Consider the following 70,479-nt stretch of genomic DNA (forward strand, 5'->3'; position numbering starts at 1 on the left):
CCGAGCTGCTCACCCTCGGGGGCTGGGAGCGAAGGGGGGCTCTTTCCCCGGAGTCTGCCAGGGCAGCTCTGGAGGGGGAAGAAAGGGGACGCCGGGGAGAAGACAGGCTCCCCCTCCCTAGCGCCGAACCCCATCCGGACCCCACCCGGGAACCCCAAGCCCCGACCCAGCCCCGGCTGTCGGACCTGCCTTAGGAAACCCCAAGCCGGGTCCTGCCCCCCCTCCGCCCCCCGCGTCCAGGCGGCCGTGCCAGCCTCCCCGCCCGTACCTGGAGGGGCGGCCGCCGGGCGCGGGCCGGGCCAGGGGGCGTCGTCGGCTCGGGCGGGCGGGCGGCGTCGGGTCCGCGCCGGCGGGTCTCGGGTAGCTCTGCCTGCGCCCCTCGCGCGGCCGAGTGGGCGGGCGCCGCGGCTGGGGAGGGGGGCGCGGGGCGGCGGGAGGGGCGCGGCGGGGCGGGCTCCACCCTCTTTCCACAGCCACGGCCAAGGCCGGCGCCCCGCCCGCCCCAGAGCGCGCCCCGCCCGGGCTCTGCCGCCTCCCTGCCACCCCGTCGGAGCCCCCGACGCTCCCCACACTCTCGTCCCCGGTTCCTCCTCACGCACCGTGTGCGGCGTCCCGCGCCCAGAGGGGGGTGCCGCGGCCCCTGCCCGCCTCAGCCGTAGTTTTAAGGGGTCCCAGACCCAGCAGCTGAGGAGGTGTGAGGTGGTCAGTGCGCGCTGGGGGGGGGGGTAAGGGAGGGAGGCGCAGCACAGGGATTGTGACCCCTAAATGAGGCGTCCACAGTAGGATTCCTGCAGCCGCCTAGGCTGAGGGGCGCAAGGCGAGGTGGCGCACGTCGGGTTCAGGGAGGTGAGCCTGTGTGCTCAGAGGCAGGGAACAGCCCGTCTTGAAGGAAGGCCTGTGGAAACTGTGCAGACTTCACCTTCAAGGACGTGGGAGCCACAGAGACTCCGGAGCAGCACCGTGAGGTGACAGGTGGTCAGACTTGTGCTGTCGTAAGAGGCCTCCTGACTTCTGCGTGGAGAAAGATGGAGACAGAGACGTGGTCAGGAGGCTGCCAGACCATCCTGGCTTATGCAGAGGTGGACAGTGGGGCTTGGAGAAAGAATCAAGCCTGAGAGGTGCTAAGGAAGTCGAATAGGCAGGGTTTCCATGTGGGGGTGAGGGGCCTGGTAGAAGGAGGTATCAAGGATAGCACCCCGGTTTCTGGTTAGGCATGGGTGGTTCAGAACTTGATTTGGACGTGCCCAGAGGGAGCGAGCCTTCAGGGCTAGAGAGTAGGAACCTGTAGTGTACAGAGGTTGCCTGATGCAGGGGTCCATGCTCAGGGAAGAGGTGCAGGGAGACTGGGGAGCCCAGGCCAGGATGTGGGGAACATGCACATGCGAAAGGCTTGTTAAAGAGGAACCACTGGGGAGGGGGGAGAAACCAGGAGACCAGTGTCTCAGAAAGCAAAGGCCAAGTGTTTCTAGAAGGCCAAGGAGGCCCCAGAATCAGGTGTCAGACAAGTCCTTTGGGACCTGTAATTAGGGGCTGGTGCTTGGGGTGGGGAGCAGGGCCAGGGGCGGCAACCGGGCTTCGGGCTTCGGAGGCCAATGCAGCAGTCACAGAGGAGGTGGTGGAGACAGTGAATGTCTTGGGGGCCGGTGGGGGGAGCATCTATTTAGATTAACTGATGTCTGGAAAGGGAAGAGGGGGGCAGTTGGTGTGTGTACTCTGAGAAGAGCTAGCCCCCAAGAAAGATGTAGGGAGGGCCCAAGCCTGCCTATCTGTGTGTCTGGGCCCACCTCCATTGCCCTCTCCCCTTCTTACTGCCTGCCTCCCACTTTGCTGTCCCCCTGCCAAGGTACACATCAGCCCCGCCACTCCTAGATGGGGCCTCTCACACCCTCGCCCACCTCTCTAGCTGGGGCCCACTCATGTCCTATCCTCAAATTAGCGGGATCGCAAGGGGTCTTTGGGTCTCACCTCCTGGCCTGAGCCAGCCCAGAGGACCTACAGGGAAGCTACACTGGGGTACTGCCAGAAGAAAGAGAGGGTGCCTGGTTGGTGGGGCACCCCCAGGACACTGGTTGAGGCGGAAAGCTGAGAGCTGGTGTGAAAGCCAGAGCTGGTGTGAAAATCAGGCTCTTGATAGGGATCAGATGGGGATTGAGTGTTCGGGTAGGGAGGAGAGGGATGGAAGCTAATAGCCCGGAGGGCAAGTTGGAAGCAAGGACTCTGGAGCTGGACTGCCTGGGTTCAAGTGCAAGCACCACCACACATCAGCTGCGTGCCCTTGAGCAAGTTACCTCACCTCCGATGCCTCAGTTTCCTCATCTGAAAAGCCCTCAAAAGCTTGTTGTAAGGATTTGATTTCATGTAAAGCACTCAGCTCTGGGTGTGAGTTGTTCTTTGAGGGGGGAAAGAGCTCAGCTGAGGGGAGCTGGTAAAGCAAGCAGACAAGTGAGGGGGTGCACTGTGGTGGGAAAGGGTCTCCTCCCCTCAGCTCCCTCCCTACCTCCAACTCCACACACACAGACACTCAAACACACTGAGTCCCCGCACCATCCACCCTGATTCTCCTGAGGCCCTCCAGCCAGGTTCTATGTGGCGGACACTGACTCCCCTTTCTCCTTAGTCCAGTGCCCTGCAGGGAGAGCTGCAACTCCTCCTTTCAACAATTTCCTCTGGGGGGTCAAGTTTGGGCCCTGACTTCTTCCTGTGGTCCCTGGCATTCGCTGGACACCTCCCAGGTGGGCCTCAGCTACCCATCCCCCAGTAGAGACCAAGGGCCATCTTGCCATGGCCTTGCAGCTGCCTCCTCCTCCCCCAGCTCTTTGCAAAGCAAAATTCAAGGCAGGAAAAAAGTGTCTGGGAGCTAGAGGTTGCAACATTGCACTCTCCCTCCAAGGCTCACCTCCTGCTAGGCCAGGCTCCCCATCCCACCTGGTAGGGACTTCCTTCTTTGGTCTGTGTCTGGTGGCATCTGGGTATCAGTGGGTCAGCAATGCTTGAAGCCGCTTGCTGTGTGATCTTGGGCAAGTCACTGCCCCCTCTCTGAGCTTCGATTCCTTCAGTCACAAGAATCAGAAGCAGGTCAGAGAGGACTCAAGGACTGTTTCAGGCCTGACCAGGAGTAGCAAATGGGTGGCTAAACTGAACCAGACAAGGCATGTAACCTGCTGGGTGCAGCCCCTTGGCAGAGTCGCTGCTGGCACCCGCCTGGTGGTTCAGAACGTGGGCTGAGGAATCAAGCCGTTCTGGGTTTGGATCCCAGTTTTGCCTCTCTGTGATTGTGGGCAAGTGACCTCATTTCTCGAGACCTCAAATTCTTCCTCTTTAAGAGGGGAATGAGGATAGCGCCTAATGACAAGGCTAAGCCTTGCAGGGCTCTCATTCTCTGCCACACACGATTCCCAGCACTTGCTGGGGATTAACTAACTACAACAATCCTTTGAGGTTGGTGTTACTATTGTCCCCACTTTGTAGATGGAAACCTGAATCAGTTAACTGATTCACCCTCTGTAGGTCCTAGAGCTAGGAAGTGGGTGAGCTGGGAACTGACTTCAAGCCAGTCTCCCTCTTTCCCGTGGTACCATAGGGCTTCATAGAAGAGATAGTGATGTTGGGCCTCCCCTGGTGGCGCAGTGGTCGAGCGCTGGGCTGCGGAAGCTGCCCGCAGCCTCTGCAGGGACCAGGGAGGGTCCCACATGGCGCGACAGACCTCTCCTGCCGCGCCCACTATTCCCCTCAGTAGTGTATTTCGTCAGTCTGCCTGTTCTGTTCCCAGCTCTGGTTCTGGTGAATTCTCTCACCCTCCCGTGCTTGACTGTACCCAGTACTTGTATAAATAAATAAATAAATCTTTAAAAAAAAAAAAGAGAGAGATGGTGATGTTAAAGCCTTAACACAAGCCAGGCACTTAGTAGTGAGTCAGTATATTAGTGATCATTATTGTTGTCAACATGATTCTCTCCTTCCTTCTAAATTTCTATTTTCATTTGCCAGTAAGAACTCTCTAGGCTCTAAGCACCCCAACTTGGAGGCAGGGGAGGGCCTGGATGATGGAAGCTTCCCCTTGCTACCCCTTCCATCTGTCTGGCAAGCTGAGGGCAGGGAGGCATGTTTGTACAGATGTGTGGCCCAGGGTGTGCAAACAGTGTGGAGAGGGGCCTTGGTGCTTCTCTGCCCCTCCACCCCCACTGCCGACTTTCCACACCCGGTGGAGGACCAGACTCGTAGCTATGCAAGTCCTAGGAAGCCCGTCCCTCTGTCTAGCCCTCCCTCCTGCTATTCAGTTGCCAGAGATCTCTCCTGAGGACTAGGAAATGAAGACCCCTCTTGCGGCGCCCTCCATTCTCCTTGCTTCCACCCCAGGAGTATTCTCAGCCCCATCCTCAAAAATCCCAGTAATGCAGTGAAAATTGAAGTTACCTTAAATATTCTAATCTTATAACAATTTTGCTTTAATCATCATCTAAATGTGACCACATGTGTCCAGACCACCCAGTGGCCAGTCTGGTGGGACAAGAAGCTCCTAAAGGGCTGCTCTCAGGCATGGGCCCTGCTCTGGGAGGAGTGGGGTTCCCTGGGGAGCAGATGCATATCACTGGGTCCATCCCCTGCTTTCTCCTGGCCTGCCCACCCTGAGCAACCCTTCCCCTTCCTCAAGGGGCGTCTGGCCCTGCTGGGGGTCTCAGGATACTCTCTCCTAAAGACAGGCTGGGGGAGGGTGTGGATTAGAGGAGCCAGGGCAGGCTTCACAGGCACGTGCACACAGCTCCCCCCTCAGAAAGGCTGCTTTAACACTCCCCCTGGTGCTTTTGAAATTCATAGTTTTTAAAAAAGATTTATTTATTTATGCATACAAGAACTGGGGTACAGGTCAGACGTGTGGGGTGGCGGTGAGAGGATTCACCAGAGACAGAGTGGGGAACAGAACAGGCAGACTGACTGAAATACACTGCTGAGGGGAGCAGTGGGTGAGACAGGAGAGGTCTGCTGTGCCATGTGGGTAGCTCCCTGGCTGGGGATCGAACTCGTGCTGCAGTGGCTGTGGATAGCTTCATAGGTTGTCTTAACCCCTTGCGCCACCAGGGAGGCCCTGAAATTCATAATTTTTTCACTGGGGGCTCTGCATTTTCATTTTGCACTGAGCCCCATATATTATGTGGCTGGTCCTGGTGGAGGCCCCTGCACCTACACACCCTTCTATCCAGGGTCCTCACTCCACTCACAGGCTCTGTCAAAGCCCAGACAATAAACAATGAGCACCCACTTTGTGCTGAAAAGAAATACTAGATGCTTGGGGATTCAGTGATGAACAACAGACCCACCCCAATTTCTCAAAATTAACTCGCACACAGACACTCACACATAAACCCACACACAATCATTTACAAGACAGTACCCTCCTACAATCGTGTTACTCATAGCTGCCAAGTGGGGGACACTTAGCATGTGCAGGGAAATTTACATGCTTCATCTTGTTTCATCCTCAAAACAGTCAGCATGGTAGGCCTTGTTATTCCCCTTTTCCAGATGAAAAAACCGAGTCTCAGAAATCAAATCCTTTGTCTAATGTCACGTAATCGATAAGGAGCAGAGCGAGGACTTGTCTTTGTCTTTCATTTTCCTTTTAAAGATTTATTTTATTTATTCATACATACAAGAACTGGAGTGCAGACCAGAGGTGTGGGGGAGAAGGGGGTAGAGGGGTGAGAGGATTCACCAGAGACAGAGTGGGGAGCAGAACAGGTAGATCCACTGAAATACACTGCTGAGGGGAGCAGCTGGTGAGACAGGAGAGACATGCTGCGCCATGTGGGTATCTCCCTGGTCCAAGGATCAAACCCATGCAGCAGTGGCTGGCAATAGCTTGACAGTGCTGAGACTTTAACCCCTGTGCCACCAGGGATGCCCTGTCTTTCATTTTCAACCTGTCCTCTGCACCCCCTATACACACATTGTATTCAGCCACTTTCTGGTGGACAGAAGCTCCCACCTCCAGGTACCCAGACCCTATCATAGGCCTGTGATCATCACTGAATCCCCTTTGTTAAATGAAAGAACTCACATCCAGACACACTCCCCAAAGGACCCAAAGAAAAATACACTGAAACACAAAAACACACATCTGTAACACATGATGTACTGGATAAGAGCCCGGTGTCTGATCCTGGATGATTTGGGTTCAAGTCCTGACTCTACAATATATTAGCTGAAGATCTCAGTGTTTTCATCCACAAAATGGGAATGGTGATAAGGTTGCTGTGTCAAAGGAGAAATACATGCCAAGTGCTGAGACTGGCACTGGCATATAATCACTCTTCACAAGTATCAGCTGTTGCCATGAACACATTTGTCGACACTCACACACATGGCATCGCACCCATCGCGTTGTGCTCCCAGCCCCCCTCTAGTCTAGCTCAGTGCTAGATGCTCTCAGGCTGACAGTTCAGGCCCCCAGGACCAGGAGGGAAAAGCAGCTGCTTCTCTTGGTCTCCTCTGGATGGCTCAGGGTGTGTTAGCGAGCAGGTTGCTGTTCTTCACCAGCAGAGACTTACATGCTTCATCTTGTTTCATCCTCAAAACAGTCAGCAAGGTAGGCCTTATTATCCCCCTTTTCCAGATGAAAAAACCAAGTCTCAGAAATCAAATCCTTTGTCTAATGTCACGTAATCTGGGTCCCTCAGAGACTTCCTGGAGGAGGCCTCCACCGAAGCCTATTAAAGGAGGGTGGCTCCTCTCTGCCACTCTTCCTCATAACACCCCCAACCTCCTGTGGAAGCCCTTTCCCGACCCCCTTCGCCACAGTAGACACTTTCCTCTCCTCCTGCCAGAAGCGTAAATTGCCCCCAGGAATGCACTGCGTCCCACAGCTCCTCTGGCAGTGGCCAGCCGCAGTCCTGGGGTCAGGCCTGGCCCTACATCAAAGGCTGGAGATCGGTAACAGCCACAGCGAGGCTCCTAGCCTGCCACCACTTTCCCTCCCCTCCCTCCACTTCCCCTCCCCTCCCACCGGCCCTTTGGCTTCCAGGGAACAGCACATGGTAGCACTTAAGCTCCTGAGGAGGGAGGATGCTTTTCCTAACCAACCCCCCCCCCCCCAATCCACAATGAACTACTTGTTAGGAGACTGTTTTAATTTTACTTAATGCAATTTCTTCTTCTAGGCCTCGGCTGCCACTTCCTTGGAGTACAAAGACAGGTAAGGGAGGCCAAACCACCAGGGAAGGTGTAACCTGAATACAGAAACATCACTGGTGTTGGGGGCCTGTGCTAGACTCTTACATCAGGGAAACTGGCTGGTGCTCTGGTCTCCACTCAGGAAGTTTGTGGGGTAGAGGGGGTGGGGTTGGTTAAGGGAAGGCTCAGAGCTAGCATGTCGAACTCAGGAGGCCAGCTTGAGAGCCTGGGGTTCAGCTTCACCACTGTTCTTTCTAAGGCCCCGGCTTTGGTGGGCAGGCCCTCAGTCAGGAGCCTTGTGAGCTTTGCTTTCCGGGTCCATGGGGAAGATTGAGGAAAAGGGCACTTCCAGGCTCTGATTTTGCTCCATCAGGTGCATCTTCTAGCAAATTCTGAAAACCAGGGGTCCCATGGCCACACTCTGGGATAGCACAGTGATGATCTGGAGACCCCTGGTGGCCAGAGGCTGCAGAGGGAGGATTTTTCTTAAAGCTTTGTCCGGGCCTTTAAGTCCAGAGGCCACCCCCTTGGACTCCTCAGGCCAGCCCAACCCTGCTCCAGCCCTTTGGGAACCTTCCTCATCAGTCAGTCCCTCCCATTATAGCCAAGCAAAATTGCCCCTCTTGCTGGAAGGAGGTGCCAGTACATCAAGGAGAAAGGGAATGGCCTAGCTGGGGGCCGTCTCTGGAAAACAGAGGGATATGTAACATATAACCAGTTATGCAGAAGCAAGCTTGCAGGGGCTTGTATATTTGGTTCACTTGGGAGAGATGATGACGCCATGTCGCACAAAGCTTTATAGTCCTTGGTCTTTTTTCCTCCTTCCCTGGGCCCCAGGGTGCACATCACACAACTAACTGTGGGGCCGTAATGGGAAGCCACCAAGGAGGCTTTGTTTCCACCACTTGCCAACCCTGTAAAGTTGCACAAGTTTAACTCTGGGAAAGGAAATTTCCAAAACCTCACACCATGCAAAAGTCTGCAGGGAAGTTGTTTGTGGCACCAAAGGAGAGGAAGTGTGAGGATCCCCTGGAGAAGGGACAGGTAGTGAACTCACTTCCTAGCTGGGTGCAGACATCCCACAAAGCTTTCCACATCTGGGCCCCACCATCCGTCCCCTTCATCTCTCCTCCATGCAGTCTAACTGGTGTGACCAGACCCAGTCCTATACTGGGTGGGTGCTGACACAGATGACCAAACTGGGGTGTGTGTCCTGGGCCCCAAATTGTACCTGGAGGGAGAGGTAAAGAGGCTTGGAGGATGGGATCCCAGAGGAGCATGCGCCTCCCTATACTAGGGACACAGAAGTGGACTTTCCCCCTCAGTGGTCTAACCCAGCTGGAAGAGGAAGGTCCTGTGCAAACTGCAGCCTACTAGTGCCAGAACCCCAGTCCCACCACGTGTAACCAAGTCAGAGTTTGAGCACAATGCATAAAACATCTCCCCTCGTTCAGCATGTGTGCTAACCTCGGAGGCCTGGAGTCCCTGAATATCTGTCCTCAAGAAACAGTGCCACCAAGTATGGCCTGACCACCTCTGATCCCTCCCTTTAAAAGATATCCTGAGCTCCACAAGGCTGAGAGAGGGAGCCCTGAGCCTGCAACCACCCCTCTTCGTGCCCCCGGCCCCCTCAGTGCTAACCAGCCATTAACAGAGTATCTCTAAGAACATGGGCTCTGCAGTTTGGCTGGGCCTTTGAACCCTAGTTTCCCCACTTACTAGCTATATGATCTTGGGTAACTCGTGGCCTCTCCTCTGAAAATGGAATCACTGTGAATTAGCTAATGCATACAAAGTGACAACTACAATGCTATGTGATAAATACTCAATTAATGGTACCTCACATGAGGGTTTACATGGTTTTTCTAGTCACATTTAGTGCCCAAGAGTCCAAGATAGTCCATTTTATGTACGTCTGGGATAACAGTCTGACTTCTAGGTGTTTCTATAGATAATAGACCCAACAATGACCCTGATGGGCCTGCATCTGCGCCCAGGTTTCCCAGGTTCTCCAGTCTGTGGGGAGAAGTCATCCCTACACCAAGTAAAATCAAGGCAGGACCCAGGGGCTTAGCCAATCTCTTTACCCAATTATAACAAAATTCCCAGGGCTGAGCAAAAAGAAAACAAGACATGATTGGGATTTCATTCAAGAATCTGTCTTTATTGAAGAACTTGTAAGAAAAAAGGATGGACCCTCTGTAAAAAGAGGAGATGTTGCCTCCTAACAGCAGGGAGGCATGAGATCTGGGTGGCTTCCCAGAAGTCAGTGTTTCCCGCACGACTGGCTCCCCTTTCCTGGCAAGCTCTGGAGTATGTCACACTGCAGCTAGCAACACCACCCACCCCCGCCAGCTCTCCTCCCCCAGCCCACAACCCTGGCTTCCTAGAGTCATTTACGAACGGCTGTCTGAAGGCCCAGGAGTAGACTGCCGCGTAATGGGTCAGAGTGGGCTTTGCTTTGGAAAATTCAAACAGGAATGTAAAATGGCTTGAGCTCTTTCTAGTCCAACCAAGGATGACTACATCCTTGAAGAAAAAGGGAGCAAAGAATTTCCCTCCTGAATATGCACACTTGTGGAGCAAATAGACTCTATCAATCTGCTCTTTATTAGCATGGAGAATGGAAACAAGGTTAGAAGAATATATAACACCCGTGTTATAAAGAGTCACTGAGTTCTAGAGGACAGAGGGAGCAATGAGGCCTTCTGATTCCAACAAGTGCCCCTGCTGGCTGCCCGCAGACCTGGGGCTGGTCATTCCTCTCCAGCAGGGAGATTGTCCTCAATCCTCCTGATGAATCTCATCCGGATTTCTGTCACACCATCTCCTTTCAGGGTGTCCTGGACAAACTTGGCCTCCACAGCCATCTGGACCTGGGGGACAGTGGGAAAATAAAGGGGCAGCTGCCTACCCACAACTTCTAGGGAACTACTGCAGAGGGGCTACCCACAGTAGCCCAAAAAGGGGGGCTGGTTTCCCACAAGGACAAGATTGCCCAGTTCTACTGTTCCCTTGCCAAAGACAGTGGCCCACACCCACAAGGAGAAACAGCAAAAAACCCCATGAATGAGACCGTCACCAATAAGCCAATCTGGGAATGGTGATCCTGGGCTTTTGGGGGTTGGCAGCATCACCTCCCAGCCTCGTGGGGAGCATGTCACCATGCAGAGACATCCAACCAGCCAGGGAGCAAAGCACTGGGGCAAGCCAAAGGCTCTCCTTTTCTCTCTCATTCATTCACTCAGACATTTATCAAGCCCCAACTAGATTTCAGGTGTCCCAAAGAGTAAAGAGCTGTACTCACCATCTCCAAGGCTCCCCGCAACACCCCACACAAGAGATTGGAATAAATAAGGGATGAGTGGTTATCAGGAAGTTCCACAAAGTCCACCAAGGGGTTATTTTCCAAAATGAGGGAGAATTCATCACCAGCGGGGCTCCAATTGGTGATACTCGGAGTGATGCCCAAGTACATCTTGAACGCCACCTGTCAGGGGACACACACCAGCACTATGGAGAGGAGCAGTTGGGGCTGGACGACAGGGAAGGTGATGGGACTGGCCAGGGAAACTCAGTGGCTCAGGAACAAAACTGTGGCCTCTACAGAACACTGAAGTGTTAGGTATTCGAGGCAAAAAAGGAGAAGCATCTTCCCCTTCAAGCATCACATTAATACAGTTAAGCTCCACTTGCTGACCACCTTCTCGATGGAAGGGAGCACTAATCTTTTGATGGGTGGCTGCCCTAATCCAGCATTTGAGTGAAGAAAGGCTCTAGCCACGTCCCTGTCCTCTCTCTGTGCTACCTGAACCCTTCTTGAAAGTGAACACAGCACACAGGGGCAGAATTACTCTCAAGACATCTTCTACCAACCCTCTCTAGGACCTGGGCATGTCCAGCAGGCTCTATAACAGACAGAATCAACCTGCAGGCAATTGATTCCACAAAGCCATGGTGTTTCATCATTAGTACTACAGGATGTAATACTAACGTTAGGAACAGCAGTTACTACACACACACTATGTTAACTGCATTAATTTTACCTAAATACTCATATTCATTATTTCATTTATTCCTTACAACCCTGTGAGGTAGCTCTTTTTTTTTCTTTTTTTCATCTTAAAGATGAGGTAACTGGTAATTTAAAAGGATAAAAGTAACTTACCTAAGAACTAGTAAGTATTGGAGCCAGAATTTGAAAGCAGGCTTGTCTGAGTCCAAAGCCTATATTCTTAGCCCATGTTACTCTGCTACATCTTCACCATGAAGGGGATCTGGCTTTGCTTTCAGTGAGGCTTTAATCCAAAGGGATGCTCTTAACCACTCTTCCTTCTTTCATACTCTGTGCTATTCCCAAACTACCAGGAAGGCTTCTTTGGCCCAAAGAGCTGCCTACTTAGCCATCTGGAATACTAGGAGCCTCTCTAAGGGAGATGGAGAGTGGTAAGCAGCGCCTCCCAACGATAATCCTTCAGCGCGGCCAGGGGCCCAGGATAATGACCTTGGCGATGACATCTGCAGTTTCCCGAAAGTCGTGGCACCTCCCAACATTTGACCGTGCCAAGAAATCTTCTATCAGTCGGACTCCAATGTTATAGCCCCTGGAAAGGACAAGAAAACAGACTATATAATAGCATCTGAATGTCCCATGTCTGAACATAAGGCTGAACATAAGGCTATTGGTAGTAAAGGGAAAATGGAGATAATCCCAAAACATTCCAATAAATGAGCTCAGTGCAAATTTTACCCAAATATTGGTTATGAGAAAGGGGACCCTGTTCTGGCTCTACAGGACCATGTAGATTCACTGTGCTAGGAAGCCCTCCTCTTATTTCTCCCACCGAGACTCTCACTCACATTTTGTCCAGCTGTTTATTCACATCTTCATCATTTTCATAGTCTTTGCACAGCTGAGTGACCAGAGCACCATAGGTCAGTGTGAAGAGCTCAGAGCTCTACAAGAGATTCAAAAGGCAGTCAGGATCAAAACCCACAAAAGAGAAAGTCTGGTGAGAGTCTGGATGGGACTTGATGCAACTGTCGGGATTCAAAGGAAAGTCACCTGAGTCTTGTGGGAAAGATCATTATTCCCTGTGGAGTGGCCACAGGATGTGGCTGCCCAGGGTCAACATGGCTCCGCTGCAGCCAAATCCACTCGGAAAACCAGATCCTGTAAAAGGCACCCTGTGTACCAAGCAGTCACTCTTCCAACACAGCAACAGCAGGTGGGCTTCTGCCAGCCCCTTAGGACCCCACCACAGCTGCCACGCCTAAGCTCAGGTCACAGAATCTGGCATGAGAGTGATAACTGTTCCCCAGACACTAGGAAGGACAAAGAAGATGCTTACAAATCAGCCTCTGTGAGGCGTGACCATACATGCCTTAGCATGTATGGAGTGTCCTGCCGTGCAGTTAAAGCGCACTACCCTGGGCAGCACAGGACCTTCACCGGTTCAGAGGGAAGAAGTCACCAGCATTGGAAAAAATAATGTTCCTCTTCACACACAGCTAACGTGTTCCCTGGAAAGAGAATAACTGACAAAAATACAACCTTTTATGTTCTGGGAACACAATATTGACCTGGACTGGTTTCTACTTCAAACGCACCTAAAGTCACAGAAACTCTCAGATAAACAATCCTGTCACCTATTTACCAAGAAACAGCTGAGGAAGGTGTAAAGAATGGCAAATACCAAGACTGCAGATGAAAGCAGCAGGTAAGGGGAAGGCATGAGAGTTAAGCAAATTGAGAAATATGAACAGCACATTTGGATAACGGACCTGCACAGAAATATGGTGGAAAAATCAAGACTGCCACCAAACCACTCCCTTCTTAATGGGCCCCTCCCATTGTCAACTGGGGCAGAGCACCCTTCTGTCTTCAAGTCTTCCACGGAAGAAGAGCCAAGTAATGCCAAGGACCCAGGCTCTCAGGACCCAATGTTCCCTCCTAATCACCATGGTAATGCCCTTTGTTTACATACCACATTCTACTTTTTTAAAAGATTTATTTATTTATTTATTTATTTTAGAGATTTATTTATTTATTTATACAAGCACTGGGTACAGTCGGAAGCATGGGAGGGTGAAAGAATTCACCAGAACCAGAGCAGGGAGCAGCGCAGGCAGAAGGACCGAAGTACACTGCTGAGGGGAGCAGCAGGCGGCAGGGGAGGTCTGCGCGCCATGTGGGACCCTCCTCCAGTGGCCGGGGAGCAGCCGGGGATCGAACCGGTGCTGCAGAGGCTGCGGGCAGCTTCACAACCCAGCGCTCAACCGCTGCACCACTGGAGAGGCCCAGATTTATTTATTTTTATACAAGAGCTGGGGTACAGGCCAGAGAAGCGGGAGGGTGAGAAGATTCACCAAATACAGAGTGGGAAGCGGAACAGGCAGGCGACCAAAATACACTGTTATGGGGAGCAGCAGGCATGACAGGAGAGGTTTGCCGCGCCATGTGGGACTCTCCCTCGCTGGCCGGGAATCGAACTGGCACTGCAGAGGCTGCGGACAGCTTCACCCACTGCGCCACCGGGAAGGCCTACCACATTCCATTTTTTAGCTCATTTTTTAGCCCACCCTAAGGCAGAAAAGGCAGAATTAATCCCATTTTAGAGATGAGGAAACAGACTGGAAATGGTTATGTGACTTGCCTAAGGATAAAGCTGATTATTAACAAAAGTAATTTGGGGAACAAAAACCAAGAGTTTCTTAGTTAATAGCCATTCTACCCAGTGTTACCCACAGCTGCAATATTAATAAGCCCCCTTAAAAAAAAAAATAACTCAGCTGCTCTAGGGAGTCAAAGAGAATCAGTTTTGGAATCAGAAAGCGCTTTGAACTCAACTAAAACAATCAGATCAGGTGTCTCCAAGAGACCATTTACCAAATATAGCAATTAAAGGAAGCTATTAAGGAGGAGAATGATTTTTCAGTAAAGTTAAGGGTTGGCAATAGAATGGCTTGGGCATGAATGAATGGAGACAATCCAGCAGTTACCAGTCCATAGTGTTGGCACCACTGCATTAAGTCAGGAGTTTTCCTTCCATTATTAATGAGCCTTTAGAAGTAGAGTCCAAGAGCCTCAGCCCACCATGATGCCAAGTTAACAGCGTATTATGTTACCAAACACCTTATACATGCAGTAGCCCCCAAGTTACCAAGAAGAAAACTAAAGGTCCTAGAAAGATCTGTCCATGGCCACAGAATCCGTATGTCTGGGATCTGGGAATGGGATCCCTAACCCAGTCTCTCCACACCACTCTTAATTTGCAAGTCTGATTCCATCTTCAATTTTGAATCCAGTTTATTTGTAACAAGGAGCAGTCCAAATATATAACTATCCTGGGAGCTGGGGTGGAACCTATAGGTTCCTGCTAAAGTTTTCTTACTTTAAAAATAGGAACGGTATGGTAAAAAAAAAAATCATTCATTCAACATTTACTATGTACCAGGGACTATCTTATTAGAGGGAGACAGAAAATAAATGGAATAAATAAAATATATGGTTTGCCAGATGGTGGAAAATACTATGAAGAAAACTAAGCACCATAAAAGACTTAGGGAGTATAATGTTCATGTGTATGGAGTGGGCAGTCAATTTTAAATAGGGTAGTCAGAGATGGCCTCATTAAAATGCTATTTGTGTAACAACCTGAGGGAAGTTCAGGGTAAGCCATTAAGATATCTGCATGAAAAAAATCTAGGCAGCAAACACTAGATGGAAGTGTATTATCTGTCATGTTTGAGAAACAGCTAGAAACCAGCATGATGAGAGAGGAGTGGACAAAGGAGAGAACAGAAGAGGAAGTCAGGGCCTCCCTGGTGGCACAAGGGTTTAAGACGCAACCTATGAAGCTATCTGCAACCACTATAGCATGAGTTCGATCCCCAGTCGAACAGGGAGCAACCCACATGGCGCAGCAGACCTCTCCTGATTTGCCTGCTGCTCCCCTCAGCAGTGTATTTCAGTTAATGTGCCTGTTCTGTTCCCCCACTCTGTTTCTGGTGAATCCTTTCACCCTCACATTTCTGGCCTGTACCCCAGTTCTTGTATGCATAAATAAATAAATCTTTAAGAAAAAAAAGAAGAGGAAGTCAGAGAAGTCTGAATACCTGGGTTTCCTGTTCTTTTGCTTCTTTACCATGACACCCTTAAAGGTCAGCTAATTCAGCTAGTCCAGTTGCCACACAACAGAAACATGACTGCTTTAACCATATTTAAATTATTTATAATTGTCATCAACACTTATAAAACTTTCAAAATGTCTTCACAGATAATTTCTCATTGATCCTTTTAACAACCATAAGAAGTTAGCAAAACAAACATTAATTGTCCCCATTTTACAGGCAACAGATTAAAAAGTCTTCTTTCTTAAAGTCACGTGTTCCTAAACCATTGCTTAATCTCCCCAAACACCAGGTTCCCATCTACACAATATAACAAAGATGACATATTATCTGGCCTTCAGGATTACCAGAAGATTCCACTCAGAAAACGTTACATTTATTCTTTTTTTTAAGATTTATTTTTATTTATTTATGCATACAAGAACTGGGGTGTAGGCTATAGGTGGGGGGAGGGGGCAAGAGGATTCACGGAAGATGGATTGGGGAGCAGAACAGGCAGACTGACTGAAATACACTGCTGAGGGGAGCAGTGGGTGAGACAGGAGATATCTGCTGCACCACATGGGTCAGCAGCCTGGCTAGGGATTGAACCCATGCTGCTGTGGCTGGCGATTGCTTAACAGTGCTGAGACTTTAACCCCTGTGCTGTTCTGCAGACCAAGAGACCACAGTTTCATACCGCAGAGCCAATGTGATTTCTAAGTACTTTAGGCACAACGTAAGCAGAGTAAGTCAAACCAAGCCCTACACTCAGGTGAGCTACTGCACTGATGGTTTTCAGAAGGCTTTCAATTAGTGCCACAAACAAAAATCAAATCTCTTTCAGTGGGCTGATCCTGGAGTCAATGCTTCAAGAGTCACACTATTTGTCAATGCCGAGTTATCCAGGGTGACTGTCCTCCAGAAGTTCAGGAAGGGATGTCAGCAACAGGATTAAGTCCAGCCCTCTCTTATTCCCTAGCCTCCTGTCATGGAGACTGTGTACTGCTACTAAGTAATAACTCACTTGGACTCTGGAGAACTGAGCCACTGGGATTAGATAACTAGCAACACAACTAAAGGACAAGTCTAATTATCCGTGGGATTCAAGAACCAGCACTATACAGACACACAAACGCTAATTCTTTTACTAACAAGGGTGCTGCTGACATTTACTTGTGTCAACTCTGTTCTTAAGTGCATTGTCACACTGCTAGTTTTATATGCATTACTTCACTCTTCTGATAAAAATCTTTATTACCTTTTTAAATTAATTTTTTAAGGATGGAGAAACCGATGCTTAGGACAATGAAGAAACTTGCCCGAGGTCACACAGTAAGTAGGCAATGAAGCCAAGACTCAATCCCAGACAATACTACTCCCCTGTGTGTTGGCATTTTTTTGTCCCTCTCATAGAGTAAGGTACTTCTCAAGGACTTCATCTCTGCATTTCCCACAGCACCAAGCACACAGCTTTCATATAGTTGGAAATATGCTACAGGAATGGGCTGTCTGCACAGACTAAAAGCAGAGATCAGGTAACTTGAGCATATTAACCATTTAAGTCTTGGAAGATTTTATGTAGGAACACTGCAATTCGCAGAAGGTTGGGCTGATTGGGAAGAGGGCTGCAAGAGGCATAGAGTCACCAGAGAGGACAGAAGCAGGTCAAAACCAGGTGGCCACAAAGATCATGTGACAAGCCCCAATTAGCCACCAGTATTTGAATGAGCGGAACCACCAAGTATTTGTGTCACTCATTCAATAAATAAAAATTGCCAAGTGCTAGGCATTATTTCAGATGCTACGAATGGAACAGTGATCAAAACAAATCCCTATTTTTGTGGAGTTGACACTTTCATGAGAGAGACTGAAAATAAGTAAATATGTAATTTGTAATAAAACATTCAAAATGAAATAGTGCTATTAAAAAAAGTGCTAAAAAGAGAAAAAACAGTAAGAGAAACTAATTAGCAGGTGGTCAGAGAAGGCCTCTCTGAGGAGGTGACATCTGAGTCAAGTGTGAATGAAATAAGGAGTAACTAGGTGACTCTATGGGGGCAGGCAATTCCAAGCAGAGAACACAGCATTACAAAAGCCTTAGCAGGAGTGTGCACCCATCCTAGCTCCCTCACTTGATCAAAGCTGAGTGAATACTGGGGTGGAGCCCACGGGTTCATGCTAAAGTGGTATTGAAGATTTCAATATTGATTTCAGGTAAAAAATGTACAAAACAAGAGCAAGATATGAAAACAAAGCAGGAAGACCTTTCGTATATTCTCATATCTTAGGAAGAGGAAACAAACATTTACCATGTCCCATGCATTTTAGTTACCTCATTTAATCCGTCTTATACATAAGGTAACTGAAGATCCATTGAATAAGGCAGAATTCCAACTTATGTCCATGTGTCCCCCCCATGACACTCTTTCATAGCAAAATATTTTTTTCTTCCTGTAAGCTGCAAAACAGGAATTCTTAACCTGTGATCCATGGCATATTTTCAGGGAGACCACAGGTTCCCCCCCAACCACCAATTATAATAAAGGATCTGTGTCCATTTAATATTTCTGGGGAGGTGATTCATACCTATCATCAGCTTCTGAAAAGGGCCCGAGAGAAAAAAAAGTTAAGTACTACTATGGAGTCACAGGGACTCCTGCAGCCCATTTTCAATTGCTATTTTGGTGTAAGAGGGAAATTTAATCATTCCCTCTACAGCCAAATGTCAACAAAGAGCCCTAATAGGCCCCGCATGCAACACTGGATACTCAGTTTTTAAATCAGCAAACAAAGATAGCAGGAGCAAATTTGGAGGAGGTAAGAATATGCCTAATAAAAGGAAAACGTGTTCCTTTTTACGCCCCTTAGTTTGGAGAAAAACGTCATCGACTTACTTCCCAGACCCAGACACCATGTGCAGCTACCGATATATGACTACAGGGTGTCTCACTATTTCCAGACAAGAAGAAAGACCTTGCCTCACCAGTGGGACCCCAGTTATTGCCAACTCCAGCCCACCCCTTACTCCACTGAATATAAAGTTCCCTTCTGGCAAGACCAGTATTTGAGCATCTCTTACAACGCCCACGATACAGTGTGAGACAACAGGGCCTTCGGAGTGGGGGACACATGGGTTCAAATCCTAACTCTTCCTAGCCATAAATTTGGGCAAGTTACATAATCCCTTAACTGTAAAATGGCGACAGCATCATCCCCCTGAATTACTTGGAGGATTAAATTAGATAATGTGCCTTAAGTGCTTGGCCCAGTGCCTAACATGTAGTAAGAGAGCCACAGTGGTTGTTACTGTTATTACTGTCGTCGTTATTGTTGATCAGGCACCCCACAGCCAGGCTCGGGATAGGGGTCTCTGAGCTACTGCAGAGGCCCCCCAACCTAAGGCAGGCCCCGGCCCGCCCTCCGGAGTGATTCTCCCGTCTCGACCCACAGAGCAGCCTCCTCGTTCCCTCCAGCGGACCCAACCCCCCACGCCCACCCACCGCAACGCTCGGGCCCGCCCTTCCCCAGGCGCGCCTCCGGCCCCGCACCCGGCCCCTTCCCCAGTGTGTCTCCATTCCGGCCCGCCCGCCGAGATCACCTGCTCCCAGTTACCATTTTTTTGCTTTCAGTGCCACGGTTCGCCTGTCTCGACATGGTGCCGGCCGCCCCAGCCCACCTCGCCTCAGGCCCACTCCGCGACCCTTTCTGATACCGCTCGTCCCAGCCGCAGCCCCTTAGCCTTTGGGATTGACGGACACCGACTCACCGCGCCTGCGCGGCCTGCCGCGGGGCACCACGGGACTCGTGGTTCCACCGACGAGAGTAATTCCCGCCCAATAAACGTCGGACTACAAAACCCAACAGCCCCGTGGGCAGCTCCGCCCCTTAAGGCAACTGGACTACGACTCCCGGAATGCTCCGCGCGCCACAGATTCGTAAAGTCTGGCTCGGCCTTAGGCTACATTCGTGCCGCTAGGTGGCGGCCGTAGCTTGCGGTAAATCCTGTGTCACCCACGCACTTCCCTCCCCCCTCCACCTCCCCACGCCCATCCCCACTGAGATGCTCTGCAAATTCCTCTCTCGCTGGGTTGGTAATGGAAAGTCCCTCTTTCGAACTAGCTTCTTCCCCTATTGGTGCAGTTCAGAGCCGAAGCTCCCAGGATGTTCCGGGAAATTAGCAATGGCCCATATGCAGATTTGGCTTCATCTTTAAAATATTTAATGACTACTGTGTGCCAAGTATTTGGCTAGTGGTACTCTCTTCAAACTGCCATCTGTCCCCAAACCCCAAAGGCAACCAGTACCTGCATTCTGTGCCTGCAACCGTGGCCTCATGATGGAATATCCAGTGTCTTAGATAAAATTCAGCTTGCTTTCCCCCCTCTCCACTAAAACTACACTGCTCGGTTTCCAGAAAAAAGAAAGATCACCAGATTTGGTGGCAAAGAGTCCTGGGTTTTTAATCCCAACTTTGCCGTTTTGGGCAAATTGCACCATCTCTCCCAGTTGTTGTGAAGATTAGATGTATGGGTAGAACCTGGGGACAAAGGAAATGTGTATTCCTCTTCTTCCAGCTGCTCTCTAAAAACATAACCCAAAAAACAGGCCCCAGAAACACCAGGGAAATGTGCTGGCCACACCCTTGACTCTCACCAAGGGGAAGTCCTATGGTCCTAACCATAGTTCTTTGGTTTCAGCTTCAGCCATCCCTCTCAGACTGGTCAGTTCTGAGGGGGCCAGGTTTGGAGTCTCCTTGCTTAGGCCTGTAGCCTGAATGTAGCAGCTGCATTCTAGCCCCCAGCCTTCACCATGACAACAAGCCTACCCAGCTGTGAGCCAGCCAGGCTGGAGAAGGCTGGGGGGGGCCTATGCAGCTCAGGCTGAACCAGTGCCCAAGATTCTCCCCCGCCCCAATCTCTCCCTCAGGGTGAAGGACTAATCATTATTATACCCTTCTCCTGGTGGCACAGACATTCTGGGGCCTCCTTAGAGGTAGTGACCTTTGACTCTCCTTCCTGTGTCATTGCCTTGGTGAAGTATTCTGGGAAGGAACTTGAGGGTAGTTTGGGAGGGGGGCAGGAAGCAGGAGTGGGCTAGCCCCTGCAGGCCAGCACAGCCAGAGAAGAGCCTTCTGCATTCCCAGGAGAGAGGACAGCTGAGGTGAAAGCTGCAGTTGGCTGGCCTGTCTGTCGGTCTGGGCTCCTCCCTGCCGGCTGCCCTTGGCTGCCCACAGAAACCTGAGTCACAGTCACAGCCAGCGCCGACCCCACCCAGCCTGCTGTCATTCAGGCTGCTCTGGAGCCTGGAGGAGGAGTCTCTCCTGTCAGTCTTAAACCCGCTGAGATTCTTCCTCTCTCCACCCATGATTCTCCTCTTGGTGTCTTTTTCTTTAAAAAAAAAAAAAAAAAGATTGTATTTGTGCATACAAGAACTGGGGTCTAGGCCAGAGGTGCAGGGGGGTGAAAGGAGTCACAGAGACAAACTAGGGAGCAAAACAAGTGGATTCACTGACATACACTGCTGAGGGGAGCAGCGGGCAAGACAGGAAAGGCCTGCTGCGCCTTGTGTGGGTCAGCTCCCTGGCCAGGGATCAAACTCAGGCTGCTGTGGTGTGCCGTCTCAGTGGGCCTTAGTGGTGGCAGTGATAGCCCTGAGACTTAACCCCTAGGCCATCCACCAGGGAGGCCCTTGGTGTCTTTTTCTGTAGGACTCCTCCTCCAAGCTGAGCATCATCAGTCCTGAATTAGAGGTGGGGGTGGGGTCCATTTCAGGCTGATCTATAGGGTGTCCTCCTGGCTGAGAACTTAAAAAGCTCCTTAGACAGCAGCTCCATCATTTCCAATTCCAACCCCTCTCACCACCCCTTGGGGCTAGGACCTTTAGGGACAGTAGACACCCCCCCCCCAACCCTTGTCTCCTCCCTAGAAAAGAAAGCTGCATATGGGCAGTGCTTCATAGCCAAGGGTCTAGACCAGAACCCATTCCCAGGAAACAAAAGAGTTGAACCTATGACATGACGTGGTGTATCTGAGTTCCTTTCCCTGCATCCCTCTCTATTCGCCAGGAGTTGCAGGGAAGGAGAACATACTGCAGCTGGTGTCACCACTGCCCTTGAGGACATGCCCCAGCCTCTCCCAACCCTCCCCCACCCCAACCTGGCCATAGGGAGTAGGCCCTGGAGGCTACAGTCCACAGGAGAGCCTGTCTGAGTTAGAGACCCCTTGGAACCCATAATGGATGAGGTGGAGTCTCTGGCCTGTCACGAGGTCCCTCCCACTTCCTACTTAGTGGGTGTGGAGGAGGCAGCCTTCAGGGCCTATGTCCTGATTCATATCTCTGTGTTAAATCTCCCACCGATTTCCTTCACTCATCCACCAGGTTCATCCGGACCCTGTCCCACCAAAACCAGGCAGTTATGTATGCCCCCCAGTAGGGTCAGGAAGGGAACATACTTCTGATTCCCATTCAGTGACCTGCCCTCTAGCTCCAGCCTAGCTCCTGGAATGGATCCATAGTAGGGGTGGGGTCTGCCCTGCGTCATAGGGGAGTTCCCTGCCCCTCACCCTTGAGGGTAGAGCACTCTGATGGGGTTTTAGCCCTTGATGTTGAAAGAAAAGCCTCATTTACTACTTCTCTGGTATGTCTAATATTTGGGGGGCCATGTGGAGCACTACCACCCAGGCCCAAATTCAGAAAGTGACACTCACTCTGAACATTCTCAGTTGCCAGGGCCTGGGGTCTGTCAGGGATCCTAGTCAGTTAGGGAGGGACTAATAATGGAGAGGAGCCCACTCTATTACTCCCGCAGTGACCACCGGACACTGGCACTCTCCCTCCCCCTGCAGAGCTGGACGCATGCATTCTCTGGACCCCAGCTCTGCAGGGAGCAATCTGGCTGGTCCCAGATCCAAGGGTACAGGTTGCCTAACTCCCATGTGCTCTGTTGGTCCCCAACACTAGCATCTCATGAGGGGGTACAAGTGCCTCTACCTTCAATCCAGGGAAGGGCATGTCAACCTTGGCATTCTGGGCCTGATAATTCTTGTTCTGGGGCAGTAATGTACATTACGTTAAATGTTATCCTCAAAATCTATACACTAGATGCCAGTAACACCTTTAGTTGTGACAAAGTGCCTCTAAACATTGTCAAATGCCCACTACAGGGCCCAATTTCCTCTGGTTGAGAACTGCTGTTACAGGCTGATACCACAGATTTTTTTTTTTTTAAGATTTATTTATTTATGCATACAAGAACTGGGGTACAGGCCAGAGATGCGGGGGTGAGAGGACTCACCAGAGACAGAGTGGGGAACACAACAGGAGGAATGACTAAAATACACTGCTGAGGGGAGCAGCGGGTGAGTCAGGAGAGGTCTGCTGCGCCATGTGGGTTGCTCCCTGGCCAGCCAGGGATCGAACTTGTGCTGCAGAGGCTGCGGACTTCATAGTGCGATGCTTAACCCCTTGCACCACCAGGGAGGCCCTGATTCCACAGATTTTTGCAGTAGGTTTCGCAAACTCCATGCCAGATCTCATTAGACACAATAGAGGACTTCCACATCTTCTACACTGCTCACCTTTCTGCTTCAGAAGAAGCTTCCACAGTAGATCATGGGGCCATGATCTGCATCATGTAGATCACGTCTCCATGGGCATTCAGTCCTCCTCTATAAGCTACCCCTGGCCTATCTTTTCACCTTTAGCTACCACTATTCTTGAGTTCTAGCTAACAAGGGTATTTCATGATCCCCACACGAATGTCTTTGTCCCTTTGGGCAGTGAGCTCAAGAGAAGAGTGTTCTGATGAATTCTGCTGGGTCTAGTCACTGCCTGGCTTAGGGTGGACCTGTTCCATTCTGGAAGATGCAGGCCCTCAAGCCTCTGACCTCATAAAGGACAGGACTGAACCCCATCATCCAGAGGGTCCCCTCACCCTGCAGATGAGATGACCAACAACAAGATGGAGCATCGGCTCCTCATCCTAATCTGACTGAAGCCCCATCATCACCCTCCTATGTTAACACTTCCTGTATGCCAGGTTTGTGCTAAGCATTCCATCTGCATCACCTTACTCTACTTTCTAACAGCCCCATGACACCTTATGGCACCATTATTTTCCTAATTTTATAAGTGAGCAAACTGGGTTTCAGAGCAGTTAAGACACTTCTCACCCTTTCCTAGTGTTTTTGGGCTGGAGGATCACTAATCCCCCCAAGGGGGTGCAAGCCCCCCATACTCCTCCCAGCAGAGGCAGCTCCCAGGTTGCCTGATACCCAGACCCCTTTGTTCCCTCCTAATGGCTGCTCACTGAAGCCACTCAAAGGAAGGGGACGCTGGCGGGAAAGAGGGGCACGAGGGCAGCATTTCACTGGCTCTAATCGCTGGACAATGGGGAACTGGAGAGCTGACCCTGCGGGGGTCAGGACAAAGGGCAGGGAGGGCTGGGTAGGGCCCAGCTGCGCCGCCTCCTTCCTCCCTCCGGTCAATCCCCGCAGCACCATCATCGATCGATCGACCTTCCCAGCAAGCTCCCCTCCCCCGTCCCGTGGGCCTGACTTGGCTGGGAGCCCCATCTCAGCTGGCACTACCCGGGAGATCGGGACAGTCACTCCAGAGGGCTGGAAAGCGAGGCTACAGGGGGGAGGGGAGTCAGAAGGGACTCGGTTCCTCCTTCGACATCCTGTCGCGGCCAAGATCCTTCTGGGGAGACCGAATCCTCGGGAGATTGGGCCTAGTCTGAGGGGAGCTGAAGAGGTTCCTGAGCAGGACCACCCAGTCTGGAGCTGGGAGGGGCGCAGCAGATTAGAGACCTGGGTGAAGCGGCGCTGCAGGCCTGTAATTACTCAGAGCAGGCACGACAGCAACCGTGGGCTGCCGAGGAGAGGCTGCAGCGAGCCTTCCCGCTCTCCCCACCCCGCCGTCGCCGCGGGGGAGAAAGCACAGTCCCTTGAGGGGTCCCCTGGGGGCCCTCCACGTCCCCTGACGCGCCCAGGCAGACTGTGTTGGAAATGGGTTTGAGGAGAATTTAGACTCGGAGCTGCCGCCGAGACCCCAGAACCAGAGCCCCAGGCCCGGGTGGGGGGGGGGGTCCTAGCTCCGCTCCCCGCCCCGACTCCCCCCAGTGCTAGCGGCGGGTGAGTCACCAGAGCGCTCCCTACATAGAGGTCTGGCGGGGCGGCGCGTACCAACGCGCGGCCGCAGGGGGAGGCGGCTCGCGGGGTCTCCGAGGCCGCGGCGCCCCCTCCGCAGAGGCCGCAGAGGAGGCGTCCCGAGGCGGGCGGCGCGCGCTCCCGGGCGGGGCGGGGCGGGGCGCGGCGCGGCGCGGCCGGGCGCGGGGGGCGGCCCTCCCCGCGCCGCACTTGGTACGCGCCTGCGAGAGGCCAGCCCAGCCCCCGCGCTACAATAGGGCTGGGCCGCCGCCGGGACCGGACCGGCGCCGGGCAGGGACGGGATCGCGGCCCGGGCCGCAGACCCTGGGCGGCCGGCGACGTCGAGCCTCGCGCGCCACCAGCCGGGCCCGCCGCGGCCTTTCCCCGAGCGCCGCCGCCTCCGAGTCGTGCCCGCCGCGCCGGGCCGGGCGTGATGCGCCGCGGGACGCGGGTCCTGGCCGCCGGCCGCCGCCGCTGAGCCCGGCCCCGCAGGGACGCCCCGCCGCCATGGAGAGCAGCCTCCGCGCCGAGCCGGGCGCCGGCGCCGCCGCAGGTAGGCCCCGAGCCGCGCCGGGGCGGGAGGGGGCGGCCGGGGGCGGCCGGGAGGCCGGGATGAGGCCCGGCCGCTGGGTGGGGACGCCTCCCGCCCGCGCCCGCTGACCGCCTGCAAGTTTAAAAATAAAGCCTGCCCGGCCGCGCTGGGGCCGCCGACCACCTCTGACAGCTGCCCCTTCCCCCGCCCGGGCGCGGGGACGCGCGGGGCCGCGGGACCCGGCGGGGTCCCCGGAGGGGTTGGGGTGACCCTTCCGCCCGAGCCGGGTGTCGCTTCGCCTTCCCCACCGCCACCCCCTTCCGACCCACCCCCGGCCCTGGAGACCCCCGCTGCCGAGCTGGGGCGTCTGTCCCCCGGCGGGCACGTGTGACCCCAGCCTGAGTGTGTGTGTCGGGTGTCCAGCGTCTCAGGCCCGGAGCTGACACCCCGGCATCTCTGCCCTGGCGCCCCCACCCCCACGCCCCGGACTGGCCCAGACCTCGCCCCCACCTCGTCGCTCCAGCTGCCGCGCAAAGGGCCTGTTGCTGCCGGCGGGCGGGGGGGCGAGAGGAGGAGGTCCCTGGCGGCGGCTGCCAAGGAGCCCGCGGGATAAAGGCGAGGGGGAGGGGGAGCCGGCATTGTTTGGGGCCCGGGCGGGAGCTGGGGAGTGGGCCGCCTCCCCGCGGCCCGGCCTGCGCCGGAGCCCACCCAGCCGGATTTGGGGAGGCGGGGGCAGAAGTAAACCTGCGTATCCCCTTCCCAGCCTCGCTGGGCCTGGCCTCTCTGCGGAGACTGAGGTGAAGGCTCGAGGCCGGCACTCCCGGGACCTGCCACATCACTCCTGAAGGCAGCCTGAAGCTTTGGCTGCCGCCCACCCCACTCCAGGCCCCAGACCACCAAAACTCCCCTCCCCTCACCCCACCGACCACCAGTTCTCAGGACTTCTGCAAATCCCATTCGCATCTAGAAGCAGCTGATGAGGGGGTGGGACAGTTTCTGGTTGGGCCTGGTATTGGAGGGAGGGATTTCTCTTGTTCTTTCTTCCTGGAAGGGGAGGGAAGACCATGATTACTGGGGATCCCAGTTCTGTACCTCCCGACTTAAGGGGTGGGGGAGGTGGCCCTATCCCCACATCTGCATAGAGGCCTAGCCTAATCCCAGTCGCCTCCCTGCTCCTTGGGGTGTGGGCCCAGGATGAAAAGTGTCTGTGGGCGCAGAGAGTCAAGGACAAGGTGGAGTCGCTTGACTGTGGGTGGGCTCCTCCCGCTGCCTGCGTGGGTGCTTTGAGGGGACTTCGTGGGTACTTTGAGGGGACTTTGTGGGTACTTTGAGGGGACTTCGTGGGTTTGGGAGCTGGAAGCTGCCGGGGCGAGGCCATGAAACTTGTGTCATTTAGGAGATCTGTTGGCGGTGCTGGAACTATGGTATTTAGGTCTGTCTTGATTGCTTGAACCTGAAAGGGGTCACCAGGGATATGTACCTTGGGTCCATTCTATCTGCTGTCTGGTCTTCCGGCACCTGAGGGTCCCTGACACTGCTGTGTACCTCAGTGCCTGAGTAGGGGTGATGACTGGTCTGTAAATGAGGGCCTGAGTGGGTGGCAAGTTTATAATTAGGGCACTTGCGGGATGCCTAGACTGAATACGAGGGCCTGGGTGGAATGCTTGGCTGTACTAGGGGGCCTGGTTCGGCCCTTACACAGCATCCAGTATTCGGGATCAGGAAGACTCTTCTATGTGCAGGGGCCTAGAGGCTTACAGCAGAGCTTGTGTAAGGATGATGGCTGGTTCCCACAGAGAGAAGTTGAATGTGAGCGGGATCCACTGTGAGCCAAGGAGTAAAGGTGGCACCCATGCAAGTGCCCTGTGAAAGTTGGAGGCATGGGTCCCAGACATGAGTACACATGACATGAGTTCCCTTTGCACACTGAGCATCAACAGGAGGCATCATGGAATAAGGGACATGCATGGACCGAAACAAGTGAATGACCTCTTCTAGCCACAGCTGATAGCCTGGGACAAGCAGTAGTGCTTTAGACCACATGGGGTTAACATGGGAGTTAGAAGTCATGACCCGAGAGGAATCTAGGACCCAGACACCTGCAGTCCAGTGCTTTTACCATCATTGTGGTTGCGTTCATGGTACATGGCGGAGGTGGGGACAGAAACTGGGAGTCACTGTGCTTACAAATGTCGACTCTGGAGCCACAGTTTAAGTCTCCCCTTCATAACTTATTACTGTGCGATCTTAGGTAAGTTGCTTAACCTAAGTCCTAAGCTTTCCCATCTATAAAGTGAGAATGATGCTAGAAGTTATCTCATTGAGATACTGGGATCATTAAATTAGATAAACACATGAAACACTTAGCCTAGACCCTGACGTGGAGTTAGAGCTCAATAAACGCTAGCTGTTTGTTGTTGTTATTATTTTTAACTCCTTTGGAAACCTGGGGAGGAGTGTGATTAATTAGAACTTCAGGAGGTAAATGTGGGGTAGAGAGCAAAGGGGAGGAGTTCTCAACAGACATGAACCAGGGTGCATCCAGGAAATAGAACAGCCCCTATCCTTGGACGGGGCCAGTAGGAGTAGGAGAGTGACCTAGGACATGGGTGCAGCCAGCCAGCCAGCACATCCATGCTGACGCCTGCTGGAGCCCGCTCAGTGCTGGCTGTGCAGATAGTAGAGACTTGAATCAGTCTCTACCCTTGGAAGCTCCTGGCCCAGTGGGGGAGACAGATGTGTTGGCTACAGGGAAACCCAGGTATAATGCTGATACATTATACCCAGGTATAATTCTTCATGGACTCTGGAAGGCCGAGGAGGCATTGAATGAGTGGAAGTTGGTAAGAGTGGCACAATGGGCCATGTCTCTGTGTACAGTAGCCTGGCTGAGTGGCACCTCCCACTGGCAGCTTCTGACCTTCCTTGGACTTGTGGACCCATTAAGTGAGTCTTCTAATGAGCCCTAATGTGCAGCCATGCGTATGCAAATGAGGAGGAAGGGACACTAGGCCAGTGCACTCCTTTCTCTCAGGATGGGGCTCAGCTGTTGATGGGGCAGGCAGTAGGATGGAGAATGAGCCAAAAGCCTGACCCAGACTGAGGTGGTGGCACTTGAGGGTGGTCAGGGCAGGTCTTAGGTCTGGAAGTTAGGTCGCCAGCATCTGGGAATCATGTCCTTGGGTTCCTGCTGGACCTTAGGGCCCAGTGAGAGAGCCAATGAGCCAGACCCAGATAATGCAGCTTTGTTGGCCCTGGTAGCTCTGCCTGGTACCCCAGGACACAGCTTTCAGCTGCAGCTCTGCCTAGGGGAGTAGAGAGCAGGGTGGGGGGAGTTGATGCCTTGCTGCTCCCATCAGAGCTGCTCACAAGTTGTGAGAGGAGATAAGGGCCAGGATTAGACTCCCTTGATGAACCCAGTTACCTCCCTCTCCCCTTTAGTAAGGGCCCTCTCTGGGCCAGGCACAGACAGTACTTAGGGCTTCACGTGCATGGTCTCATTGAATCCTCCAAACAATGTCATGAGTACGGACTAATATATACCTGTTCTACAAACGGAGAAGTCATTTGCCTAAGATCACACACAGCTAGGAACTGGCAGAGGTAGGATTTGAATACAGGCGCATCTGACTCTGAAACCTGTGCACCAAACTTCTAGGCTGAATTATAGCAGAACCAACTGATGACAGAATCTGGCCCATTTCCCTGCGTGGCTGGTCTTCTGTGGGCATTTGGTCCTGGGGACCCTGTGATCTTTTCTCTGACACACAGATATAGAGCCAGCAGAGCTGGGTCTTCCGTGCATCCTCCCAGCTTGGGGTCTGAGTAAGACCCAGGTAGTGGTGGCAGTTGGGCCAGAGGGCCATTGAGTGGGCCTCTGCCCTCAGCATCTAGGTCTCACTGAGTGTGGGCAGCCCTGTGAGACCTGGGGGAGGGCCCTGGTGGGGCCCTAGTTGCAAGATGGGGTCATTTCCTGCCGCCTAAAATAACAGGAAGTAGGTGCTCCTGATTGGAGGCCGGGAACAATGGCCACCAACCAGGCCAGAGAGTACCTTCAGATCTGCAGTCTCAGTTGAGTTCCCATTTTTATCAGCCACAGAGGCCCCATGGCCTGGGCCTGTACCCTGCCAAGGGCCTGTGACCCAAGTTCTGAGGACCTCTGGAGCAGGCTGCCCCCGGTCCTAGTTCACTAACTCTCAAAGCTGGTTCAGCCCCATCCTTTTTTTTTTTTTTTTTTTTTTTTTTTTTACTTATTTTATTTATACAAGAACCAGGGTACAGGCCAGATGTATGTGAGGGTAAGAGGACTTACCAAAGACAGAGCGGGGAACAGAACAGTCAGAATGACTGAAATACACTGCTGAAGGGAGCAGCAGGCGAGAGAGCAGAGGTCTGCTGCACCATGTGGGTTGCTCCGCGGTTGGGATCAAACCCTGCTCTGCAGAGGCTGCGGACAGCCTCACAGCGCTGCGATCAATTGCCCCCAGCCCCATCCTGGTGGGGAGTATCTCCACCCCTTAAACGCCCCCTGTGTCCTAGCCCCACAATCAGGCATTCTCCAGGCTTTGTTTTTCCAGCCCACCCCCAGTCTTCCCAACCTGCATCTCTCCAGAAGGAGGGGAAACCCAGAAGGCTACCCTAACCCTTTGGGTAGCAGAGTGAAGGTACAGACTGTCCCATTAATTTGGGCCCAAACCCCAGCTTTCCTTCTTACCGGTGACTTAGCAAGTGTCTTAATCTTTCTGAATCTCTGTGTAAAACATGGAAATACTATGTACTTCATAGGACTGTGGTGAAGGTGGAATGGACTGTGTTTCGAGTATTAGCTATGTCTGATGCCGCACTAGCTCTCCCTGGGCCCAGGTAGAGTGCCCAGAGGGGCAGGGCAGAAGTGACCCGGGTGAAGCTGCGTAGATTTACTGGGGAGCTGGTATCTCTGTGTGCTGTGCGACTCTGAAGCTTCACCTGTATCTCTGAGGGGGTGCCTGGTTGTGTGTATGTGTCTGTGCTTGTAGAGTTCTGAATTCCAGCAATCCTGCTTCTGTGTGTATGAGAGAGAGACAAAAAAGATGGGTCTAGCCCCAGCATCGTGCAGGTGTGCATCGTCCCGGGTCTCACGCTTCTCTGCGACGTGTCCTCTGTCTCTGTGCCTCTTTGCCCTCAGCCTGTCTCCTCATCCTCCTTTGTCCTGCCTGGTGCTGTCCACTAAGGAGCTGCTACAAGAGCCAGGAGGTCTCTGCTGGAGGTGCTGATCTCCATCCCTGTTTCTCCCCTCTGCCGCACCCGCTCCCCACCCAGGGGTGCTACCTCTGTAACCCTCCCTGCTTTGCCCCTGGGGGGACCACTCTCCCCCACACACTCCCTGCCCAGTCCTCACTTCCTGCCTCCTGGCGGCCAGTCTGGGCAGGCGCCTGGGCTTCCCTGCATTCCTGCGCTCTGAGCTCAGTGCCTGCACGCCCCACCTGCACCCGGCACCCCTAGGAGAGTCATGGTGTCACGTCCTTCCTTCAGGAGCAGCCTTGGGGAGGGGTGATGTGATGCCTACCAGAAATGTGACATGAGGATTTTGTCATCAGGCTGATTGGGTTCAAATCCTACCTCTGACCCTGATGTGAGCAATCACATAACCTGTCTGAGTAAGCTTGCTTACCTATGAAATGGAGACCATCCACAGTACTTTCCCAGTAGGGCTGTCATAAGAATTAAATGAGATAGGGAGAGTGCTGGTAAATAGCTGGGCCTCGATAAATGAGTTTGTTTCTCTTCCTGGGTTTGGATCGGCAGGGCACACGCAGGACTCTGATATGGTCAACATTTAGGGTTAGAGAGGCTGGCTAGTCTTTGGAGCAGCTTGGGGTTTAACTATATGCCATCCAGGTAACTTTCCATAGCACCCAGCCACCCATCCATCCATCTGCCCAGCCACCCAGCCATCCATCCATCTGCCCAGCCACCCAGCCACCCACCCATCTAGGAGTTCATTAAACAGACCCAGAATCCCATTCTGAGCCAGCATATCCTACCTAAGACTCTGGGGCTGCAGGAAGAATTAAGACCCAGTCACTTCTCTCCATAAACTCTCACACTGCCAGGGGCAGGGGAGGTAAGCAGACAGAAAAGCCAGACTGAGTTATCAGTGTGGTGAGAGGAATATTTGGCCTGTAGCAGTTGTTGGGGTGGGAGCAGGGAGGACCAAGAGGAAAGGGCTGCCAGCTCCTGCCAGCTCCCTGAGGGTGAAGGTGGGGGAGCAAGCACCCTGGGACATGTGACCGGCCCTGTGAGAGACTCGGCCCTGAGCTTCTGCAGACCCCAGGTGCAGTCCCTCTTGGGGTTCTTGGGAAGACAAGGTTTACTGATCCTACACACTTTTCTGCATCTTTGCCCCGCTAATGTGCTTTGTGCCAAGAAAGAAATACAAACTATCAGTCTCTTATCGAGTTCTTAGCAAATACTTCTGGTAGATATCAACATAGCAAAATAAAACTCTGAGTGGCCGCATACCAAAATAAAACTAACAGTGGCTAAAGGCTCACAATTTGACACAGGCCAAAAATAAAATGAAGTGACTGAGGATCAGGCTTGGTGGTTGACAATGGGGACAATCAGAAATTGGTTGAGCCATACTGTAAAGGTAATTGACCAAAGAATTAATTTGACTAATACAAATTTTTCCAGATAACACTGTCCCAATCACATTTCACCAGGTTTGGCATAATTCTGAGGAAAATATTTGTATTCAGGGTCAATAGTCCACCAGGTCAAAAGAAGCGTTCCAGATGTGCTGTTTGCCCCTCGATAAGTTCTTCCTGTTGAGCCGCTGAAGTAAACACTCATTATTACTTTTATTAACTTCTACCTGAATGCCTTAGTCCAGGAAGCTGCCCAGGCTCAATTGGGATGGAGTTGTTTTGCTTCCCCTCAAGTATTTACCTCTTTGCAATAAATTGCCACATGGATCTGCTCTTTATTAGAGTAAAAGTCTTCTCTATGCACCTGCTTCAGGCTAGGGTGGCTTCCTAGTACAGCACTTTATTCTCTTTTAACAGCATTAAGTGACTGTCTCCCTGTACTTAGCACCCTGGTAACTGCTGGTGATGCAGTGGTGAGCAAAGCAGACATGCCCCAGCCTTGGTCGGGCTTCCCCTCAGCCTATGGGGAGGCTGACAATAACAAAAGAAGCACACAAGGAAGTTTAAAATTGTCACAGTGATCCAAACAAGAAGCACACGAAGCAATGACTATATATACTGAAGGGTTTTAGCCTAATCAGAGAGGCCGGGAAAGGCTTCCTTGATGAAATGATGATTGAGCTAAGGGTAAATGGAAGTTAACCAAGAAAAGAAGGGAAAGTGCATGTGTAAAAGTCCTGTGGCAGGAAAGAGCATGGGTGAATTGAAAGGAGGTCCGTGTGGCTAGAGTGCAGAGAGTAAGTGAGGAGCATGGAGGGGAAATTCAATAGGTGAGGGGGAAGAGGGCAACGGAAGAGGGACACAGGGCCAGCACACTATGCCAGGCTTAGAGTTTGGGTTCAAGAATCTTGTCTTTCTTCTTCAGAGCAATGGGAAGCCACCGAGAGATTTCAATTGGGAAAAATTACCATGATCAGTTTTGCATTTAGAAACAACAACTCTGGCTGCCCTGTGGAGTGCAGAGTGGGAATGGGTGTGGGGAGAGCAGTGGTAGACTTCGCTGATGATATCTGCCAGGGTGGAGTTTATCGATTTATCCATTCAACAGGTAGTTATGGGGCACCTGTGTGCCGGGCTCTGCGGGCCTTAGAGGTAGAATGGCTCATAAAGTAGACAGAAATGTGTGCTTTCGTGGAGACCGTCTTCTGGCTGTGGGAGACTGTTAAAATGGCGTAAGTGGAGAAGTGGCTGGTGGAGAAACATAGTGCTGGAAATGGGGGGGAGATTTCAGTAGCAGGTTGGAGTTTTAGATAGGGAAGGCTTCATTTTGAGAAGTGACATCAGAGTGAAGACCCAAAAGAGGTGAGGGAGGGAGACATGCAGAAGCTGGGGGCAGAGAATTCTTGGCAGTGGGAACAGCAAGGACAAAACCCTGAGGTAGGAGTGTGCCTGGCACATTGAAGGAATGTGGCTGGAGAAACCCCAGCAGGGGGTGAAGGGGAGGTGGAAGGGATGCAGCCCAGGAGGTCATGGGCTGGAGAGGGAGGATCTTAAGAGGCCTTGGAGGCCATTGTGATACCTTTGATCTTTCCTCCCTGTGGGATGGGGTGTCTTTGGAGGATTTTATCAGAGGAGTGAATTGATCTGGCTTACTCTAAAAACCAAAATCACTCTGCCGCCTTGTGGAGAAAAGACCAGGGGATAAAGAGTGAAAAAAATAAATAAAGAGTGGCGGCAGGAGCCTTTTATAAGGGATGAGAGTGGCTGGGCCAGGATGATAGGAACAGTGAGAGGGAGCAGTGACTAGATTCAGACTGTTTTGCACAGAGCGCCAAAAGGATTTACTGAGAGATTAGATGTGGGGTGTGAGTTCAGAAAAGATTCTAAAAAGACTCTAAGGGTTTGACCTGAGAAACTGGAAGGACAGGGTTGCCACAGACAGGTGGGGAAAACTGCCCGGTTGTGGGGGGAAGATCAGGAGCTCAGTTTTGGATGTGTTAAATTTGGGGTGTTTGTAAGAAATCCAGAGGCGTCAAGTAGGGAGTTGCATGAGCGAAACTGGAACGCCAGGGAGAGGCCTGGACTGGAGATATAAATGTGGTTGTCATCACTAGAGCTGTGGTATTTAAAACTGTGAGTCTGGATGAGATCACCAAGGGAGTGCTGTAGACAGAGAGAGACAAGGTCCTCCACTCAGCCTTGGGGCACCCCGGTGCTGAGAGATTGGGAAATGAGAAAGGATCAGCAAGGAAGACTGGGAGGTCACAGTCAGCAGGGCGGAAGGACAAGCAGGAGAGGATGTTGTCTTCAAAGCCAGATGAGGAAAGTGCTTGAGGGGCATAGAGGGCCAAGCTGTGTCACACCTGGCTGACAGGCTAGCAAGACAAGGGCCGAGAAATGGCTGCTAGATTTTGCAATGTGGAGATCATTGGTCACCTTGAGAAGAGCAGTGTCATAGGGCAGTGGGACCGAAGGCCTGACTCAACTGGGCTCTTATGGCAGAGATGGGGAGAAGGGGACAGATTATTTTGGGTATGTGCTGCTTAGTGAGCCTCTCCCTGGCAGGTGTCAGAGACGAGGTGCCTACTTAGTGTTGGTCCCAACAACTCAGTGAGGAAACAGGCTCAGACAGGTTCAAGGCATGTCTAGGTTTCCACAACAGAGCCCAGAGTCCCCACTCAGGCCTGTCCAGCTCGAAGACCGAAGACCTTTCCACTCCGCTGCATCTGGTACCCCGATACAGGTCCTTCCAGACCTCACCTTCTCCTGGCTCCCTACACAGCAGGTGGGACCTAGTTGGAGATTCATCAACTTGCCTGGTGGGTGTGATTTGCCTAAGTGTAGACAGATATCCACCCACTAGTCTTCCTTGCAACACCCGCAGCACACACAGGTGCTAGGAGAAGGGCAATAAACAGGCCTCACCCTCAGCCTTCAAGCTTAGTACTTACATACCTGGGCTTTTTGGCCCAAGACAGTTGGGGGTTCAAATCTTGCCTCTGTTCCATACTAGTTCTATGACCCAGGTCAAGCCTTGATCGTCTCTTCTATATAATGGGAATAAGACTTTGCCACAGAGTTCATGTGAGGATGCAGTATGGCCTCTGAAGGAGATCCAGAGGGCCTTGCTCAGCTCCTGGTATGTAGTGAGCACTCCCTGAATGGTTGCCAGAGCTTTATCACCCACTGGTGGGGAGTTTGCAGGTAGCTGGGAAATAGACTCGCAGTGACCAGGCAGCCATTTGGAGCTCGTGTGGGAGAGCTGGGTAGATGGCTGGGGTCAGCAGAGTTGGAGGGACCCCTGGGGAGACAGAGCCTCAGCTGGGGCTCTTGCCTGGAGCCTGGGAAGCTGAGAGGGAAGGAATGAGGGGGAAATAGTGTGAGTGTCAGATAGTTTCGTTGCATAATATATATTACCTCATACAGCCTTAAACAGAGGCAAGAGGGTGTAATGAGTAAGAACATGGGCTCTGGTGAACAGATGCTGGGTTCAAGTCCAGGCTGCTTTACTTACCAGCTGAGTGACCTCGAATTACTTTACTTAACCTCATTTTGCTTTACTTTCTTCATCTGTATTAAAGAGGTATTTATAGTACCTCCTTCATAAGTATTATCAGAGAGAATTAACACTAATCTGTAAAATGCTTTGAACATAGGAAACACTTGAGAAAAAGATAAAAAGACAAGATAGTTAAGTGTTAATGGTGAGTGTTATAACTAACATTCACAATCCTGTGAGGTAGGCAGGCGCTTCTGCATTTTCTCAGAGAAGCTGTGGCACAAAGAAGGTCTTGTAACCACCCCACAGTCGCACAATTGGTGGGGAAGCCAGAGTCATATTCAGATAGTCTCCTTCAAAGCCCATCCTGAAACCACTGGGCACCTGTCTCCCTGAAAAAGGTCCTTCTTGGGCGTCCCAAAGGCAACTCCATGGGAGCGGCCCTCTCTTGCACCCACATTATCACCACACAGACGGGGAGTTTGTTGCCTCCCGAGAGGACAGGCATTCCCAGAGCAGAGGACCTAATGAGACACCCAGGAAGACCAAAAGTGCCTCCTCAGATGTCCAAGGCCTGGTCAGTGCCTGTGTCCCCCACTGGTGTGCTCGGAGCCCTCAGGGCAGCAGCAGACAGCACCAGGGCTCTACCTGCTGAGGCTGCTCTTTGGCAGTGCCTTAAGGGGGAAAGGAGGGGAGCGTTTCTGGCATATGAATTGTGTGCTGACATCCCTGCTAGCCTGGGCTCATTCTCCCCACTTTACAGACATGAAAACTGAGGCTTAGAGAGGTTGAATGACTTAACCCAAAGTTACCTGCCAGGGAAGCAGGCCCCCTCCTCCTGTCTTGGGTTGGTGAAGTCTGAATTGGGCCCTCTTCTGACTGACTCCAAACCATGTCTCTTGACTGCCCCAGAGTGCACACGTGCACAAATATGTGCCTGTACATGTACACACCAAATCATGTCACTTCTTCCTTGGCACTTTGGTGTTTTTTACAGGGATCCTGAAATACTAATGTCTAAACAGAAGAAACTGAGGGTGGTTGGGAAAGAAAAAAAGATTACAAAGTGAGGCCTCCCTGGTGGTGCAAGGGGTTAAAAGTCTTAGCACTGTGAAGCCATCGCCAGCCCCTACTGTATGAGTTCGATTCCCGGCCAGGGAGCTACCCACATGGCACAACAGACCTCTCCTGTCTCACCCACTGTTCCCCTCAGCAGTGTATTTCAGTCAGTCTACCTGTTCTGCTCCCCACTCTGTCTCTGGTGAATCCTCTCAACCCCCTTCCCCCACCCCTGCACCTCTGACCTACACCCCAGCTCTTGTATGCATAAATACATAAAATAAATCTAAAAAGAAATTACAAAGTGGGCAGAGCTGGCTGTCCACCCCACTGGGGATTTTTTAAACATGGGCATTCCACTTGTGCCCACGCTTATGTGCTTCCTCTTGGCCAGTCCATGTGCTAGCTTTGGCACCCTATGAGCACCAGGCCTTGGACTGGGCACTGTGACTCCAAAGTAAAGCAGAAAGGTGAGGGAGGCAGATGTGGAAATCATTTGGTTCATTCATCGGTACTACAAGCCTTTTCTTGATTTTTCCGGTATACCCTGCTCTCTTCTGCCCCTTTGCAAATACTGTTCTCTTTGACAGAAGTCTCCTTGGTTTGCCAGCACCAGCTCATCCTTTAGATCTCAGACTGGTTGTTACTCCTCCAGGAGGCCTTTCCTCCCAATGTAGGTTAACCATTCCTCCTGTGTTTCCCCAGACACAGTACCTATTCTGCATTGTAATGTCTCACTGTTGTCTCAGCCGTGCTAGAGGGTGGGCTCCACAGAGGCAGGGGCATGGCTGTCTTCTCACCATTGTATCTGGAATCATCTGAAACAAGACCTGGCACACAGAAGTAGCTCCATAAACATGCATGGATCAATCAGTTGGTTGGACAGGGAGAGAGCTACAAGCTGACTGACAGCACAGATGTTTTATTTGACTTTCTTCTCCTGTATTGGTCTTCCAGCTATGGCAGCCAGGACCCCCTCAGAGCCAAGGCCTTCTCCAGAAGGTGACCCCTCCCCGCCGCCACCACCAGCACCAGTGTCAGCCCTGGTACCTGACACACCCCCAGACACCCCTCCTGCCATGAAGAATGCCACTAGCCCCAAGCAGCTCCCACCGGAACCAGAGAGTCCCCTAGGGTTGGTTGGATCTAGACCCCCCAGCCAGGAAGAGTCCCCTTTCTCAGAAGTGAAGATCAGGGGACCCACACCACCAGCCACAGGCCAACGGGATGCTAGGCCTCCCCGAAGAAGCAGCCAGCCATCCCCAACGGCAGTGCCAGCCTCTGACAGCCCTCCCACCAAGCAAGGTATGCATGATGGCCCTAGTCTTGGACCCAAACCTCTTGCCTCCTTGCCCCAGCCCTGAATGATACCACAGAAGGAAATCTGCCCTGGGGAAGAAGGGGAAAGGGAGGGGGTGAAGTCTTGGGAAGGATCCTGAGGTTGACTCCCTTTTGGGAGTATCCTCTTGATCCTAAATCTGTCTTGTTCCCTCCACTAAGATGTAAAGAAGGCAGGAGAAAGACACAAGCTTGCAAAGGAGCGTCGAGAAGAGCGGGCCAAATACCTGGGTGAGTGAGTGGGCAACACCATCAGTCTTCTTCACTGTCATCACCATCAACCTCCTATTAATAACACTGACACTCTGGACACTTAATTGTGTGCACTGTGCTAGGAGCAGTACATGCATTATCCCAGTTGGTCCTCCCAGCTCATTCTGAAGATGAGAATACAGAGGCTCAGAAAGATGGAATCATTTGCCTAAGACAACTAATGGGGTAGCCTTATCTCACCCAAATCACATGCTTTTATTCACCACACATGGAAGTCCATCCAGCAGGCTTCTCAAGACTGGCAGGAGCCTGGCACTAAAGAACTCATTTCTTCTTCAGCGCCAAGAGCCCATGAGGCCAGTGGGGGAGAAACAGGCCTCCCATCAGGGAAGCCCACATTCTAAGGCCTGCATCTGTCTTCAGGAAACCCTTCAATTTTGGGGGGGAGTCTGTAAAGCAGGCAGGGAAAGAGCCCCCAGGGCTGAGGTAACAGGGAGGCCACTTGGAGGAGACATGCTGGCCTGTCCTCCCTGAAGAAGCCTTAACACCCCCTGGTGTTACTTCTCCCCTCTCCCCCACAGCGGCCAAAAAGGCAGTGTGGCTGGAGAAGGAAGAGAAGGCCAAGGCTCTGCGGGAGAAGCAGCTACAGGAGCGCCGTCGGCGGCTAGAGGAGCAGAGACTTAAAGCCGAGCAGCGCCGAGCGGCCCTAGAGGAGCGACAGCGACAGAAGCTAGAGAAAAATAAGGTGGGTCTGTGCAGTTTTCTGACCCGGTACGAATGGAGCTGTGTGCATGCATGCCCACGCATGTGTGTGCTGGCTTGGGGTGTTCACATCTGGTTTCGTGTCTCTGCCTTATCCCTGTCCACCATGTTCACATCTATGCTTGTGTCCTGTGTGAGCAATGTCTGTGTACCTGGATAGCTGCAGACACGTTTGGTTCTGCCCATGTCCGGTGAGCACCTGTAACTGAGCACTGCCAGCAACGTGTGTGTGCCCGTGTGTCTGTGTATGCAGAGATAAGTGCATGAGGGTGCCAAGCTCCACGGCCTGACCGTGGCTTAATACCAGGGAGGAAGTGACCCCTACCCTGTGCCTCAGTCTGGAAGGAAAATGTGACCCCAAGTTCAGGACCCTCAGTGCCAGGGGATGTGGCCCCACAATGGTGCCCCAGGCAGGGAGACTCCCAAGCATCCTCAGAAAAACAGCTCATACACCCAGGAAATGACTCAAGAACAGTGAAAAGCTCCCCAAGAACGTTGGAAAGGACTGGTTGTAAATGGTCTTTAATCAGAGCCAGGTTTCTGTAACTTTGATTACCTACAGTGAGTCAGGGAAAACTTCTAGGGGTGAGGGAGGTCAAAAAGGCAGCGGCTGGAGGAGGTCAGTGAAGAAGACATGGGCAGAAATCCGGCAGCAGTGCTAGTACCTGTCTTAGAAGGTGGATTTTTCTCTCTGTGTTTTCTTCATGTGGGGTCATCATGGATGTTGGTCTGATTCTTTTTTTTTTTTTTTTAAAGATTTATTTTTATTAATGCATGCAAGAGCTGGGGTGTAGGCCAGAGGTGCAGGGGGTAAGAGGATTCACCAGAGACAGAGTGGGGAGCAGAACAGGCGGATCTACTGAAATACACTACTGAGGGAAGCAGCGGGCGAGTCTGGAGAGGTCGGCTGCACCATGTGGGTCAGCAACCTCGTGGAGAATTGAAGTCATGGGGGATTGAACTCATGCCACTGTGGCTGGTGATAGCTTGATAGTGCTGAGACTTTCACCCCTGCCCCACCAGGGAGGCCCCAGTCTGATTCTTGTTGGCATGTATGTTCCCCTGTGTTTGGGCATCTTTATGTATGGCAAGGTTCAGGAGATCTACCTGTGTATCTTTTGTTGTATGTGCTCATTGTCACAGGACAGAAGGACCTTCCTTCCAGGTATGATGACCCATTCTTAGCCCTGAACTCTCTCTTCTCCCCTTCCCCACCAGGAGCGCTATGAAGCAGCCATCCAGCGGTCAGTGAAGAAGACATGGGCAGAAATCCGGCAGCAGCGCTGGTCGTGGGCAGGGGCCCTGCACCACAGCTCCCCAGGACATAAGACCAGTGAGTGGGCTGGAGGGGCTGGTGGGTGGGTGGGTGAGGCTGGGGCTGAAGCTGGAGGAGTGGGAGAGGGAGCAGCTTCTGTGCAAGCAGCTAGTAGCTCCCGGTAGCAGGTTTGCCTGGCTTCATATGACTTGTGTCTTCTGGAATGATCTGTAAACCAAATTTTCCCTTCCTAAGGAGTTCCTCTACCAAGTCAGAAATGGATTCTCTTCATTAGGTTTGCTTTTCAAACCTTTAGCCTTCTTTGGTCCTGTCAATAATTATTAGTTGATGGTACATAAGAAAGGACTTTAATACTTTACAGATCTAGATATTCACAGAAAACCATTTCCCCATTGTGTACCTGTCTTAGAAGGTGGATTTTTCTCTCTGAATTTTCTTCATATAGGGTCATCATGGATGTTGGTCTGATTCTTTGTTGGCATGTATGTGCCCCTGTGTTTTGGGTATCTTTAGGTATGGCAAGGTTCGGGAGCTCTACCTGTGTGTCTTTTGTTGTATGTGCTCACGGATCTGTGTGTTGTGTTCTTAAAATGTGTTTCCCTTTGATGTGCTTGTGGCCTTGTGTACCTCAGTGAGGACTCCCAAGTCAGGCAGAATTGGGTTAGGCTCCCAGCTCTGGCACTTGCGGTGTGGCCTCTAACTGCTCGATGTCTCACTTTCTTCATCTGTAAAATGGGGATAACAATACTACTTGCCTCCGAGGTTGTAGGTAGATGTTTGGGAGGATCAAGTGAGGTAACATGTGTGTGGTGCCCAGCACAGTGCCTGGTACATGGTAAGCATCCAACAAACTCGACCTGTTACAGATATGACTAAGTTGCCTCCATGTGTTTGTGCCTGTGTGCATCTGGGTCTGACACACTGTCCGTTAGCATTTGTGTTTCTGTATCTGTGCATGTCCCCACACACGTGTGCATGCTGGAGGCCTGTCACTCTATATGCCCGTGCCTGCATGTGGTCGTCTTTGTGGTCCATATGAATATGTGGATTTGTGCGAGAGACTTTTGACTGTGGGTTCCTTTTAGGAATGTTTCTGCATTTGTCCCAGTTCGGGGGTGTTGTAACCATTTGCACCTTGGCTGGGCAGTGTCAGCAAGTGCCAACACTGTGGGGTTGGGTCGGGGGAGAAGGGGTTGTAGCACCCAGCTCTAGGGAATGGCTTCCTGGCCAGGAAGGCTGTAGTTTCTCTAGTTTTATTCCATCTCCTTCCTCTGTTCATTCTCCGTCGGCTCCCCCAATCCCCAATCCAGGTTGTCTCTGATCACCTACCACCCCTGCCTCCCAGAGCCAAGTCTGCCTCCCCCTCCCTTTCCTAGCCTGCCCACTCCTCCCTCTCCCACCCTGCCCGCGGAGCATCCTGCATGGAAGGCCTCAGTGCCCCCCCTGGCTCCTGTCCGGCCCGGCCCTAATGCCGTGTCTTTTCCCCTCCAGGTGGGAGCAGGTGCTCCGTGTCGGCAGTAAACCTGCCCAAACACGTGGACTCTATAATCAACAAGCGGCTCTCAAAGTCCTCTGCCACGCTCTGGAACTCCCCCAGTAGAAGTAAGAGAAGGCCCAGTCCTCCTCCCTCTAGAGCCCCTTGTAGCCCCCCCACTAAGCTTCCTCCAGAGCTCTGCAAGAACCCAAGGTCCCTGGAGCCTAACCTACTCCAGGTCTCCATCTCACTCTACCCCACCTGGGGCTCTGTGCCCCTTGGGGGAGCCGGCATTTGGATCTGGATCCTAAGGACAGAGGTGTACCCTCCAGGGGAGAACAGAGACAAAGGGCAGTGTCCCAGCAGGCAGAGAGCCTGGCAGGGGCCCCAAGAGCAGGTGGGAGCTGGGGGTGGGGAAGGGAATGGGCAGTCAGCCTCATCTCCAACCACAGCCAGCTGGCCTAGGCCAACCTTAGGCAAGTGGCCTGGGTGCTATGCATGTGGAGGGGCGCCTTATTCTGACTCCACCCTGGAGGACCCTTGCAACCCTGCCTTCTCTGTCTTCAGAGCCCCAGCCATGGCCTTGGCTGGCTCCAGTGTTGTGGCCAACCAGGATGGCACAGTCCCTGCATTCCCACCATGCCCTGGTGTTCATAAGTGAGCTCAGTGGTAGGAGTTATTTATAAGTTTCTCCAGCTTTTATTTGGTTGCTCTGTTGCCTAGCAACCAAATCAGCTGCTATACCAACCCCACCTGACTGAGGCTTAAAAATAACCCAGCAGCTGAGGGGACAGAGCAGGGTGGCTCAGGGCAGCCAGGCCCCCTAGCAACCTGTCCCTGGCACCAGATGCCTAAAAGTTGGGCCTCTCCAGAGTCAGAGCAGCACAAGGACCCTCACAGACCCAGATCCGTGGAGGGCATGCCTCTAGGAGCAGCAGCCCTACAGCGGGCATGGGAGTGGGCAGCTGGATGGCTCCTTTCTACACTCAGTTCAGAGCCCTTTCACGGGGGAAGAAGGGGCAGAGACCTCTCAAGCCATGTAGGAGGTTGACCCGGGAAATATCTTGCTGGGTCTGCCCTGGAGGTCAGACCCCAGGACAGACAGTGTGGCCCTGCTTGAGAGGGGGAGAGGCCTCCAGGGAGAGACCTGGACTTGGCACAGGATGGCACCTGTGTGTCCCCTTGTGCCTCTGCCTGCCTGCTGCGGCCTCCTGCGATGATGGTGACTGGTTTCTCCGGGCATTCTCCCCTAGATCGCAGCCTGCAGCTGAGCGCGTGGGAGAGCAGCATTGTGGACCGGCTGATGACGCCCACCCTGTCCTTCCTGGCACGGAGTCGCAGTGCGGTTACACTGCCCCGCAATGGCCGGGACCAGGGTAGGGGCGGCGGCCCTGGGAGAGCCCCCACGAGGGGCCGGGCAGGGGCCAGCCTCGCCAGGCCGCGCCCCGACCGCACTCATCCCTCCGCAGCCGTGCCGGTGTGCCCACGCTCAGCCTCCGCCAGCCCCCTGACGCCCAGCAGCGCCCCGCGAAGCGCACACCGCTGCGCTCCCGCCGGGGAGCGCGGGGAGCGCCGCAAGCCCAGCGCGGGGGGCAGCCCGGTGCTGGTGCGCCGCCGGCCGGAAGCCTCGCCGGTAAGGGGCCCCACCGGTGAGGAGCGCCTCTGGGCCAGGGGAGCACGGGCGCCGCTGACCTCTCTCCCTCCTCCCTTTCTGCTCTTTATCCGCATCCGTGCCAGGGGCAAAAAAAGGAGAAGAAGGACAAGGAACGGGAAAACGAGAAGGAGAAGAGTGCCCTGGCTCGAGAGCGCAGCCTCAAGAAGCGCCAGTCGCTGCCGGCCTCCCCCCGCCCACGCCTCTCCGGCCCCGCCTCCGAGCTCAGGTGAGGGGGGGGGGCTGTGGGCGGGGCCTGCGTGTCCTCAGGCTTCATTCCTTTCTTAGCTCCCAGATACACCTGGGGCTCCAGGCCTTAGAATAAAAGCCCCTCCATGGCAGATTTTTTTGTGTGTTTTGATCAGCTTAAGCACCCTAATATCTAGAACAGTGCCTGGCATCTGGTAAGCACTTGACAAATACCTGCTGAATGAATGAATGAATGGATCTGCCAGGCAGTGTTCTGGGTGCTGAGAGCACTTCAATAAGCCCAACCTGGCCTAGTTCTTGCTCTTAATAAACTTACTGGCTACTAGGGGAACATATTAATCAGAGAATCACAAGTGAATATATAATTACAAACTGGGACAGTGTGTGTCTGAAAGCATGTAAGATGGGAGATGTGTCCTAACCTGGGGGGGTGCACATGCCTGAGGAAGGACTTGCTCACTGTGTGTAGGTGTGAGTGGATACTCAGTGCTCACAAGGCCTAACCTCTCCCCTTTCTTTCAGTCCCAAATCCAAGGCCAGGCCATCCTCTCCTTCCACATCCTGGCACAGGCCTGCCTCTCCCTGCCCCAGCCCAGGGCCAGGCCACGCTCTGCCTCCGAAGCCACCATCCCCCCGAGGCACCACTGCATCACCCAAGGGGCGGGTTAGGAGGAAGGATGAGGCAAAGGAGAGCCCCAGTGCAGCAGGGCCAGAGGACAAAAACCAGAGCAAGGGCAAGGCCAGCAACGGGAAGGAGCCAGCAGCCTCTGCCTCACCAGCACCCTCGCCTGTGCCCTCACCCACCCCAGCCCTGCCCCAGAAGGAGCAGCCCACAACTGAGATCCCTGCAGGTGGGCATGAAAAGAAGCAGTTGAAAGGTGGGCAGGGTGAGAGGAGCCAGCTTTGCCTGTGTGTGGGAGGTGGTTCAGAGGTGTGGGCCACCAGAGACACCTGGGGCCTGGGTGTTGGGAGACAAGAAGAGGAGCCTCCTGCCTTCAGCAGGTCCAGGCTGAGAACACAGGCCTGAGAGTTGCGCACCACTCAAGGTGATGGCAGGGAGGGTGGGTGGGTGGTCCTGGAGTCCAGGAAGCAGGGCATGTTGAGTGCTTGAGCAGGTGTATACTAACTCCTGGTCATGGATCCCACTCCAGATACTGCTGTCATGACCTCATCCCCAGCCCCGGCCCCCCCTGCGACCCCTAGCAAACCCATGGCAGGCACCACAGACCGAGAAGAGGCCACTCGGCTCCTGGCTGAGAAGCGACGCCAGGCTCGGGAGCAGCGGGAGCGCCAGGAACAGGAGAGGAGGCTGCAGGCTGAAAGAGATAAGTGAGTGCACCCCGGGGAACTGAGGGGGCTTTTTGGGAGCTGGAAAAGAAAAGAGGGTCGAGAGCCTCCTCTGTCCCTAGGCAAATGCGAGAGGAGCAGCTGGTGCGGGAGGCCGAGGCCCGTGCGGAGCGGGAGGCTGAGGCCCGGAGGCGGGAGGAGCAGGAGGCTCAAGAGAAGGCGCAGGCGGAGCAGGAGGAGCAGGAGCGCCTGCAGAAGCAGGTGCATGGACGGGCGGTGCCGGGCTGGGCGCGGGCGCCTCCTGGTGGTGGGCCGGGAGCTGGCTCGGGACGGAAGGCTGGCGTCCAGCTGCCTACAGCTCTCCCCGGTCTCTGGCAGAAAGAGGAGTCCGAAGCCCGTTCCAGGGAAGAAGCAGAGCGGCAGCGGGTGGAGCGGGAAAAGCACTTCCAGCGGGAGGAGCAGGAGCGGCAGGAGCGCAGAAAGGTGAGCAGGGTGGTGGGCGGGGTCAGTTCTTGGGCTAATGGGGTGGGGGATGGGCCCAGCCTTGAGCTCCTAGAAGGTAGGACAAGAAGGATTTGGGGGAGTTCTGATTCCTGACCTGGAAGGGACTGGTATGAGTTGGAAGGGTCCTGAGACCTTGGGACAAGGCTGGCTGGTGGGAGCTTTAGGATTCGGCTGCATTTGGGTCTTAACTATTGTGGGGGCCTCCAAACAGCGGCTTGAGGAGATAATGAAGAGGACTCGGAAGTCTGAAGGTGCCGAAGCCAAGGTCAGGATTCCCCTAAGGGCAGTGTTGGGAGTCGGGTGAGGGAGGCAGGGGGAAAGTATCCAGAGTGGACAAAGGAGATGGATGGGAAGGCTGTTCTGAGTCTGAGAGGGGAAAGGGATCTCTGTACCTCAGCGTGGTGGGGCCAGATACCACTTGAGTCTGACTGCTCTTTCTCTTCAAAGCAGAAGCAGGACAGAAAGGAGGCAAAAGCCAACAACTCTAGTCCAGGTAAAGGCCCTGTTCCTCTCACCTCTACCCCCTATGCCACCCAACCTCAAACCTCCCTTTTTGCCAGTCTATGACTGTTGGCCATTCCTTTCCTGTGACAGACCCTGAAAAAGCAGAGGAGGCTCGGCCTTCAGGGCTGCAGAAGGAGGCTGTGCAGAAAGAGGAGCTGCCCCCCCAGGAGCCTCAGTGGAGGTATCAGCTCCCAAGCCCAGGGGCACGAAGCAGGGAAGCAGTTCAAACTGGAGCAGTGGCACACCTGGGCTATCCTGCCACAGGAGGTGCCTGAGCCTTGGTCCTGTATCCACAGCCTGCCAAGCAAGGAGGCGCCAGGGTCCCTGGTGAATGGCCTGCAACCTCTCCCAGCCCACCAGGAGAATGGCTTCTCTCCCAAAGGACCCTCTGGGGACAAAAGTCTGGGCCGAACACCAGAGACACTTCTACCCTTCCCAGAGGCAGAAGCCTTCCTCAAGAAAGCTGTGGTGCAGCCCCCTCAGGTCACAGGTAGGGATCCTGACTCCTGAGCCCACGGCCTTCCCTCCCAGCAGCCTTCTTCAGAAGCCCAGGCCTGCGCTCTCTTCTTAGCTCTGCAGAGGCCTTCTCACACTCCACCCTGAAGACCCCCTTGTGTGTGTGTGTGTGTGTGTGTGTGTGCAGCATGGTTTGCCCTGATGTTTCCCCTCCTGCTTTTTCCCAGAAGTCCTTTAAGGGGCTGCCTTGGATCCAGGCGCAGCTATGAGGGCTCCTCTGCATCATCTGCCAGGATATCTGGAAGAGAAAGAGACAGAACAAAGCCGGAAAGTGGCCTGGGCCCCTGGGGTGGGTCCTCTCTGTTGTTTTTAATCTGCACCTTATAGACTGTTGTCTCTTTGGCTGGAGCCAGATCCTGCCCCTCAGTGCATTCGTGTGCTCACACGCGCAGACCCCACACACACATACACTCACAGCCTCTCTGGCCTCCCACTTGGGGAAGGGCCGCCTGTAGTATTGCCTTGGTTTGGTGGGTACAGTGGATGTGAATACTGTAAATAGCTTGTGCTCAGACTCCTCTGCGTGGAGGGGGTGGGTGCAGGAGGCAGACCCTCCCAAGACTCCCTGGGGAGATCTTCCTCTCTCTATTTAACTGTTACTGAGGGGGAGCCCTGGTCTGGGGGTTGGGGGGGGGTACCTTGGGCTACAGGATACTGGTTGCTTTAGGGGTATCCATGCCTCCTGCCCTCGCCTGGAATCAGTGTTACTGCATCTGATCAAAAGTCTCCAGAAATAAAGTGAGAATAATTCTGCCAGTCCTGTCTATCCTTGGGGCTGGCGATGGGGGTGGCAACAGGTGGCCTCCTGAGTTCTAAGAAGACCATAAGCAGCCAGGCCCTGGGGATATCTACCCCTACCTAGAAGCAGTCTTAAGCCCCCTACCTGAGGTCTTCCATTTTGTCATGAGTTGCTTCATTTATTCGTCGAACAAATATGCTCTGTGTGCACCAGGCCATGGGCTCCATGCTGGGGATGCAGCCATAGGAGAAGAGGCAGCCTCAGGTCACATGGAGTTTGCATAAGCATTGTAGACACTGGGAGCCAGTGTACTATTCAGCAGCCATTCCCATCACCCCTTCCTCATTCCAGACAGAATCCTGATTTTGTTCAGGAGGCTATCTTCCTTCTAGATCACTTCCTGTGCTTCAGCAGAGGTGACTCCTAATCCCAGGGGTGAATCCTGATGGTAATGAGCTAAAACTGATCAAAATAAAAATGATTATTCCAAGCCCCTTGTGACCGACTGGTTAAGGTATGGAAGTGTGATACAATTCCAGCCAACAGATGTTCAGAAAAACATCTGGTGCTTCAAAGAGAATTTCCTCGCTAAAAAAAAAAGAGGAACCAACCTCTAAGATGACTTCCCAGTAACCCCTGCTTCCTAGTGTTCCTCCTGGGTCCCCAGGCTGTACCAGGGCTGGGCTGAGTGGCCAGGAATACAACAGAAGTGATGGTGTCAAGTCTGTCCAAGAAAAGACATCATAGCGCCTGACTTGGTTGCACTCCCTCTTGGATCACTCCCTCTGGAGGAAAGCAACTGCCATGTCGGGGCTTGATAGAGAGGCCCATGTGTCAAGGGACCGAAGCCTTCTGCCAACAACCACATGAATAAGCTTGGAAGTGGGTCCTCTAGCCCCTGTTCAACCTTTAGATGACTTTAGCCCTGGCCAAAAGCTTGACTATAACCTCATGAGAACCCACCAGCTAAGCCACTCCTGGGTTTGTAACCCTCTGAAACTGTGAGATAATAAATGTTGTTTCAAGCTAATAAGTTTTGTGATGATTTGTTACATAGCGATAGTTAATTAAGCTATAACAAGGAGAAAATGCTGCTGGTGTGATGTGAGCTCTCTAACTGATGCCTGGAACTGCTGCATCCAGCCTGCTAACTACCTTGAGGACAAAGCCAACGACAAGTTCCCTGAGAACATCACTGAATTAACCAGCCCCCCAATCCATCCCACCTTTCTAGATAACTTTCCTTCTTGCTAAAGCCAGTGAAGACAGATTTTTTGTGACGTGCAGCCAAAAGCTTCTAGCTCATCTAGGAACACAGAAGACACGCAAACATAAGTGCATTTCTGTTGTGAGCTACAATGAAGGAAACAAGCTGGCTGGCAGGTGGCCAATAACCAGGAGACCTACTCAGAGAAGACTTACCCTCCAAAGAAGACACGGTTAAACTGGACCTGAGGAGGAGCCAACCAGTGAAAAAAAGCAGGGAGAAGAGCTACAAGTGGAGGCATATTAAGTGGGAAGCCCTGGAGGAACAAGAGCAGTGTTGCTGGAGCAGGGGTGGTATGAAAATGGGGAGAGCCAGATGGGGTGGGAGAGGTGGCACCAAGTCACAGTATGATGAGAATGAAGCGCGAATAGAACAGCTTCTAGGCCTCTCCTTGGTGAGAGCTCTCTTGCACACCAATTCTGGCCCCCCGCCCACCCCAGCTTATATTCACACTGTCAGAGGCATCAACAATTCCCTGAAGACAGTATCCTTGGAATATTCTTTTTTAAAAAAAGATGTATTTATGCATACAAGAGCTGGGGTACAGGCCAGAGGTGCAGGGAAGAGAGAGGATTCACCAGAGGCAGAGTGGGGAACAGAACAGGCAGACTGACTGAAATACACTGCTGAGGGGAGCAGCGGGCAAGACAGAGAGGTCTACTGCACCGTGTGGGTAGCTCCCTGGCCAGGGATCTGCAGTGACTGGGAATACCTTCATAGTGCTGAGAAGCCCCCTTGCGCCACCAGGGAGGCCCAACCTCGGAATATTCTTACATGGGATCACTCATTTATTCACTGAATAAATAGTGCAGCAGGACCTCCCTGGTGGCACAAGGGGTTAAGACACAACCTATGAAGCTATCAGCAGCCACTGCAGCACGAGTTCAATCCCCAGCCAGAGAGAAGACCCACATGGCACAGCAGACCTCTCCTGACTCGCCTGCTGCTCCCCTCAGCAGTGTACTTTGGTCAATCTACCTGTTCTGTTCCCCGCTCTGTCTCTGGTGAATTCTCACCCTCCACACCTCTGGCCTGTACCCCAGTTCTTGTATGCATAAATAAATAAATCTTTTAAAAAGTAAATAAATAGTGCAGCAGCAGCTAGGCTGCTGTGATGGTAATAAAAAACCAGATGTGGAAGCTCCTGGAGCTTCCTAGTGGGAAAGATAGGTATTAAGGGCCTCCCTGGTGGCACAAGGGGTTAAGCATCTCAATATGAAGCAATCCACAGCCTCTGCAGCACAAGTTCGATCCCCAGCCAGCCAGGGAGAGACTCACATGGTGAAAGCGACCTCTCCTGGCTCCCTGCTGCTCCCCTCAGCAGTGTATTTCAGTCAGTCTGTCTGTTCTGTTCCACACTCTGTCTCTAGTGGATCCTCTCACCACCCCCCCATCTCTGGCCTGTACCCCAGCTCTTGTATGCATAAGTAAATAAATCTTTAAAAAAAAAAGATATTAACCAAATAACCAGCAAACAAATACAAACTTAGAAAAGTGGCCAGTGCTGTGAAGGTGGCATAGAGGGAGCAAAAAGAGCATTTTACAGGATCCTAAGTTGGGGGTCAGATATCTCTGAATAAATGGGGTTTAATCAGATTTGATGGGTAAGTGTTGACTGCACAAATTCAGGAGCATAAAGAGAAGAGAGAAGCACTTTCCAGACGAGGGGGAAAGCATGTGCAAGGGTACTGCATGGAGAAGAGGTGTTGGAGTCTGCAGGACTGTAAACATATCTGAAGGAGTCTGTATTTGCTCTCCACTGAACCCTAGGCGTGGTACAACAGACACTCTATTTGTTGAATTAAGAAAGATCTGTTAAGGGGCTGGAGCCTGCACGAGGTGAGCCAGACCATGCACGGCCTTGTAAGGCTGTGGGCAGGAGTCTGGCTTGTATTTCAAGGGCTATAGAAAGCCGCTACTGAAGGCTATTTAACAGGGTGGGAAGGGTGACGTGGTCAGGTTGGCATTTTTATTAGACCACTCTGCTGGGTATAGACCTGAAGACCAGTTCGAAGTGATTGCTGAGGTTCAGAAAAGAGATGAGAGAGTCATAGGCTCTGGAAATAGAGGGAGAAAAATGAACAACTTTAATTTGCCTACTTATTCAAGAAACACTTTTTAAAGAAGATTGATTTATTTATGCATCCAAGAACTTGGGTACAGGCCAGAGGTGTGGAGGCTGAGAGGAATCACCAGAGACAGAGTGGGGAGCAGAACGGGCAGACAGACTGAAATACACTGCTGAGGGGAGCAGCGGGCGAGACAAGAGAGGTCTGCTGCGTCATGTGGGTAGCTCCCTGCCCGGGGATCGAACTCATGCTGCAGTGGCCGTGGATAGCTTCACAGTGCTGAGACTTAACCCCTTGCACTACCAGGGAGGCCCCAAGAAACACTTAATGAGCGTCTACTATGCGCCAGGTACATAGATGCTACAGATTTTTAGGTGAGCAAAATTGAAATGGTCCTTATGTTCATGGAGCTTAGCCTAAAAGAAGAACTAGATGTTAATATTATGAACAAGTGGACAATTATAACTGACAAATATGAAAAAGTATGTGGTGCTAGAAGAGTATATAAGGAACTTGACTTGATCAGGGAAGACAAGGAGTGTGTCTCTGAGAAAGCAATGCTGGAGCTGCGATCTGAAGGAGTAGGAGTTAAGGCAGAAAGGTGGGGTTCCAGCTGGAGAGACAGCCTGTGCAAAGGCTCTGAGTCAACGACGGATCACGTATCGGACTGCGTCCCAGTGCTCTATCACACAGCCTAGGCATGTAGTAGGCTATACAGTCCAGGTTTGCACAGTTACAAAATTGCCTAATGGGTGGGTGTGTGTCTCACAACACATCCCTGTCCTCAAGTGATAGAACTGGAGCTGGAACACGGAGGGTGGCCCTAGAGAAGTCGGCAGGATATGCCACGCCGGACTATGGGCTATGTTACCAGTTCCGTCTTTATTAGAAGTGGGGAGAAACTGTTGAAAGATTTCAGCAGGTGGATAACATGATCAGGCTGATGATTTGAAAGGATTTTTCAGGGCTCCCTCCTGAAAAAGGGTCTCAGCTGTGAGAGGCAGAGGAGTCCCAGGTGGGGTCCGGACAAGAGCACCCCTTCTGGAGAGATGATGGGCACTGCTAGGTCCAGCCAGCACGCAGACAGGAGGTGAAAAATGGGCTTGGACATGGGGGAGAAAAAAAGAGGCATCAAGGATGATCCCAAGTTTTCTGGGTCAAATAACCAGACGGATGCCGGGATCTTTCACTGAGAAGGGGAGCTCTGGAAGAGAGCCCGGCTTCAGGGGACTGGTCCACCGAGAAGTCTGAGGCTAACAACGCCTTGTACTGGTCTGGCGCTGAGGGCCTGGGTCTGACCCCACAGCCTGGGAGGAAAAAACCAGGAGGGCAGGGGTGGGGGGGTTTAGTAAGGGGGGGCGGGCGGGGGTGGGGCCTCTGGCTGGCCTGGGCTCTTCCAGGAAGCCCCTGAACGGGGCGGGCTTTGGAGGAACTGACCCAAGCTGCGGGGAGGCTGGCCCCCCTGTCTATTTCCTGGTTTCCCGCCGGAGCCTGCGGAATGTCCGGCCTCTTTCTGCGCGAGACTGAGGAGAATGCAGGCGGAGGCAGGGGGCCCTCCGCGAGTCGCCCGCCCTCTCTCCAGCTCGGCCCATTCCCGGCTGCGCCAGAAGGGGCAGCGCCCTGAGGCCACGAGGGCCCTTCCCTCCTCCTGCCGCGATCCCTGCCGCCCCCGCCCCGATCCCCGGCCCCCTACAGCCACCACACACGTTTTGTGGGCCCGGCCTCCCCAGTTCCACGCGCGGGAGTCGGGAGGGCCTTCCTCAAGGAGCAGCCGGCACCCCCAACTCAGGCTGGGCCCCGCTTCCCCGTGCGCGAACATCTGGCTCCCCCTCGTGGCTAAACGCGCGCGTTGGCAAGAGGCGGGGTGGGAGCCCCGGGCGTCGCGGCCCGGGCGCGGGGCTGAGGGGCGGCAGCGGGCTCGCTCCGCGCTTGGAGTAAAACTGAAATAATGCGGAGATTAGCTTGGCCCCTGCGCAAGGGCGACACGCACATTCGCGAAGCGTTCCACATTTTTTCTCATAAGGGGGGGGAAGGACTGGATGTGTGTCCAGATCTAGCCAGTGGGTCACGCCACAGCCGCGAACAATTGCCCTGGCCTCTCTGAGCTTCACTTTCCTCACCTGCAAGTTCGGGCTGGTGATCGGGGCGAGGGCATTCGTTGAGCTAACACAGAATAAAGGAGTTTTGTGTGTTGCCAGGCCCCGGTCCCCACCCACCTGGAGAAGCCTTGCCCTGGGGCAGCTGGACATGCCCTTTCCCGGGCCACCCAGCTTCCCAACAGCCAGGTTAGACATAGGCGGATGTGGCCAGACGCTGAGCACTAATTTGATCCCCAGGACCAGGCTCCTACTTTGGGGGGACTTAGTCTAGAAAGGGAAGGAGTCATAATACAATATAAGAAGTCAGTGGTGGAACCAGGACATTAAGCATCTTTTTTTTTTTTTGTGCTTACAGGTCATTTGTATGTCTTCTTTGGAGAGATATCTGTTCAAATCCTTTGTCCATTTTTAAAATTGGGTTGTTTGGTTTTTGTTCTTGTGTTTTAGGGTTTTGTTGTGTTTGTTTTTTTTTTTTTTTGTAGTGTGGATATTAATTGCTTATCAGATATGTGACTTAAAAATATTTTCTCCCACTTTGTGGGGTGCCTTTTCACTCTGCTGAAAGTGTCTTTACCTCAGTAAAGTTGAAAAAAATTAAGTGCTTGATTTTCATGAAGTCCAATTTATCTGTTTTTCCTTTTGTGCCCTGTGCTTTGGGGGTCATCCAATAAATCACTGCCAAATTCAGTGTCAGGAGGCTTTCCACCTGTGATTTCACCTAAGAATCTTATAGCTCTAGCTGTTATGTTTAGGTCTTTGATTTGTTTCAAGTTAATTTTTGTATGGCAATTAATTTTTAAAAAATGAAACTCTAAATATCTCAGGGAAAAATTATCCAAGAGCAGAACTCAAGCCCTGGGCCACAGGTTTGCACCGGTGGCTTTAGAGGCTCAGGTTCCTCAGGGCTGGTCATCTGCCTTCTTCCTCACAATTCTGAAGTCTGTCTCATCCACTCTGGGCCTTAATCAGCCATCTGAGGGAGAGGCTGTATGGTGTGTTACGAGCAGGCATGCCGGAGCTGGACTGCTCAGTCCCAGCCCTGGCTCTGTCACTTAGTGGTTGTGTCATCTTGGTTACAGGTCTTAACTGCCCCCTCAGCAATAAAATGACGAGAGTGAAGGCACCTCCTTCATAGGGTTGTCCTATACATTAATGTAAGTCAAGAATTTTTTTTTTTTAAGATTGATTTATTTATGCATACAAGAGCTGGGGTACAGGCCAGAGATGGGGGGGGGCAATGAGAGGATTCACCAGAGACAGAGTGGGGAGTAGAACAGGCAGACTGACTGAAATACACTGCTGAGGGGAGCAGCGGGTGAGACAGGAGAGGTCTGCCGCACCATGTGGGTTTCTCCCTGACTAGCTGGGGATGGAACTTGTAGAAAAGTGTCTGACACTTAGCAGGTGCTCAGTAAGGGCTAGATAACATTGTTATTGTTATCTTTATGCTTAGGCTCCCAAGCTGGAATCTCCACCCCAGACCACTTTCCTGACATTGACAGTCTGCATATCTGCCAGCTGAACATCTTGATGGGGACATGGCAAGCCTCACCAATTCAACAAGTCTGAAAAGGGACTCAGAAACTTCACCCCAGAGAACACCTCTAGGGTCCATCAGTCCCCCAAGCCAACTAGGTCCCTGGAAAGTCATTCCTCACACCACCTCACCCATAAAGTATCTCACTGTCCTCAGTACTCTCATGCTTGCCCAGACTGCTGTCCTTTCTCTCATTCTAGAGAGAGCAACAAGGTCTCCTCCAATCTAGTCTCTGCCCAACAGCCACAAATCCACCCCATGTTTCCTGTGTCCGTCCTCCCCCCAGACTTTCTCATTGCCCTCAGGATGAAACTCACTCTGTGGAGTGGCTTCCCGGGGTCTTCTCTCCCTGCATCTCTCACACTCTTCCTGTCTTCTTGGTGTTCCTACCACCCTGGATTTGTGATGCTTAGCTGTGGCTCAGGGCCTTTGCATACACCATTCCCTTGACCCAGGACCCTCTCCCCTGCCTGCCCCTTGTGGTTCGCTGATGTCTGTTCAGATCATAAATGTCACTTCTTCTAGGAGGCCTGCTTTGACCCCAGAGCTCTTGCTCTAACCCTAGCACCACAAAGGCCTTTATTGTAACTATTTGTCTATTAACCGTTCTCTGCCAGAACCTGAGTCACCAAGCAGGGACATTTCAGTTTTGTTCCTTCCCGCTGTGTCCTTCCTAGCCCCCAGTGCCTGGCACACGGTAGATCTGTCTGTGTGCAATAAATATCTGACAGAGAAACATGAGCAAGAGCATGGAAGCCAGAATAGCTGGGGAGTGAGGGTGGCTGGGAGGTGGGTCGTGTTTCTGTGGTGCCATGTGAGACGGGCAAGGATGTTGCCAAGTGTCCCGGAAGCTGGCACCGAGTGCCTTTATCCTAATTGGCTGGCAAATTCTTTTTCTCATGCCATGGAAAACCACAGAAGTATTTTAATTCAGGAGGCAACATGATTGGAAGTGAAACACCTACAGATCACAGCATGCAGGCAGGTGGGCAAGGCTGGGGGCAGGAAGACAGGAGGCCATGGCAGTAAAATGTCTTTGACAGCAAATACAGAGGAGTGGAGAAGGGAACTGGGTGACCAAGGCCCACAGGGTTGGAAGAGACATTCCATTGCATGTGCTCCTGTGTCCATGGAGTTGTGATTTGTGTGTTTACTTCGTCTAAAAAAATCAATTTTAAGAGAGGACAATAATCTAAGGAAGACATAATGTCCTTAACATGAGATTTTTTTTCTCATGATAAACTAAAGCTGACTCCTTAAGGAAAAGATATACAATTAGAAGTAATGAAAATCAGAATAAAAATAAAAAATAGAAGTTCTCTCTACCCAGAAGGGAGCAATGACAGAAACACTCCCTATCTCCCCATCTATAGCCACAAATCACCTGGGGGAGAGGCTTATCCCCTAGTTAGGTGGCTGGATTTAATAAACCAAGATACAGCACCCCATTCAAGTATCAATAGAATTCTAGATAAACTATATATAATTTTTTAGTATAAGTATGTCCCGTATAGGGAATGGTTCATATATACATTAACAAATTATTTGCTGTTACTGGAAATTCTAATTTCACTGGGCTTCTTCCATTTTATCTAACAACCCTATCCCCTGGCCTATCTCGTCCCTCTGTCCATACTGCTGGTCCCTTTCTCCAATTTTTATTTTAAATTTTCATTTGAATGATTTATATTATAAAACCTCTCAAATGTGTTTTTAAAATTGCTACCAGACTTTTCCCTGACCTCAGTTGGTGCCATGTCAGGCCCTGTTGTCCCAGGACACAGGTGCCTAGGCCCCCGGGGTCAGTGAGGTGAGGTGTGTGGGAGGGCCAATCAGGCAGCTCCCACACCAGGCAGAGGACCATGTTCCCAAGACAGGCACTGCTAAATGAGCCTGGAAGATAAGCACTGGGTTTCAAACCCAGGGAACCACTTCCTGGCCCTGAGTGCTTGGCTGTGGTCCTGGAAATCAGCACCAGGGCAGAGGCCACAAATTCCTGGTGTCTGCGCAGAACGTTCTAGGCTCGTGGTGGTGGCTGTCCTGAGCCTGGTGTTACTTACTACTTAAGGCAGGGTACAGGTGAGGAGCTGCCCCTCCCCCAGTTATTTTGCAACAGCTGCTGGACTAGGCTAGAGGAGAAATTTAAGGAGCCAGGGGTGGGGTGGGAGGGTCAGCAGGCAGGGCAAGGCCACTTGGGCAGGCTAACTTAAGGGACAAGGGAAGGCTAGAGCTCCAGGCCTCCCGGGGGTAGGCAGTAGTTGCAAAGCAGGATGGGTGGTGGGGTCGGAGGGGACCTTTAGGCCTCCTGTCTTTGCACTCTCCCCCACTGCAACCTCCTGGCTTGGCTCCCAGGGCTGGGCAGCTGGCGTGATTTAGTGTGGGCCGAGGGAATATGAATGCCAAAGTCTTGTCTCATGTCTCAGAACACAAAGATCCAGTCAGAGCAGATGGCATGACTGAGAGTGAGAGAAAGAAATCAAGAGATAAACAGAGATATACAGGGACAGCACCAGAGACAGGCTAGAGAAGCAGGGCAGGATAAGAGACTGCAGGGCCCACACTGAGCCGTGGGTGCAGTGCAGGAGGAGGGATGGGGTAGGCAGACCTGTGCTTCATCTCTCCCGAGACCCTACCCTGTCTGAGTTTCTCCCCTCTGTGTCCCCTATCCCAAGGTTTCCCAACCTCAGCACCAGTGACATTTTGAGCTGGAAAATTCTTTGATATGAGGGGCTGGCTCCGTATTGTAGGCAATTTTTAAAATAAAAATTGGAGAAAGGGACCAGCAGTATGGACAGAGGGACGAGATAGGCCAGGGGATAGGGTTGTTAGATAAAATGGAGGAAGCCCAGTGAAATTAGAATTTCCAATAACAGCAAATAATTTGTTAATGTAAATATGAACCATTCCCTATATGGGACATACTTATATTAAAAAATTATATATAGGGCCTCCCTGATGGCGCAGCGGTTGAGCGCTGAGCTGTGAAGCTGCCTGCAGCCTCTGCAGCGCCAGTTCGATCCCCGGCCGCCGGCGAGGGTCCCTCATGGCACGCAGACCTCTCCTGCCGCCCCTGCTCCCCTCAGCAGTGTACTTCATCAGCCTGCCTGTTCTGTTCCCCGCTCTGGCTCTGGTGAATTCTCTCACCCTCCCCCGCTTCTAACTGTACCCCTGTTCTTGTATCAATAAATAAATAAATCTTTTTAAAAAATTATATACAGTTTATCTAGAATTCTATTGACACTTGAATGGGGTGCTGTACCTGGTTTATTAAATCCAGCCACCTAACTAGGGGATAATCCTCTCCCCCTAGTAGTATCTTTGGCCAGTAGTCTCTGCCCCAAGTTGTCTGGACATTGCAAAATGTTGCCTGGGGAGGAATTGCTCTAATCAGCCACCTTCCCTGCCTTCCCCTCTCCCCCATCCATATGCTTGAGGTGACTCCTATCAGCCCTTGTATATCCCCAACCCCCAGTTCATGTCCAAGAGCCCTGATTTGGAAGCCAGGAAGACTGGGAGTGTTGCTGAGACTGAGAAGAGGTCTGAGGGGCTGCTGAAGCAGCAGCGAACAAAGTTCCCATCCTCAGGAAGCTTCTAGTCTTGTTACATCACACCACAGGTATGTTTAGGGATATACTCGGGGGTGCTTTGTGAGTGAATGTACACTCATGTCTCTAAGAGAGGAGGGAGGGATGAGTGTGTCTGGACAAGGTACTTGTAAGAAGCATGCATTCTTTTTTTTTTGAAGATTTATTTATTTGTGCATACAAGAACTGGGGTACAGGCCAGAGGTGTGGGGGGATCGGATTCACCAGAGACAGAGTGGGGAACAGAACAGGCAAACTGACTGAAATACACTGCTGAGGGGAGCAGCGGGCGAGACAGGAGAGGTCTGCTGCACCATGTGGATAGCTCCCTGGACAGGGATCGAACTCGTGCTGCAGTGGCTGCAAACAGCCTCATAGGTTACATCTTAACCCCTTGCGCCACCAGGGAAGCCCCTACGAAGCATGCATTCTATCCATCTATCCATCATACTTAGATGTAAGACTTATCACAATTATTTGTTTCTCTAAATGAGATTATCTGCTCCAAACACCCCTGCTAGCAAGGCTGGTGAAAATTCAATTACAGTCAAATGGATTCCTTTACCACGTGTGTGTTGGTAAATATCTTAAAGGATTGGGGTGCTGGAAGAGACTTGACTTGCAGTATTTGTCAGTTGCCTTGCTGTAAATGTTCTAGCATGACCAATTTCAAGTTATCATAACGTCGCTTAGGGTGCCACTGGGGAGAGGTGCATTTATTAGCTTTTCCACCACACAGAGCAAATGATCAAGAGCATAGATAACACCAACTCGTAGTCAAATAATTAGGGAGTAAGACATTTTGAACATTATCACTTCTGAATAGACTTTATTTAATTGTATATCTACATAATGAAATGTTTTATAATGCCTCACCCCTCTGAAGTGTTGTGTATAATTCCTGAGGATTTATGCAGTCTGGAACATTGAGGGCAGGACCCTGATCTTCAATCCACTTTGATCTACCCTCATGGGTATGTTTGCCTTAGCCACATGGATCTGTTGCCCAACCCCCCCCCCCCCAAACTCAGTGTTCATACATTCATCCCGTCCATGCAAGCAGCAGCTCTGCAGGTCCATCAGAGGTCCTGGGAGATCTGGGTGGGAGAGGCACACAGTCACCATTACTCAAGGACAGACAATAGCAGCAGCAAAGACACACAACCCCTGTTGACTTTCTCAGGCTTGGGAAAACTTCAAATCATCTCTGATGGGTTCACTTCTGCCCCTCCCAGCCTGGGAGCCCTGAGCTCTGGAATAAGCCAGCTCCATGTCTCCTAGAGCCAGGCCTTAGTAAACAAAAGCTCTGGCAGGGGGGATGTCTGCTGGTGCCTGGCAACCTCTGCGTTTGGCCTGGCAACCCCGAAGGCTTTAATAGCCTCAGTCCCAACCCCAGGCCAAAAGGGAGGAAATCTGCCCACAGCCAGGAGACCCAAAAGCTAATTACAACCTCCATATGTTTCTCTGCAGCCCAGTCTGATCACGGTGGTGGCGACAAGCTGAGAAGGCGCTGAACTAAACAAAAGAGTTTAGGGTAGAAAAGGAGAGATTCCTGTTAGGTTTCAAAAAAGACTTCCAGACCTGTGTGGAGGAAACGAAACACAGACACTGTAAAGGGTAGTAAGTAGTCTCCCCTCCAGCTGCCCGAGGACCACTTAAAGCTGACATGCAATCCCCCACCTCCTGCCAACCCATGCTCACGGGATTACCCTGATGACTCCTTACCACCTCTGGATGAATCATATTAATAACTGAGTGTCTGAACCTTGTAAGACAGGAGTTGTCTATGTTACAGATGAAAAACTGAAGCTCAGAGAGGTTAAGTCACTAGCCTGAAGACACACAGCTAAGTAATTAAGATGCAATATGGATTCCCATCTGACTCCAAAGACTGTGCTTTGCGCTTTGTGACTCCATTTCTTAGCCCCTGCAGCATCGCCACGTCACTATTCTCCAAATAGAAGCTGGGAAAGAAAAGAAAGCATGAATTTGTCGATGAATTGCAAGCCGACAGATTTGTTAGTTTTTGCTGACCAGACCATAGAATATTTTAAGCTTAGTGTTATTGAACTTTTTCCCCCCATAAGCAAGATAGTCCCTCAACCTCAGCACTATCTACATTTTGGGCAGGATTGTTCTTTTGAGGGATCTGCCTGTGCCTTGTAGGATATCTGAGGAGCTTCTCAGGCCTCTACCCACCAGATGTCAGTCATAGCCTCGCCCACCCCCTACCCGCAATGTTGTGACAACCCAAGGTGCCTGCAGACAATGTCAAATGTCCTCCAGGGGAAAAAATAGCCACCTGTTGAGAACCACTCAGTTAGATCAGTGACCAAAAAGACAGCTGTGTTGAAGAAGGTCTTAGGCATTATTAAGATGTGCCAGTGAAGTATTAGTCCCCTCTGAAGTAGCCTGAAGAGACAGATGAGGTTCTGCTGCTGATGCAAGAAGGGGAAGGGGAGGCAACTTTCAAGCGCCTGGATCCCAGTCTGAATCAGGACCTACAGAAATGCTGACTGACTTTCTGGGAATAATTGACTTTGCCAGAACCCAGTTCTAACAAATCAGAGTCCAAAAGGGGTCAGTGAGGTGACATTTACCACTACCCCAAATGGGAATGCCTCCAACTACAAGAGAGGTTTGCCTGCAGCTGAGTGTAGCAAAAGACTGGCCCCACATTCTGCTCCCTCCCCACACTGAGGACCTGTTCTATGAGCCTTTTCCCTCTGTCAGCTCTTGTAGTGAGTGCTCAGTCTCAATTGACCTGCTTTCCTGATTGGATTGAGAAGAACTGAAGTGAAGCCTGGCCCTCTGGTTATTCAGGGGTGGGTGTGAGGATGTGGGGCGTATCTTCCAGAACAGCCCCTCCAGTCCCCTTGAGGAAGCACCATATTCGCTTCAATGACCCTTTCACACCTCTGCACCTTTGTACTTTTCCCACAACATCTCTCCCACATTAAGAACCAGCTCATATGCCTTCTTTTTTTTTTTTAAGATTTATTTATTTATGCATACAAGAGCTGGGGTATAGGCCAGAGATGGGGGTGGGGAGGGCGGTGAGAGGATTCACCAGAGACAGAGTGGGGAATAGAACAGGCAGACTGACTGAATCACACGGCTGAGGGGAGCAGCGGGTGAGACAGAAGAGGTCTGCCTCGCCATGTGGGCTGCTCTCTGGCCGGTCAGGGATTGTGCTGCAGAGGCTGTGGATTGATTCATGGTGGGGTGCTTAACCCCTTGTGCCACCAGGGAGGCCCTGTGTGTGTGTTTTTTTTTTTTTTAAAGATTTATTTATTTATGCATACAAGAGCTGGAGTACAGGCCAGAGATGCAGGGGGTGAGAGGATTCACCAGAGACAGAGTGGGGAACAGACAGGCAGACTGACTGAAATATACTGCTGAGGGGAGCAGCGGGCGAGATAGGAGAGGTCTGTCTCTCCATGTGGGTAGCTTCCTGGCTGACCTGGGATCGAACTCGTGCTGCAGAGGCTGCAGAGTGCTTCACAGTGCGGTGCCTAACCCCTTGTGCCACCAGGGAGGCCCCACACCTGTGTGTTTTGTATCCCTTTATATCTCATAAGGGGGGGGGCGGCAGGAATTCAATCACAAACTGAGTTGAGTGAGTGATTTGAGGACTCCTGTGGCGGTCTCTGTTAGGTAGATGCAGAGGTCCTGGGATATAATATACAGTCTGATTCAGTGAGAAGAGCCGATGAACAGACACTGGTTTAAAAGACTGTTTTGTTAAAATTGATTAATTAAACGAAATTAAAAACAATGAAGAAATTAAAAACAACAACAACAACAAAGAAACAAAATTAAAAACGGAAACACAAATGCTTTTGAGAATGATACTTAATTCCTGCCCCCAGGTTCAGATCAGCTGAGATGTTCATCCCAGCGGGTAAAAGCCGGAAGGTGGAGAGTCAAATCTGCTTTATCCCTCATTGCTCATATTTGGACATAAGCTCAAAAATTTCCCTCTCCAATGTCTAGACTTTGGGAAGACCCACCCAAGGGTGAGTCTGTGTGGGCGGGGACAGACACACCTACTCAGCTCTTGAGTCAACCCTGAGAATGGGGTCTCAGCCCCAGGTATGAGTTCACCACAAGCAGCTTAGGAGCAGGAGTGTCTGAGAAGGAAGGCGAGGGAACATAGCTCTGAACCTTTACTGAGTGTTAGGACACTCCCCAGGAGATTCAATATGTAGATCAGGCTATTGTAATAAAAGACCTTAGTGAATGGCTTAAACAACAAACATTGATTTCTCACAGTTCTGGAGGCTGGCAAGTCCAAGGTCAAGGTGCCAGCAGATTTAGTGTCTGGTCAGGAGGACATGCTTCCTGCCTCAGAGATGACAGTCTGTTGATTGTGACCCACATGGCAGAGAAGCAAGGGAGTTCTCTGGGGCTGTAACTATTCCATTTGTGAAGGGCCCGCACTCATGACCTAATCACCTTCCACAGACTCCCCTTCAGATAATCCCATTGGGGATTAGGTTTCAACATAAGAACTTTGGGGGGGACACATTTATTTTATTTTTTTAAAGATTTATTTATTTATTTATACGAGCACTGGGTACAGTCAGAAGTGCGGGAGGGTGAGAAAATTCACCAGGGCCAGAGCAGGGAACAGAACAGGCAGAGTGACGAAATACACTGCTGAGGGGAGCAGCGGGCACAGCAGGAGAGGTCTGTTGCGCCATGTGGGACCCTCGCCAGCCACCAGCCAGGGAACAAATGCAGCCCAGCGCTCAACCACTGAGCCACCAGGGAAGGCCCGACACATTTAGTTTATAGCAGTTAATACTGGGGCCTCACCACATACCAGCTGAATTAGAATCTCCAGGAGGCAGGACCCATACATGAACATGGAAAAAAAAAAACAAAAACCACCTGGGCCTCCCTGGTGGCTCAGGGGTTAGTTTCAGTACTATCAAGCTATTGCCAGTCACTGCAGCATGAGTTTGATTCCCGGCCAGGGAGCCAACCCACATGGCACAGCAGACCTCTCCTGTCTCACCTGCTGCTCCCTTCAGCAGTGTATTTCTGTAGCTCTGCCTGTTCTGCTCCCCACTCTGATGAATCCTCTTACACCCCTCCCTACACCCCAGTTCTTGCATATATAAATAAAAATAAATCTTTAAAAAAAAACCCTGCACAACATCATTTGAATTAGCAGCAATTAAATTATCTCAAAAATAGAAGTTTAATTTTTAAAAATCTGCATATTGCCTTTGAAAAAAATCTCCAGGCCATATAGCAACCAGGTGGAGAATCTGCTTTATACCAGTGAAAGCCCTGGAAGAAAGACTGGGGCCTTTAGCAGTGGTTCCCATACTGCATACTAGAACTGGGGTACAGGGCAGAACTGCGGGGGTGAGAGGATTCACCAGAGACAGAGTGGGGAACAGAACGGGCAGATTGACTGAAATACACTGCTGAGGGAGCAGCAGGCAAGCCAGAGAGGTCTGCTGCGCCATGTGGGTAGCTCCTGGCCGGCCTGGGATCCAACTCGTGCAGTGCTGCAGTGGCTGCTGATAGCTTCACAGCACTGTGACTTAAACCCTGTGCCACCAGGGAGGCCCCAAACTGTTATCTTGGAATCATCTGCAAACACCAAAAAATAATGATGTCTGTGTCTCACCCCCAGAGAATGTGAATAACTTGGCCTGGGGTGTGACCTGGGTATTAGAATTTTTTAAATATCCTGAGATGATTCTAATGTGCAAACAAGTTTGGGAGCCACTAGGCTAGAGTATTATCCCCTGATGCTAGATGCTAGACAGGCGCTGGCTCAAGAGTAACCATCTTCTGCTTAGGCTCAGCCATAAAGGGCCTCTTCTTCATTACTTCCTATAGAAGACAAAGAACGGCTGCCCTGACCAAAAAGGGAGGTTGATTCTCCTACCAAGCAGAGACACGGGTGAAGTTACTTTAGCTGGTCCGAGCAATCGCTCCTCTTTTGCAGGTGGCCCTTTAAGTGTAGAGGGTCACTTCTAATTTCTCTTCCTATCTTCCTTCCTGCCCTGAGGGCCTCTTGTATACAACAGATATGGCCACAGCTTCTCTCAGCTAGTCATGTCTCCAAATTAGAAGTGAAAGAAACCCAAAACTACTTACTTTATTGGCTCATGCACGGAAGAGTCCAGGGGCTGCTGACTTCACACATGGCTGAGCCCAAGGGCGACACTTGTACAGCCAGGAAAGTCTTTCTCAATGCATGGCTCTGCTTCCTGCCTGGCTTTATTCTCAGAAGGACTTTCTCCAAACAGTGGCAAAGATGGCCATGAACAAGCTTAGGCTACTGCTCTCCCAATTTAACAACCCCAGAAGAGAGGGACCTTTTTCAGTCTTTCAACACAGGTTTCAGGATGCTGTTCACTTGCAATGGTTTGACGCTCACAGTCACTCAGCCAAAGCGCTGATCACTCCTGCTCACCCTGTAGCCAGAGTGGGGGAGGGACGGCTTCTTAAAGGATTATCAGAGAGCTGTTACCAGAAAGAGGAGAACTGGAAGGATGATGAGCAGGCAGAGCAACAAATGGCCACTTTGCTCACTCCCAGGTCTGCGGAGGAACGAAAAGTACAGAAATCATACCATGTAAGGTAGAGTCTGACAAATGCAAAGTAGGAACTGGGGCATTCCTGAGGGAGGGGGACCCAGAACTGATGGAATAAGCCTCTGATAGCTGGGGGTCCCTGGGGAAGTAGGGGGTCAGCTGCACAAAGAGTCTGGAAGACCAGAGTATGGTCTGCACAAGCACCCATGACTGGAGCACTCTGTATGAAAAAGTTGAGGCTGGCGAGGATGTGGAGGACAGGTGAGAGAAGGCTTTGATCTTACCTTCACTCTGATGGGGTGCTTTTTTTGTTATGTTTTTTTTAATTATTTATTTATGCATACAAGAACTGAGGTACAGGCTAGTGATGTGGGGGGTGAGAGGATTCACCAGAGATAGAGTGGGGAGCAGAACAGGCAGATCCACTGAAATACACTGCTGAGGGGAGTAGCGGGTGAGACAGGAGAGGTCTGCTGCGCCAAGTGGGTCAGTTCCTTGGCTGGGGATCGAACTTGTGTGGCAGTGGCTGCGGATAGCTTCATAGTACTGCGTCTTCACCTCTTGCATGATGGAGTGCTTTTTTTTTTTTTGTTTTTTTAAGAGATTTTTTTTTTTTTTTTAAATAGAGGCATGTTTTATTTATTTATTTATTTGTTTGTTTGTTTATACATGCACTGGGTACAGTCAGAAGCGCGGGAGGGTGAGAGAATTCACCAGAGGCAGAGTGGGGAGCAGAGCAGGCAGAAGGACCGAAGTACACTGCTGAGGGGAGCAGCGGGCGGCAGGAGAGGTCTGCGCGCCATGTGGGACCCTCCTCTGGTGGCCGGGGAGCAGCCGGGGATCGAACCTGCGTCGCGGAGGCCGCGGGCAGCTTCGCAACCCAGCGCTCAACCGCTGCGCCACCGGGGAGGCCCGATGGAGTGCTTTTGAAAGTGAAAATGAAGCTGGAGAGAGAGTTAGAAGTTAGGCTACTCGGGGCGTTGTCCACCACATTGAAGATTTGGGGTTTGATGCTGGAGCTCAGGATCTAGGAAACATAAATTCAGGGTTGTATGTGAGAGACAGCACTCTCATCTACAATTAGAGTGTGGACTAGATGGAGAAAGGCCAGCGGCAGGGAGGCCAGAGAGGAGACCTTCATCATAGCCAACATGTATTTACCTCTTACTCTGGCCCAGGCCCTCTTCTGATTTGACATGTGTTAAAACATGTGAATTCACCAAACAGGGTGGTAGGATATTCTTGGGGGGTAGACTACCTTGAACCTTGTGAGTGACACTGTATGGGGTATAAGTTAGAAAGAGGAAGCCAGGACTCCTCTGACATTTTGAACCTGGGTGTTCAGAAGACAAGAGAAGACTTTCTTAGAAACAGGAGAAAGAAAAACTTAGAAAAGTCCGTAAATATTTAATAAATGCTGTCAATTCTGTGTCGAGTCCAGTACAGGGCCTTCAGAAGACAAAAAAACAGTTAGTTGTTCCCTTCCAGGAGACACAAAGGTCTCCATCCTAGTAATGACTGATTTTAATACACTGTGATTGATGAGTATGGGGAGACTTGAACAGGCAGAGTAGGGCAAAGAGGCAGTAAGAGAAGGTCCACCTACTCAGCTACTTAAGCCAGAAACCTAGGGGTCAGTCTTGAAGCCTCCCTCCCTTTTATTTATTTATTTATTTTTAAAGATTTATTTATTTATTTATACAAGCATTGGGTACAGTCAGAAGCGCAGGAGGGTGAGAGAATTCACCAGAGCCAGAGCGGGGAGCAGAGCAGGCAGAAGGACCGAAGTACACTGCTGAGGGGAGCAGCGGGCGGCAGGAGAGGTCTATGCACTATTCGGGACCCTCCTCCAGTGGCCGGGGAGCAGCCAGGGATCGAACCAGCACTGCAGAGGCTGTGGGCAGCTTCGCAACCCAGCGCTCAACTGCTGCGCCACCGGGGAGGCCCCCTTTTATTTCTTTTTTAAAAAAGCTGTCAGTCAGTCACCAAGACCAATAGATCTGCTCTCCTAAATATCTTTTTTTAAAAAGATTTATTTATTGATGCATACAAGAACAGGGTTATAGACTAGAGGTGTGGGGGGTGAGAGGATTCACCAGAGACGGAGTGGGGAACATAACAGGCAGACTGACTGAAATACACTGCTGAGGGGAGCCTTGGGTGAGTCAGGAGAGGCCTGCTGTGCCATGTGGGTTGCTCCTTGACCGGGGATCGAACTCATGCTGTAGTGGCTGCAGATAGTTTCGTAGGTTGTGTCTTAACCTTTTGTGCCACCAGGGAGGCCCCTGATTTCCTAAATATCTTTTGAATCTATCTACTTTTCTCCATTCCCACTGAGAAGAATACACTAGACCAAGCCACTGTGTCATCTCATTTGAGCTACTATAATTTCCTAGTTGCTCTCTCCACTTTCATTCTGATTTGCCCTAATCCACTTTTACAATGGCAGAACAATCCTCTAAAAGGGAAAGCTAAGTCTCTCCCCTACTTATAAACCTTTCAATTTCTTCCCATTGTTCTCAGTAAAATCCAGTATCCTCAGCTATGAGACTATGAGACCCACTAGGGTCTGGCTCCTTATGACCTCACTGTGCTCATTATGCTTTAATTCCTACTACACTCCAGAGTCAATGGCAGGTCTGACAATACTTAGAATGTGCCAAATTTCTTTAGGCCACAGAGTTTTCCCATGTGTTGTTCATTGCTCTTCCCCAGTTCTTAACCTGGTTAACTACTGCAAGTTTATGGGCCACTTCCTCAGGGAAGCCGCCCCTGATCTTCTAGCCTAGGTCAGAACATCCAGATTCTATGTTGAGTCAGTTAACTTTTTCTGTAAAGGGCAGAGAACAAATATTTTAGGCTTAATGGGTCACAGAGTGTCATAACTAAGCAACTCTGGGTCATGGCAACTATCGACAATGCAGAACCAAATTTATATGGATCCTAAACTTTGAATTTCACACACTTTTCACATGTCACAGAGTACTAGCCTTCTTTTGATTTTTCTCCAACTATTTTTTTATTTCTTAAAAAAATTATTTATTATTTATTTATGCATATAAGAACTGAGGTATAGGCCAGAGGTGGGGTTGGGGGGGAGAGGATTCACAAGAGACAGAGTAGGTTGCAGAACAGGTAGATCTACTGAAATACACTGCTGAGGGGAGCAGCCAGTGAGACAGGAGAGGTCTGCTGTGCCATGTGGGTTAACTCCCTGCCTAGGGATGGAACTCAAACCACAGTGGCTGATGATAGCTTGATAGTGCTGATTTTAATCCCTGTGTCACCAGGGAGGCCCTGATAAGAATTCTTAATGGCTTTCCATTTGGAAGTAAGTTCTCTGAGGACAGACACTATTTTCCTCTTGAGTTTGGAGTATTTGGCCCATAGTAGGTGCTCAATAAAAGAATGGGCTAATAAGGTGTTCTCTTTATGAGAACTCATAGCCCAGGGGAGATTATAGAACACAGTTAACTAGGTAATGTATTAGAGAGGAGAGTTCCGTTTTTGGTAGGTTTAATTTGAGATACCAGTAGGAATCCAGAGTATATAGTGCTTCCCAAAACATCTGGAGCTATCCAAGTTGAGATTAAGATATAGATAAGAGAGGGTCTCCCTGGTGGCGCAAGGGGTTAAGATGCAACCTATGAAACTATCTGCAGCCACTGCAGCAAGAGTTCAATCCCCAGCCAGGGAGCTAACCACATGGTGCAGCAGACCTCTCCTGAGTTGCTTGCTGCTCCCCTCAGCAGTGTATTTCAGTCAGTCTGCCTGGTCTGCCCCCTACTCTGTCTCTGGTGAATCCTCTCATTCCCCACACCTCTGGCCTGTACCCCAGTTCTTGTATGCATACATAAATCTTTAAAAAAAAGATATAGATAGGGGAGTCAAATGCATAGGAGAAATAAAAAAGCTTCCTGAGTATGCCAGATCACTCCAGAGGTCTCTCAGAGAGAGAGGCTGAATCAGAAGAGAAAGTGGAGGTTGGAACCATGGGGTACTTTGTGGGCCAGAGAAGGGGCAGAGGTGGGTGAGAGGTACGTGATCCAGCATAGTTATTTCAGAAACCAAGAGGAATGAGTTATATTTTTGTATCCATGTAGTTCACCATTGTGTTCCTAGTATTTTGCAGGGCATAATAGTAGACACTCAGGAAATCTCTGAATTAAAAAATTGAATGAGAACGTTCAAGCAGCAATACCCAGCAGGCAGCAAACAGAAGTGTTCAAAGAAAAGGAGTGAACAGTGTGGGCGGGAGACCAGTGAGGGTGAGGGTTGATGGGACATTCTCAGACTTAAGTCTGGTTCCTCAGGGAAGAACATAAATTCCTTCAATATTTTATTCATGTTTACTTTGCCCTGGGGATGCAAAAATCCATCAAAACTAATGTGTTTTCATAGACCTCACTGTGTACTGGGAAAGACAAACAAAGGCCCTGATACTGAAATAAGTGTCAAGGTACTGGGGGAGTCCTGTGGTGGGGAGGTGCTTATGAATTTGTAATCCTTCACCACAAAGAGGTGATTTTTTTGAGCTGAGTCTTAAGATCCCAGTTCAGTAGGGCAGGTCTCCCAAAGGAAACTAGCTTATGTAAAACTCTGATAGTTCTCAAGCGTGTAAGAGTCCTTGGCGAGGCCTTATAAAAGGCAGATTCCCGGGCCACAACCCCCAGGAAACTTCCATTTTCACCAACTTTCACCCACTCTCATCAGGGATGGGGACTGGCGGGAGATGAGGAAGTTTTATCCATTCAGGTCCCTGGGTCTCCGAAAGAGGTCACGCTATTACCCAAAAAAAAAAAAAAAAAAAAAAAAAAAAAATTCCATTTCCTATCGCGCTTTCAGGTTACTTGGCGTTTTCATGTGCTTTACTTAGTCGGAGCCTTGTAACAACTGGGGTAGAAATTATTCTCATTTCCTAAGGGAGGAAACCGGCTGAGGGAGAGGAGACGATCTGCTCAAGGTCACAAAGCAAGATATGGCAAGGCAGAGACCGAAAGCCGGGCGCCTGGATTCCCAGCCCTGAGACCTTTCCAGGCCGAGAGTGGGTGGGACGCAGGTTCTCCTTCCAAGCTGGTTCCAAAATGGTGGGGGCAGTGGCGTAAGCAACGCCCCCGCCCCTTCCGTCCACCTCCCTTCTTCTTCCCTCGGCCACCCAGGCGGGGGGAGGGGATGGAACGGAGCAACCCACGTGACTGCCGACAACCTGGCGCGTGACGCAAGCGGTCGGCCTAACGCTCGCCTTGCCTTGTGGGAAGCGTAGTTTAGTAGATGGCCAGGTTGCCAAGGAAAACGGGGCCAAGGACTACATTTCCCAGGAGGCGGCGAGGCGACGCCACCACAGCTTCGTCGGAGAGCGGGGACGCGGGGCGCGCTGTCGGGCGGGGGCGAGATTCGGGCCGGTTGTGCCGTTGCGAGGCTGCAGCTGCGATCCCTGCGTTGGGCTCAGGTAAGTGAGGGCCTTCGATGGGCGTTAGGGCAGCTCAATCGGCCCCAGGTGTCTCGTCTTTCATCTTTTCTCCGCGGCGGCTGGGTCAGGGTCCGCGGGCAGGCCTGGCGCGGATCCGCTCCCCGCGCCTATTCCCCGGCCTGCTCAGAGCGGGCCCCGCTCCCCCGACTCCTCCCCCTCCCCGCCCTTCAGGGCTTCCCCTGGCTGGGGCCTAGTTCCCGGCGCTGCGGGCCGCCTTTTCTCTCGTGTGGCGCCCAGCCTTTCCCCGCCTTTCAAGCTGCCAGGGACGAGGTCCCACCACGTCCGTCTCTCCCTTTGACCGTATGAATCCCATTTTTTGAATTTTTCCCTTTTCTCGGAACTCTTGTTTGTCGGGGGCCCCCCCCACCCCCCCATTTTACACGGCTCTGGTTCTGTCTTCTAGGGCGCATGTGGCTGGCACTAAGTAAGTTTTAGTGCCTCTTCTCTTTTTGCCGTGTGACCAGAGGAGGCATAGTCCAAATCCATCTGCTACGGGAATATTTGTGCCTCCTTTTTACTTCAGTCTCTCGGGTTGGAGGTGAAGCCAGCTCGCATTCCACTGGTAATCGGCGTGCATTCTGCTTACATGAGGCAGTTTTTTTTGTTTCTCTTAGCACCTAAGCAACTTTTATCAGCTCTTTTATTATTTTTTTTTTGGGGGGGGGGCTTCTAAATCCTAGGGGTGGAGCATGGCGGCGGCATAAGCTGCCTAGTAGCTTTGGAGCCCACAAGTTGCAAGCCATCAGTGGGAGTTCAGTGTTTCCGGGGAGATGGTTAATTGGATTGAAGGAAATGCCTCCGAGATTATGTTAGGGCTTGGAGGGTTTGGGCAGCCGATGAAGCTTCCTGTGGTGGTATAACAGAAGGATCTGGAGCCATCTTGCCGGGGTTTAACTCTTGGGTCTGCTGGCTTTTGATTCTGAGGTCAGGAGGACTTACGGGCTGCCTCAGTTTCCTTGTCTTGAAAGCAGAGGTGAATAACGGTGACACTTTATAGGGTTATTGTGAAGATTAAGTGAGATTAAGTTGAAAACCGCTTAGTTTACTACCTGACATGTATTGAACGTTGTTATTGTTACTATTACCGTCATTTGTAGGATTTTTAAGATTGTGAACCCAAAGTGAAAAAATATGTATCAGGCTATCAACTTCTTTTTTCCCTTTTCTTTTGTGAAAATACTGTCTATTTTAACTGTCTTATCAGAGTATCATCCTACAGAAGCCTGTTAAAGATCCAAAAACGGCTTCTGCTTTGAACAGCTTGTG

General features: G+C 51.6%; 2 protein-coding genes across 3 annotated transcripts; one reads left to right on the plus strand and one right to left on the minus strand.

Annotated features, from left to right (window-relative positions):
* Positions 1–9,923: 9,923 nt before the first annotated feature.
* Positions 9,924–18,936, minus strand: TRAPPC3 (trafficking protein particle complex subunit 3; the record flags this gene model as incomplete). 2 transcript variants are annotated; one of them, XM_084242896.1, is made up of 5 exons in its annotated part: positions 9,924–10,043; positions 10,475–10,657; positions 11,672–11,771; positions 12,028–12,125; positions 18,895–18,936. In XM_084242896.1, the coding sequence occupies 5 exons, from the start codon at positions 18,934–18,936 to the stop codon at positions 9,924–9,926; spliced, it is 543 nt and encodes a 180-aa protein (XP_084099022.1). The 2 variants fall into 2 exon arrangements, with proteins under 2 accessions (XP_084099022.1, XP_084099023.1); XM_084242897.1 differs by lacking the exons at positions 11,672–11,771; positions 12,028–12,125.
* Positions 18,937–24,938: 6,002 nt separating this feature from the next.
* MAP7D1 (MAP7 domain containing 1) lies at positions 24,939–46,063 on the plus strand (the record flags this gene model as incomplete). Its single annotated transcript, XM_084242269.1, has 17 exons — positions 24,939–24,984; positions 37,108–37,455; positions 37,651–37,719; positions 38,283–38,446; positions 39,682–39,796; positions 41,231–41,341; positions 42,467–42,846; positions 42,951–43,093; positions 43,597–43,925; positions 44,226–44,403; positions 44,484–44,622; positions 44,740–44,844; positions 45,077–45,130; positions 45,313–45,358; positions 45,460–45,550; positions 45,666–45,859; positions 46,053–46,063. The coding sequence occupies 17 exons, from the start codon at positions 24,939–24,941 to the stop codon at positions 46,061–46,063; spliced, it is 2,523 nt and encodes an 840-aa protein (XP_084098395.1).
* Between the last annotated feature and the right edge of the window lie 24,416 nt (positions 46,064–70,479).

The sequence above is a fragment of the Talpa europaea genome (genome assembly GCF_964194135.1).
Source record: "Talpa europaea genome assembly, chromosome: 9".
In the NCBI taxonomy this organism is placed as follows: Eukaryota; Metazoa; Chordata; class Mammalia; order Eulipotyphla; family Talpidae; genus Talpa; species Talpa europaea.